Raw genomic sequence first — 72,089 nt, forward strand, 5'->3', positions numbered from 1 at the left:
GTACTAGGCATTTAAATAAGAAATAATTCAAAGTAATGGTACTATAATAAAATAATTTAGACTATATATTTGCTTAATAACAGAATAGATTATGAGACTATTTGTCACATTGAAATTATTTGTAAGTCATAAATCATCCATCATAGTGTAAACACAGAAATTTTAGTTAAACTGTTGATTTAGGTTCAGAAAGCATAATCATAACAAATTCAGAAGATCTTCTATATTACTAAACACTGGCATAAATTAACAAATAATTTATAGTTATAGTGTCCAATAAAACTTCCAGGGGACAAGTATAGGCTCTGATAGAATTGCTTCAAGAAGTATTGAATTAGAAAAAAGGAATGTTGGGAAGGACATAATATTTTATTAAAGATGAAAATATGATGATTAATATGAATTTCAATGATTAAAAGGGAAATTATCCAATTACCATGTGCTGTATCATTCACTTCTCTGTAATTTTGTGGTTACATGCTGTTGAGTTGGACTCATAAGAAACCTACAATGAAGCAAATGTAATCATACATTCTAGAAATATCATTATTAAATAGCATTTCCTATTTCATAGCTTATGAATATTTGAGAATAGTATAGAGTAGAAATGATAATCACAAAATAATAAGAGGCCAATGCATTATTAATTTAGTCAACAGGGTTAAAAATAACTATTTGTCTCCAATATTGCTTACACTGATATTTTGGGGTTAAAAAATAAAATTAAGTTACGCAAGTTTTATTTGGAAAAACTTAGAGATATATGTGCCTAATGAAACCATGCAGGGAAAAAGTGTTTCTTTGGGTAAATTCTGAACTCATTCAGAGTCACAGAGTGAAGCATTGGGTGAAAAACAAGGAAACTTTGGAATGACATAAAGTTTGACTTGAGATTTAAAATGTTCAATTCAATTTGGATGGACATAAGGGAAACAATCCATTTGCCTGTGCTTTACAATCAGCATTTACTGCAAAACCAAAGAGAATGTAATTATATCAACTGGAGTTATGATCAAGTAATATTTGTCTTTTAAAAATCTTATTTAAGCAGCATTTTATTTTGAATATCAAACACAAAGTTTGCTTTGAATTTTAAAGAGCCTGTTGAAAGCATTTTTCACTTCTTTGTTTCTTAAACTGTAAATGAAGGGATTGAGCATGGGGATGATTAACGTGTAAACCACAGAGACCATTGTGTCACTTTCATATGAATGCCCAGATTTAGGCTGCAGATACATAAAGAGGAGAGTCCCATAGAACACAGTCACCACTGTCAGGTGAGAACCACATGTGGAGAATGCCTTTTTCCTGCCCGCGGCAGAATTCATTCGAATTATGGCTATCAGAATAAACATGTAGGACCCAATGAGTACCAAGAGGGAGGAAATGATATTAAAGGCTGAAAATGCTATGATCAACAATTCTATTTCTCGTGCATTTGAACAGAGCAAAGGTAGCATGGGAGTATTATCACAATAGAAATGACTGATGACATTAGAGCCACAGAAAGTCGAGGTAAAAATCTTACTGGTGCATATCAGAGTCTGAGAGGTACTGTAGAGATAGGGGATTCCCACAAGTGCATGGCACACTCTTGGGGACATGATGACATTGTAGAGTAGAGGTTTGCAGATGGCCACGTAGCGGTCATAGGCCATGGACGACAGGACGAACAATTCACTGATAAGAAACAGAAGGTAAAAAGCCATTTGTGTGATACATTCATAATAGGATATGGAATTTTTATGACAAACAAGATTTATTAGCATCTTAGGATAAATGACAGTCGAATCACCAAGATCAATGAAGGCCAGGTGTCTGATGAAAAAATACATGGGTGTGTTTAGGCGGGCGTCTACCTTGGTCAGGAAAATCAGGCCTATATTTGCAAACACTGTGATCAAGTAGACAATAAGGAAGATTCCAAGAAGGGCAAAATGCAGCTCAGAGCTCCGTGTGACTCCAATGAGAATGAACTCTGTCAGTACTGTTCGATTCCTGTGGTCCATTTAGTCCTGCGACCCTTTCTGGGAAGAACAGAGGAATTGGTATTGGTGTTCAGGTCTATTAGTTAAACAAATTAAACTAATTGTAGACAGAATGGAAACTTTTTCTTCATACATTGGAATGGAAAATAATCCCTGAATCTTATTTTATTTAGCATGAGGTGTATAAGAACCTCCTTTCCAAAATTGTGGGATCCTCCCTGGTGCATAGTGGGTGGTGAGTAGGGTTGCTAACCCCATGGCAGCAGTCTGAAACCACCTGTCACTCTGCAGTGAAAGACAACGCTTTCCTATCCCATGAAGAGTTACAGCCTTGCAAACGCACGCGGGGATTTCTACCCTGTCCGTAGGGTTGCTGTGGATTGGACCTGTCTCAATGGCAATGACTTTGTTTATTTTTAATGAAAGCTGCTATTCATTATTGTGACATAGATTATATTTTCAATGAGCAATATACATTTTTAAGTATACCATATTAATAATTTAGAGGTAATACCTCGTATACGTAATATTTTCTCTACACTGGGATACTTGCCTTCTTTTGCTTCCTTATGTTTCTGAGAAATTTTGTGGGATTTTCGTATTCTTGAAATGGTGGACAGATGTAATATGAAGTTAGTGAATCTTATATTTGGTTTACTCATCAGCAGGAGCCCTTACTGCAGCCACATAGTTATAAACCCATGTCCATGGATTCCATGCCAACCCATAATAACCATGTAATATGGAGCAGAATTGTCCCTCACAGTTTCCAGGATTCCCAATCTTAGGAAACAGACTCCCACATCTTTCTCTCCTATTGGAAGAAGTCACTAACCGTTTGGGCAACAGTCAGTGCTGGACTACAGCATCACTACGAAACCTCATACAGTTGTTTATCTGAGAAACCACTTAACTCACTGCCATCAAGTCAATTCTGCCTCATGGCAACCCTATAGGACAAGGTAGAACTGCACGAATGGGTTTCTGAGAAAGGAACTATGCAGGATTAGAAAGCCCACTTTTTCTCCCATAGAGCACCAGGTGGTTTCAGACTGTGCATCTTATGAATCACAGCCCTGTAGATCACCACTATCCAACCAGAGCTCCTCTTTTATCTAATGAAATCTGGGAAAGTAACACATTTCATCCCTGATCAACTAATATTACTCCACCTATTCCATTATGTCTTAATTTCTATTGCACCTACCTAATGCCATGTTGTATGAGAGAGCTTGCAGACACTATTAATAAGGAAGGAATCGACCTTCAATTTTTTTTATCTTTAGTGGTTACATTTATAGGATTCAAAGCCAGTGATATGTATCATAAAATAATTTTCTGTCTTGGAAATCTTTTACCAGCTAGTATCTTCATATGTATTATTATATTTAGCATTTAATTGTTTTATTCATAATTTTGTGTTACTCGTGCCCTTGTTCTGTATGTCACAATTTTTTACTCTAAATGTAACAGTTAAATATTCTAGATTCAAATTTATGTCCAGTCTATATTTATAATTTTACTTATTTTTACTTTTGTTGCTAGGTATTATTGAGTCAATTTTATATCCACAGTCTGCTCTCCCAAGTGACAGAATAGAACTGCCTATTGTGTTCTTAGGCATTGTCAGTTTTCTTAAGTAGAGTCATGTCTGTGGTAGACTGCTAAGTCTTTTCTAACAGATATTTCATGAATCCAAACTGCTAAACAGGACTCTTGTTTTTAAACTTTTTGTAGAAAAAAAGTATCATCAAGACCCACAGTAATTGAATTAATTCTCACTAATATCTAGGTTTATATCATTATTCAATGACTTTGGATATTTCATTTTTCTAAAATTTTTCCATACAATCTCAATAATGGAGTATTTATGACATTTAAACATGTGTCCATTTATTATATTACTTAAATCAATATCTTCCCTATAACTGCACAACAGAAAAATTAAAGAGAATAACACACTGATTTTCTAGTATTTCAATATTAAGTTCTTCCCTTTGTCATTTCTCATTGTTCTATGAAGAAGCCCCATAAGCTGAAGTAGAAATCTCTGAATGTAGCTTGTGAAGGTGCCATAGACAAACCCCCTTGCAGGCCTTTTGAACCTCCTCTCACATTTAGTGGGTGTCTGCTTCTATAAAGATCAGAGCTTGGAAACCCAATAGGCAGTTCTATTATACCCTATGAATCAGAATTGAGTCTACAGCAATGGTTTGGGTCTTTTAAAAATTAGTATTTTATTTATTGTTCACATGTAGTCTACTTTTGATGATATTAAAACCCCAAACCAAAAACAACAAACTCCATCCATTGTGTAGTTACGGACTCCTAGTGACTCTGCAGAGCAGGGTAGAACTGCCTGGTGCATTTCTGAGACGGTAACAGATTACTGAACTAGAAAGCCCCATCTCTCTTCCACGGAGGGGCTAGTGGTTTGAACATGTGGACCTTGCAAATCACAGCCCAGCGCATAACCACTGGAATACCAGGGTTAGAACACTGCAAAGTGTGCTTTTCAGTTCAAAATGCTCATTGGCATATAATACTTTGAGTATTATTGGGATGTAATGGAATATTAAGTTTATCCTGCACAAGTTTGGAGTTGGAACTCTCAAGAATCACCAACAATGTTCACATTCGCAGCTGGGGGTCCAGCACTTCTTTGCTGAGGATGTTTTTTGGTCCTGTGACCCTTGGAAGAGCCATCTGTGAATCTTCTCATTTTTAACGTTAGTTTTGGCACCTGGTCCACATACTAGGAGACCATGATAACACTGAGGGATTTTAGCCTCCTCCACCCCTTCTTCCCAAATGAACAAGTCTTTTGTTTCTCCACTTAAATTCATTCTTCACTCTAAGTCCCTATTCCAATGTAAGAATGATAAACAGGCACTTTTGGGAGATCATTTTTATCTGAAATATGCTAATCCTGGAACTATTATTGGGTTCCATTGTAGGATAGACTTAATTGTGGATTGATTACAGGAATTCATAACCCAATAGAAATCTTATCACTTTGAAATCTTCAGTGATTTCCTAAGTATTATTCTAACACATATTAAGTCAACTTCTATTTCCATTGTCAGTCACTAATTATTCACTAAGTCCTTAATTTCATGAAATTTTCTTTTGTAGAGAAGAATATCAGTGGTTTGTTCTGGACATCTTAATTTATCAATTTGAAACAGATCTATTCAAAGCAGACAGGAACCAGAAGTAGTTAGACCTGGTGATAATAGCTAGGATTTATTCTGCACATTCTCCACGGTTCTGTAACTTTTAGAAAGCACAAATCTCATTTGTCAGTCTACTCGGTTTCCAGTGCATATTTTGAAAACTAAGACTTATTCATAGGTAATGTAGTAATGGTAAGACACAACCCACAAGTCATAAAGACAATAGAAATGAAAACAACAAAAACATGACTTTTATTGCCAATGCTATTCTTAAAATCATTTCCAGTTTATCAATTATTTCAAAGTTCATCTGTAAACTAAATACATTTCTAAGCAAATAATTGCATACAGAGACCATTTATTATTAACCAAAAATTGCATATGACTTATACAAATAAAGAAAATTCAAATGTACTGACGGCCTGGCAGTCCTGTCTTTAATAAATGTATTTGAGTGATATTAGAGATTAGGTTATCCTACATTAACGCTCTCTCTTTACTTGCAGTATCTACATGCCACTCGCAACTTAAACCAATCAAGTAGGTTTAGCGACTTGCTCAAATGATCAAGTAATGAAAGAATGTCCTGAAAACACCCTAACTACACAGGGAACCCCGTTCAATAAAGTAGATACCTGAAGGGATTTGTTAGGAATGGCTCTATGAATGTCTACACACAAATGCCATAAGTTATGGGAATGTACCAGGATCCCGTGGAACAGCAGAATGAAGGAAATTCTTACCAGTCCTCCTTAAATAAAGAATATGGATTTTCTTCTCCCCAAGTATTGCTTCTTTTCCTTTGGTAGCAAGAATTTATGGTTGTTGTCCTTTGTGATGTTCCCTGAGGAAGGAGGTTGTAATTTGCTGATTCTGTAAAATTATCTGAGAGACTTTTTAAATGTGCCCGATGTGCCCGCTAATTATCTTGGACACCCATCCTATTTCCCATTGGAACAAATTTGAAGGGAAGGAATAAATCAACAGAAATTATATGTGCAGCCCCATGGAGACATGTGTGATGTAAAGGAACACACGTACAGTCAATTATGAATGTTACATCAGAAAAGTGAAAATAAAAATCCCAGGGCAACATCAGTAAAATGAAAAGATTTGCAAAGTCATGATGACATATTATTGTTATGGATGATTTTTCTCATTATTTGAATGATACATTTTTAAGATATATCTAGCAAACAAGGTTGTATATATGTATCATGTAATACAACATGTATATTCAGAGTACACTAAGTTCAGGAAAAGCAATGTAGTTTACCTTTAGTCACACAATTAATGATTATTGAAGTTAATAATGGATCTAATCTTTAAATTTTATTTAAATAACATAAATATCCATGGTATAAAACATCATGCATTTATTTGTTTAATATTTTGGAAATTGATGAGAGTTTACATAGCAGGTCAATTTCCCACTTAACCTTTAATATAAATTTTGTTCCATCCCATGAAGTGTAATCCCCATAAAGTAACTTCATTTATCCCACATCCTCCCTGTGTTTCTCACTTTCATTCCTTCTTTCCTATTCCCATCTGTGTTAGTCTGGGTAGACTAGAGAAACAAAATTCATAAACACTCATGATATATAAGAGAGTTTATATAAAGGGTAATTGTACATTAAGCATCCCAACCATTCCAGTTCAAGCCTGTAATGCCGACATTAGCCTATATGTCCCACACCGATCTGCAATGTCCTCCTCAAAGTCACAAAACACATGTAATGATGCCAAATGTAGGAGGAAAGCAGAATCAGTGAACGTGTAAGCATCTCAGCATTGCCAGGGGTCTCCACACGGGTGCTCCAGCCCCCAGGGCTGCATCGGGGTAGGTCCATGTGGCTTCTCCTCGGGGATGTCTCTCAGGAAGTGAGCCTTGCCAGCTGAAGCAGGGAACTTGCTAAGGAAGACCCATCCATTTTACTACCAGCTTGTGACCAATTGCACAGTGACCGTCAAAAGTGAAAGACCCTAGTCACCCAGCACTTAAAAAAGCTGAGCCTTAACAATAATAACCCATTTAAAGAGCCCATCCCTGTGGAAACCAAAGAATGCAACCCAAGCACTCTTACAAAAGTGAACAAAAACCTAGACCACTGGGGATATCCAACCAGACAAGAAGAGAGGCTAGCAGAAGTGTCAGAATATACCAGACAAGATTATGCCACTATGAGACAGACTAAACTCAGAAAGGAAAAACAGACATAGACTGGCTAGACACCCTTTAGGACAAAAGAGCTAGCATAATACAGCTTGCTGGATGAGAATTATTGAATATTATTTCCATTTGTGAGAATCACGAGGTATAAGACACATTGAGGAGATATTGGGAAAGTCACTTGGAGGACATGGGTTCCCTATGGTTCCGGGTTAGCCTTGCCTACCATATAGTAGGGCCCTACATAGATGTGTCATGGTATACTGAGAAATTAAGGTGGCATGCCCCCAAGGAAGGGTCGCACGTGCTAAGAAAGTTGGCACTGCTTAAAATGATGTATGACAATATATTACAGACCCTCACAGTGACTCCTGCCGACGAACACATTAAACGGGGCTTTCTCACAGGTGCACCTGATAACTCAAAATTAATTTATGCTTCTGCCTTGCAAGGATGCAGAACACTAGGAGAAATGATGAGAGCACAACAACTACAAAGAGACCTTGGTCTAGGACAGCCGAGATCTCATTTTTGGCAAGAAGAACAAACCCATCAGTGGGAATTCAGAGGGGTGGTCCTCAGAAAACTCCACAAGATATAGATATAATTTAATAGAACAAGTAATATTGTCTGCCTATACAGCCCCCCAACAGGCTGAACCGTCGATCAAGATCAGGAGTGTGTGCTTAGGACACACACACCCATTGTACAAAAAAACTATTCTTATCCCCGAACACAGGAAGGGAGTTAGTCTGGACCCCAAACAGATTGCTTGGAGATGGAATCACTAACAACTGACTATGAAAAATACAGGAACTCCAAGTACGATCCTTGAAACCTTGGCAGAGTTTAAAGTAGAGCTCCCTATTAAAGACATAGGAGAAACAGAGCCTCTGGCCCAAAAATTGGGCATTGGGGTCCTGGGTTTGCTCCCGAACTCACAGATGTTTGGTTCACAGATGGATCCTCCATTGTGCGTAATCATGAGACACTACGGAAGGCGGCAGCAATCAGGGTGGAGGACAACAAACTCTTAATCAAAGAGAGTAAGACTAAATCAGCACAACATGCTGAATTAATAGCAGTTAAATTGGCAATAACACAAAGCATAAAAGAAAATCAAAATATCCATATATTTTCAGAGTCTTGGGCGGTTGCTTATGGCATTGCCCTTTGGTCAGGAAATTGGGCTGTTAGACATTTTAAAATCAACAGCCAAGACATTTGGAATAGAGAAATATAGGGGATAATTATATGATTTGAAAGACAAAATAACTATTAAAATTACCCACGTGTAGGCCCATCAAAAAAAAAAAGAAGACAGGGTGATGAATGGAATAATAAGGCAGACCAGCCATAAACTATCTCAGTGGTTATGAGAGGGAAGATATATATCTACCCCAAAGGTAAGCCCCCCAGAACTAATTAAACGTGAGGAGAGAGAATATAGGACACCAGGAAAAGAGAAAGTGACACTCAAGAAGGAAGATAAACCATTGGGGGAATCTCAGATTGATATATTAAGTATACATGGTTTTGGGACATGCAGTATACAACTGGATAATGGAGGGACATTTGAGGGTCACTTGGCCCAAGGTAAAGAAAGCTATAAGGAAACCCCTAGCATGCAAAGATAAGATGTCTAAATTTACCAGGAGAGGACATGTACAGGAAGAGACCAGGCTTAATCAACGCTTACAGATAGACGACATAGACCCACTTATATTTTTGCAAAGTCAATACATTTGTGTAAACATAGATAAACTCACTTCTCTAGGAATGCTAAACCCATGGAAACACCCTGACACACAGATAACAAGATCATTAGATCGCTGATGCGCCAATTATGGACCACCAGTGAGTATGAAATCCAATCAGGGATCCCATTTTAAAAATAGAATAATAAGAGAATGGACAAAGAATTGGGATGTACAATGAACCAATCACCTAACCTATAATCCACAAGCGGTGGGCCTTGTATAAAGGATTGATGGTTTAATAAAAGAAAAATTTTAAATTCAGAAATTAAAAAATAAGGGACACCTGTGATCTCATGGAAGAGACCATTAACTGGAAAAGCCTTGAAACTCACCTGGACAAACCGCTGCACCATATACAGCTTCTCGCAACAATATCTACTAGTGTCCCTTTTAATATTCACCTGGAACATCTTCTTCGCCATTTGGCTGACCAGATAAAGTTCAACAATATCTTGGGATATATCCCATCGACCTACCTGCTAATCTGCACTCCCACGTCGCTAAACCTTTAATATTGCACCTCCGAAGAATTCCACAACAATCCCATGGGCATACCCTCCAAGGATCTGGTCATGGCCCCCCCACATTTTCCTGGAGTGGAGATTTGGGTTCCATTGACTTTGATGGAATCCTACGTTGTTATGGGTCCAGGGATAACTCAGAAGACCCTGGACCCAACCCCAAGAGACAATGTATATAAAATATATATGAGGCTGATAACGTCCTCTGAGGATTTGGAAGACCCCAACGAAATAATAGTCCACGATGAAGATTTCTTCTCTAAAACCTTAGCCATCATGGATATTGATTCGGAAAATGAGGACACTGACCCTCAAAAGATGTGAAAGTTGACAGTGAGCAAAGAATGGCGCGATCACTGTACGATGGAGATAAAGACTACAAGGGTACAATAATGTCCCAATAGAGAAGAACTTCTCCACACTAGATTGTCAAATGGACTTAAATAAATGTAGTTTACCACATTCTTGCAACGTGAAGTGAAAGTTCAGAAATTTTACCCAAAAAAATTGCCCAACTTATGTATCCCATACCTCTTATATCACCTCACTGCTTAATGACAGCTACACAAAATCTGAAGTTTCCTGGACACTCATCTAGATTTTATCCCTAAAACCTATCTAGGGCACTTTAACAGATACTATTTGTTCTGGTTCTATTATATACCTAGAATATTAGACCTGGACTCTGAAGAGGGGGCAGAAAATAATGAGAGTGTCTCTCCAACAACCGTGGATGCAGCAGGAGATAAGGTAACTGTAGAAAGCACCACCACACCACCTGCTACTGCCAGATTTGAAATGCCTAACCCAAAACGTCACTTCGGTTTGGAAAAAGTGCCTATGCCCTGGGGATAATTTGAGGGCTTTTAACAGAGACATCAATGTCACTACCTTCAAATTGACTGAATTTCCCAATTTTCATACCTTTGGAAATGTTTGTGTATATGGTGACATAAAATGTCCACCTTTAAAGAGAGACCATGCATTTGTCTCTGAAGATTACTATAATGAGCAATTGTACCATCATAATTGGACCACTGAAATTTTGCCCCAGAATATTGTCCACCGGGATCCAGACCATAGTACAAAGTCTCCGGAATGTATGATACCCCTATGGGCTTGCACTCATGTGCCAATATCAGCCAAGTCTGTACCGATGCCTTTGTTGATAAGAGGGCTGTCAACCTTTCATTTAGTACAGATAGACGGGACCAACAACAAGTAAAATTTTACGCTAATAAAATAAAAATTTGTATAGAAATAGACAACACCAACACAGTATTTAAATTAATGGACTTGTATTATAATGATTGGCAGTGGTTCCCCCAAAGTCCCTCACTGGCTGAAGGTTGGGAAACCCCCACAATATCCAGTAGAGATCATTGCAAGATATATAATTATAGTGACCTTAACAATTGGAAGGACAGATGGTATAAAAATTTTACCTGGGGACAAGATAACTCGATAACGGTGACAAATATACAGATATTGAAAGACATAACCCCAGAAGGTGACCAAATATATGTAATACTCACAAAGGAAACCAGGGAGTGCATGAAGGATAAGCTTGTGGTCTTCAACATTAAAGATTACAATGGGTCACCTACATTTCTTATAGGTGCCATAGACATAGATTTTGAACTACCAAACTATTTTTGTTGGAATACCATAAAATATAAGAGATGCTCCTCCATGGGGCAAATTCAGAATTGGACATTAATATGTGGGACCACCTTTAAAGAAACTCATGCCACCCCTCTCACATCTAAGAGTAAATTTGCATCTGCCTAAAGAAATGACCCACCTTTCCCATGCCAGGCTGAAGATCCCACGATCAATCTAACTTATGTTAATTCCTACTTCAAAATGGGTCAGAAATTTGAGTGGTGGAATAATTGGGGATTTGATACTGATTTCCAAAGACTTCTGATCACGGATCATACATTCTACTGATACTATATGACGGAGTAAAATGGATGAATGAAATTTGGACAATTAAACATAGCAGTGTTTATTGGGAAAAGGAATTAATATTACCCATTTGGATCAAACCAATCTCCTGTGAAGATTGCTACGTTTCTAGCAACAGCATTAGAACACACAAAATACACAGAGATTGTTTCAATGAGGTCTATTGCATGATAACCACATTACAGAAAGAATGGACTATTGGAAATTAAACCCCGTCACCATTCACTTTAACAGCACCAACTTCCCTACCTATCTTTGGCCAGCCAAAGTTAGTATATGCTAAACCTGAGTTACTGAGAATTCAATATTCATTCAACATTGAGGATTTCAAGGTCAAAAATTATATTCCCTGGTGTTCACCACATGCTAATAATGTGCAACTACCTGAAATCCCCAGATAATCACACCAGGTGGATCTAGAAAACACCTGTCTCTAAACATGTTTGCAGGGGCAATTTTTGGCATTGCAGACTTAGCATGGGATGATGCCCAAGAGGCAGAAATCCAAGATATAAAAATTAAGCTGAAAAATCTGGAACACATGAAAGGCGACGTTTTAAATTTCCAAAAGACAATACACAATTTGTCTGGACTGCTAACCTCTCCCTTGAAAAAGCCACTAAAAGTAACATGGAGGTTAATTTCAACATCACACAACCCAGTGGCTGTGACTCTGAGGTAGTTAGTTTATTGTGTCAACTTGGCTGATAAACACATGTGGGATTAATTGAAGGATGGAGAGATAAATGGCTCCTCGAGCATCATCATGCTTTTCTCTTGTTCTCTGATCATCAGGTGTGTGTGTGTGTGTGTCTGCCTTGCTTGTTCTGTGCCTCTATTTGTGAGCTACACTATCTGTGGGACACCTAACCCATGGACTGTGTGCTGTGATTTGAGGTTCCTTCAAGAGCTGCTTCACCACCATTGGAATTTATATCTCTTAAGCTGGGCACTGTTAGACCCTGTCATCTGGCTGACTGTTGATGACCTGCCTTGCTGTTTTCTGTCTTCCCCTGAGAGCCTGGACTGCACTACAGTGGACTAACCGACGGCTCTTAAGACTTGAAGGATGGCCAGTGCCTTACAACTAACCATATTTGAAATGAAATCTGCTGAAGGAAGGCAAAAAGCCTTCCCTACATGTGGATCTCACTTGACAGTGGTGGTAGTGTTCTATGGGTCTCTATTGTTCATGTATGTGCAGCCTGAATCTGCTCATCCTTTTAGCACTGACAAAATTACCTCTGTGTTATACGCATTAGTCATCCCTATGCTTAACCCGTTCATGGGCAGCTTAAGAAACAAAGAGGTACAAAATGCCTTCCACAGGATCTTTAAGAACCCCTGCATTCTATTTCATATAAAATATTGCTCAGGTAAGTTAGGAAATCTGTAACTGCTGTTTAATGATGATCATATTTCTACTCAATATAATGGTATTTTCACCATTATGGATGCAACTCAACTGTTTGTAATCACAAAAGAATAAGACAGAGAATGATAAAGCACATATACATCTAATTGTTTCCACTTTACTCATTTATGTTCATATTAAATATCATATTTTCACCTGAAATTAAATATAATGTCTTGCTCAAGATTTCTTGTTTCTAGTTCAGTCTAACTGTAAGTGATTCCATGGAAGCTAAATTGTCCCTTTGAACATTTATTAGACACCATTGTTTGAAATTTTGTATTAAAGTATGTCAGTGTTAGTGTGGTAAAGGATCTTCTGAATTTTATTTTGATTGTATTTTCTGAACCTAAATAGCCATGCAATCAAAGTATCTTTGTTCACACAATGCATGATTTATTCATGTGAAATTTTTGACAAAAAGTCCTGGTGATCTACAATTAAGCAATTACATAAAGTAGTTTATTTTAACATGTTCTTATTAGGTGCTGTTGAGTTGGTTCTTATAAATAGTGACCCTATGCACAAGGGAACATAACTCTGCATAGTCCTGTGCCTTCCTCACAATCATTTGCATTCCCAAGCCTATTGTCGCAGTCACTGGGTCAATCAGTCTTTCAGAGCTTCCTCATTTGGCCACTCCTGTACTCTGCAATATGTCCAGAGGATGCAAGACGAAGTCTTTCCATCCTTGCCACGAAGGAGCTCTCTGCTCCTACTTCTTCAAGACTGATGGATGTGTCCTTTCAGCAGTCCAGGGTACTTTCAATATGTTTCTCCAGCCCCACAATTCAGATCCATGAACCCTTCTTCTGTCTTCCTTATGCACTGTCCAAGTTTCACATGCACGTGACACAATGGAAAACACCACAGTTTGGATCAGGCTCACATTATACCTCAAAACAGCCTCCTTGCTTTTCAATACTCTAAAGAGGTCTTGTGCAGTGGATGAACCTAATGAAACATGTCTTTTGTTCTCTTGACTACTGCTTCCATGAACACTGATTGTGGAGCCAAGCAAGACAAAACCCTTCAGAGCTTTAACACTTTCTCCATTCATCATAATGTATCCTATTGGTCCTCTGGTGAAGGTTTTGGCCTTCTTGGCATTGAAGTGAAATGTACACGTTTTAATACAGTAGCATTTAATTAGATTTATTTCCTCTTTAGAGACTTGGTGCTCTCCCTAAATACCTACTTCTTTGTGCTGATTTTATTGATTAGATCTAAATATAGAGCAAGTAATTGTGTAAGTGATCCTGGATTTAAAAAAAGATGTATTGGAAAGACTAAATGATGTATCAATGGCAATAAAGTAATGGAGAACATTATGGTAAAAAATATTTTATGAACCAGAAGAAAATATTGACACATTTTCCAAGTTATATCAATTAACTAGGAAAGTGTGGTATTGGTAAAGAAGGAAAAATAATATGTCAACAAGACAAGTCTTTGTAATAAAATATTTACTTTTAAGCACTCAAAAATAATGAAGGCAAATAGAAGTGGGAATCTGGCTGCCAGAAAACAACCATCAGAAGACCTTCTCAGCTCATCCAAAGAGAATCTCATGCTCCTTGGAACTCAGAATAATAACTGAAAAACTAAGGACACCAAAATCTCTTACACTCACAGATCGGCAGCCTCAGCTGTTTATAACTCTCTTTCTTCATTGGCCAGTGGCCTGAATTGCTTAACTGTGCACCCACCTCCTTTGCGCTCACAAACTATTATCTGCTCCCACTTCCATTTACCCAGACACACCTCGCCCCCTGCTGGTATCTGGGGACCCTGCATGGATAGCAGACTTCATGGGAAGATTTGGTTCAGATATCCATTGGCCCCAAGCAATATATTTTGCCATGTTTAAAATGTTTTTTCTTACTTCCAATGTTTATAATTACTGAAGCACATTTTAGAGGGAGACTGAAGCGTTTGGGAGACCATTTGTTTTGTTTTGTCATGTTGGTTCCTGTGGAATAAAATCTTGATAATTTAAAGAAGTCATTTAAATGATAGTACATAACAAACGTGAAGGTCGTGTTAACCCCAACTGATTACAAACTCGTGAGTCTCAATAAAACTGTTCTCAACAACATTTTCATTTGTTTTTATGTTTCAGAAATCTTCCAAGATGCCTCTGAATAGACTTAAGCTACTTATTTTCTTTCCCCCAGCAGCAAACAAGTTAACTATTTGCAATATCCCAGGACTTCTGAAAAGAAACTTAGGAGACATTTCAAAAAAATTTGGAAGACATCATAAAATTCATCTATTAATTTTATAACCCAGAAAACTCAGTATGAAAATATATTGTTAACTTCAAGGTCAACCAATTCATTATTTCCTTGCTTTTGGATTAAATATATTTCTAATGCTTTTGTCTAGGGAATAATAAACCCTATGGATATTTTCGTACAGTAAAATTTCCAAATGCAGGGAGAAAATGACTGAATAAAATTTCATAACTTTTACTGAATTTATTCCTTTGGGACTGACAGGTCAGACTCCATAGAAACTTGAGCTTTTTGTATTGTTTTGGGGAGTTCATATCAGTACCTTTGGGGACAATCTGTGCATGCTATCCTTAATCTGCATCACTCCCAAACTCCACAAACCCATGCATGCTATCCTCAGAATCCAACCTCTCTCTCATTTTTCTGTCCTTTATTTATTAGACAACTCCTAATATTAATGAAAGGATCTCCAAGGTATTCTATATTGCTACATGTAAAAGGCAAGGTAAAGAAAAGTTACTTTTTTGAACATGCATAGAATAATTCTAGATAAATAAAGAACAGTGTGGTAAACTAATTTACCATGTGGAACTCTCCATTGTGCTTTAAACTGCCTTCAACCCCTGCTAGCAGCTAGCCTCCCCCATTCTTCCTTCCCTACCCTACTCTCCTGAGAGACCTTGACTCTCCTGACATGTCTCTGGACTCTGGCTGCACAACTTTCAACAGATGTAAACTACCTTGTTAGACCTTGAGTTGTTACCTGCAGATCTGCTTCTACCCAGCCCCTTTCACCTGACCACCTGACAAGAATGTATCTACTTGAATATCTGTCCTCTTAACTGAGCTCAGCGCTTGGAACTTTTAAAGTCCTGGAATTTCTTTGTCCTGTGTGGAGAGTGATTCAGGGTGGTATCCCACTCCTGATCCAGCTGTATAATAAGGCTTTAATTATTAATAAAATGGTGTGGCTGATCCACCCAGTACAATTACTGGGTTGGAGGGGAAGGACCAATTTTCATGTTTTGTATTTTAATTTTGAACAACATGAATAATTTCACTATTAAAATCTTAAGGAGAATTTTAACCATAGCAGCATACATCTCAGATGTGTTACATCAATGCAGGTCACTCTTTTGAAATTGTGTTGTATGCTTTTCCATTTTTCAGAAATCCAGGATTATATGAATCCAGGGTGGAGGTACTTGAAAGGAGGTGTAAATGGGAATGATGTCAAAGAGTCCACGTAGAAAAAAATGGTTGGACACTGATTGTGGTACCAATTGTATAATTCTACTTGAGATGATTGAAATATGGAATGAAATGTTTTATGGATTAAAACTCAACTTAAAAAGAAATAAAGTGGCTGATAATCTACTCCCTCTGGAAGGAAGAGAGGGGGTGGTGGTGGATTGAACTAGAAGATGTCAGGTTTGGAAATATTTTGAGCAAACAGACACTGGAGAAAATCAATGCTGAAGAGATCCAGGAGCACTGAATCTCTTAAGAGAGAGAGTAAAGCTGAGCAAGTTGAAATGTCCTCAACGGAATGAACATCTGAGGTATTCCAGGGCTTTGAGTATGCAACGAAGAAAGGACACATCATTGAGGGGGTGGGGCTCCACAGCAGTGCATCACACCCCCTGGGAGGCTGTTACAGCAGTGACTGGGCCACTCCTGTGCCCAGGGCTGTTGGGTGCATCAAATTATCAAGGTTCATTCAGCATAGAGCAGCTTTCTTTCTTTCCTTTTCTCTGTTTTTCACTAACTAGTGGACCGGCATCATGGGGTGGGTCTTATATACTCCCTCGAGCAGTTGGGCCATCTCCAATGGGCTTGAGCTGCAAGACTAGGTGGGCATTTTTCCCCTTTTCTTTTTCCTGTTTTCTCTACCCTACTTCAAGCTACTTACTAGACAAAAATGATCTTCTCATAAGTAGTGCAAAAGAGGCCGCGCTAACACCCTACTGCTCTCCGCCACGAAGCAGAGCACTAAAGTCTGTCCAAGGCTCCCAGAGCCAAGCTTAACCATTTTCTAACAGCAGAGCAGAGCTTGGCCTTTATGAAACACAATACGAACAGTGGAGGAGCTCTCTAGGGGTGGTGCCCACACATTCCTGTGCCCTAGGGCTGCCACAGCTGCTACAAAGACCCACCCAGTGCAGAAGAAGTTGATAGTGCTTTCAGGTTACCAGGGATAGCTTAGGAATTTTTAATTTCTTCAATTTGTTTTTTACTCTCTTGTTGAAAAGTATCTCCTGACCAACAACAACAAAGGCCACAATGTAAAAATATCATAATGTCTCAGCAATAACAGTGGATTAAACTTTATGCCAAGAAACAATGTTGGATGGTGTGTTAGTCTGGATAGACTAGAGAAATAAATGAACAGACACTAATGTGCACAAGAAAGTGCTTTATATGCAAAGCAATTGAATATTGAGGAAGCCTCCCAACCCAGTGCAGATCAAATTCATAGGTCTGATATTATTAACCCATATGTATGAAACCAAGCTATAAATGCCTCTTCAGCTTGATGCAACACATTCAATGATACTGAATGCAGGACAATCACAGGGCAGTGGGTGGAAAGACTTGTGGATCCAGTGGTGGTAGGAGATGTGCAGCGCTGGCAGGGGTCTTCCGGGGACTCCTCTAGCTGGCAGGACCCTGCCTGCACTCTGTAAGGCTCTTTGTCAGTAATCTCTGGCAGGAAGTGACAGAGAATCCCACCTCCAGTGAATTATTTATCTCCTTAGCACCTACAAATCCAGTCATCAAGCTTGACCTGATTGACAGGCTAAACTCCACCCCTTCACTCTTGCATCAGATTGACAACAGATTAAGTAACTACCATTTGTGGCATTAAACAATAACTAATATGTATATCCAAAGACCTTCGAAAACAAGATAACGGGAGGTTGGGTGGGGGGGAATGGCGACCTGACAGGACTCATCCTTCAGGAGCTCCTGCTGCCAGACCAGAAAATTGGGAAGTAAGGGGAAGGAAATGGGAAGGTAGAGTCCTGAGCCTCAAAATAGGGTATCCCAGTCTCTTCTGAACCTCTTCTTATGTGAAATTTCCACTCACAAAGCAAACCAAAAAAGCTCTAAAGTGCTCTAGCTTTGGTGAGCACTTGGGCACCAGCTGTGCCCTTGCCCAGAGCAGCGATTTCTGTAGGCAGTCACCTGAGGGGACAGAATCCCAGACACAAGGGGAACCCCATGCCAGAGCTCTATGAACAGTTGGCTGCCTTGAGCTCACGGCCTGGGAAGTGATGGCAGACAGAAGCCATAATTTAGAGTAGAAGAAATAGCAGATATTTGCCTCAAGATATTTGCGGTGTAGGAGAAAATAGGTGGAAAGTCAGGAGTCCAGGGACTGAATTTAGTTCCAATTGGCCAAGAGAGAAACAACCTTCCTGATAAACTGGATCTTCCCCTCTGGGGTTCAGCCTGACAGCCCCCAAATTGGAGCACATCAAAAGCATAATTTTTTAAGGGTGAAATATATATTAGTGGTTTAAAATTCAACCCAAAGTCTGGTTGTTCAGCTCCAAGTAGCACATAGGTGGGAGCCACTTAACATAAATTAGCATAAAAAGAAACCTAAGAATGCCAGAACTCAGCTACAGGGCCTGGTGGCGTTTTGCATAGCAAAGCCTCCCTGCAGCAAGTGTCAGCTTTAAACAGCAAGGAGCTGCAGCCTAGAGATGGTGGAAGACAATTTCATTTGATTTTAATCTAGCTGGTTAGGGGGATAAAAATTAAAAATAAAATCCTCTGATCTAACAAGTACCACCAGACTAGATAGGACAATAAGCCAGCTTCCCCAGTGATTCTACACATAGCTGGGGAAGCCCTGCCTGTCCTGGGGCCCTAGATGGGGCTGTGGGAACACCCAGTGGCCTCCTCCCTGCCCCTGCTGCAGTGCTACACACATCAGGAGGCAGGTACACCAGCGAACTCCAGCACTCAACTGACGCCTGGCCACAGGTGTGATCTTGACTTTGAGGTAATCCCACACAGCATCTGTGGAACCCTACATCAAATGGGTACACCACCCTGCTACCTTGAGGAAGAGTTGGAACTCCTGCAGCCTCACAGACAGGTGATCTAGTCTCAGTTATCTCCTTACTCACTTCTCTATTTCTTCTCTATCTAATCATTAGCCTTCCTATCTTTCCCACAGCAGTCAGTCTCAAGGAGCTCAGGTTTGTGTTTTTTTTTTTTCTTTTTCCCTCTTTTTCCTCTTTTCTCCCACTCTCTCCTATCATATGCCACTTCTGGGTTCCAGGTTACTACCCTCCACTTAGGGCAAATCAACCCAAATAGCAGGAGAAACTCCAGTCCGCCATCCGTGGGAGTGTTGTATACTATACAAAGCAGCTGGGACAAAGACCTACACCACACTAAACTGCTGAGGAAACCTCTGTGAGATCTATAAGGAGATCTCCTCAACTAAGGCAATTCTGCCCACCACCACTGGGTCTCTGCATTAAAACGGCACACCTACCTGCCATGGTGGGGCACGGTCTAAACCCCTCTGGCCCCACATTCAAGCAACAAGGGACTAGCTATCTCTTTATTCTTCATTTCCTCCTTGACTCTCGCCTCCTTCTTTTCTATCACAGCCAATATTAGTGAACACAGTTGTTTTTTCCCCTTATTTCTCCTTTTTTTTTTCCTCTTTCTGTCTTTGTTCTCTTTGCTTCTCTCTCTGCTTGTATGATTCTCTCTGCTCCCTTTTTTTCCTTCGACATGCAACTGCTGGTTCCCTGACCCCTACAGTCTGCCTAGGGCAACCCTGTCCTCCCAGTGGGCAGCTTGACCCCTAAGACAGTGTTACACAAAGAACAAGTCAGTGGTACACACAGTACAGCATGGGGTCAACTATTTCTTAGCTATTTTTAATATTCCCTCTTCTCCATCTCTTTCTCTTACCATTTTTCTTTCTTTGTGTTCTTCTTGCACGTTTTCTTCTTTTCTCCTCTTCTCCTAGCTCTTCTCTATTTCCTACCACCATCTTAACAGATTTAGTTCTCCTTTAAGTTGTTTTATTTTCCTTCTTTCATTTTTTTTACTGTTTTCACTGTTTTATACTCGGTGCATTTTAGAGTATTGGTGTCATTTTGCTTGGTATTATTGCTGGAGTTTGTGTCTTCTTCTTTTTCTCTTTTTCCCCTTCTTTAACTCTCTTTCCTGTCACAAGCCGCTGGCAGACTCCAGGTAACTCCCCTCTGCCTACGGAAATGCTGAAGGCCCAACTGGAGGAACATCCACCCTCATTTATTAGCTTGGCAAGCAGCTGGAGATTTCACACAGTTCATCGTCCACACACCAAGCAGCAGGGATTTCTCCCTTACAAAATGTGGGAGTATCCCAAACCATAATCCTGAGGCCCTACAAGTGACGGGGGACACGCGTGACCACCACTTCTGGGACGCCACATTACTATGGGAACATCTACCGAACCTCCAAGGTGATCTTGCTTTCTATGGCATTTCCCCTTCCAGCTACAGAGCTCTACACCAAGGACGGTATACCAGCACGACCTCCTCAGCACTACAGTTGCTAATAAAAACACCACAGGCCAGCTGAGGGACTCCAAGAACTGTGAAACCTATTTAGAGATCGGCCAGGTAAGCAACGCCCTCGTGGGCCCACAAAAATCCGACCATTGTCACAAGAGATGAATATCCAACACTCATTCCAAGTAATGACATACTGGACGGCTAGGATAAGATTGAAATCACATGAAGATATAGCGATAGTCTGACCCTTCAGTACGGCTATCAGCAGGTAGTGCAATGAAGTACTCATACGAACCCCCCAAGAGAGACCCCAGGGCTCTATGGCTCCAGGAGCCTCTAAAACAACACACCGCAACAAGTTCTAACAGCTTCAATGGAAAAGCAGGAAACAGAAGAGAATGTCGGAAGAAGTGATGAACCCAATAATGGGCATAGAAGAGGCATATATTGACCTGCCACTAAAAGAAACATTCAAAATGCTGCTTGAAGTCATAAAGGATATGAGGGAAACAATGCAGAAAAAAGATGAAATGATAGAGGAGATAAAGTCAATGCACCAAAGGGAAATACAAGACTTAAGGGATGAAATAACAAAATGCAGTGACAAATTGACAGACATTGCCAACAGACTAAAGAAGGCAGAGAATCACACCAGTGACCTAGAGTATAACCAAGCAAACCTCAGCAATCTAAAACAGCAGTCAAATAAGACAATTAAAGACACTGAAGAAAACCTGAGAACCATATCTGACGCTATGAAAAGGAACAATATTAGAATAATTGGACTACTGGAACAAGACACAACAAAGAAGTCAACAGTGAAAATAGCAAGGGCATTCTTAGAGGAAAACGTCCCCAGCTTAATAAATAAAAATCAGGCAACCGTTTAAGAAGCTGAAAGAGCACCAGCCAGACTGAATCCTAAGAAGTCACCAAGACACACAATTTTGAAATTATCTAACTATGAAGAAAAGGAGATCATAAAAGCAGCTAGGGAAAAGCAAACAGTCACCTGTAAGGTACCCCAATAACAGTATGTTCAGATCTACCAGCGAAAACAAAGAAGAGGAGGGAATGGAGTAACATATACCAAAAATTGAAGGAAAACAATGCAAACCCAAGAATACATTACCCAGCCAAATTATCTATTAAGATAGATGGAGAAGTAACAGTTTTCTCAGGCAGGGAAACCTCAAAGAATACATAAAAAGAAACCCAGTCCTACCAAAGATCCTTGCCAGTTCAGTATGACATTTTATCAACATCCAGAGTATACTCTTATTTTTAGATATCTTCTACACATTTGTAATTGCATCCCAAATGGTGATTACACTTCATGCTGGTAAAAGCAACTTTTCCTTTCTCTGCTATCTTTATGTAGCATTTGTGATTGGGGTGTCTGTTACCACAGAAAATTTCATGTTGGCATTGATGGCACATGACTGATATTTGGCCATGCAAATACATTGTTTTACACTGCAGTTATGTATAAGAGAAAGTGTATAATTCTGGTCACTGTGCTATGGTTCCATGGAACAATGTATTCCATGGAACAACACAATAAGTTTGGGAAAGGTACTCTACACAGTTGGTTCCAGAATATAGAAAAGACATTCAAACTCCTAAATTCATTTGGATCCCCCAAACAGGCAGAGACAGCACAAACCAAGCTACAGACCAGTAATATCTATATGAACACTGACACAGAATTCATAAAACCATCCTGTCAATAGAAACCAGCAACATATTAAAAAAATTAAACATCATCATCAAGTAGGATTGATAGAAGGTATGCAAGATGGTTCAACAGTAGAAATACAATCAATGTAAACTGTTTAATCAGCAAAAGAAGAACCACATGGTCAATTGATACAGAAAATTCATTTGAAAATATCCAACATCAATTCCTGATAAAAAAAAAAACACCCAACAAAATAGAAATAGAAGCAACAATTTTGTGAAAACCCATGGACAATATCTCATTCAATGTGGTAAATCTAAAATAACTTCCTTTGTGTTCAAGACCACACAGGAATGCCAATTATAACCACTTTTATTCAATGTAATGTTGGAAGATTTTTTGTGAACCATTTAGGCAACAACAAAATGTCAATCAAGATTAACAAAGAAGAAGTGAAACAATCATTTCAGACAGGTGATATGATTTCATAGGTGGAATACTTTAAAGACTCAACCAAAAATAATTGGAAACGTTGAAAGATTGGGCCATGTGGCAGATTAACAGACAAAAGTCAATCATATTCCTAATAAAGTGAGCTATGAAATAGTAATCAAGAAAATAAAAGTATTTACAATAGCCACACAAAAGCTAAAGTCCTCAGGGATAAACCTAACTGGAGAAAAAAAAGAGTTGTACTAAGTAAAATGTGGAAGAGAGGTTAAAAAAAGAGAGAGAGAGAATAATATACTTGCATGTGGTAGTTACATAATCTGTTGTCTACTTGAGTCTTAAAAGTGGAGGGGTAAGGTTTAGCCTGTCATCCAGGTTGTTGCTTGATGACCTCATTTGTAGGCACTGAGGAGATATAAACCTTGCTGGAAGTTGGACACATGCTCACTCTCTTGGAGACTGTCTATTGACAAGGTACACTCCCTGTGAGACATCTCTATGGACAAGACATGGAGCTAAGCTAGCGCCCTGGAGCTGAAGGAGCCATATGGAGACCCCTGCCAGCATTGAGATGCTTGCACTGCCACTGTATCCACAAGACTTAATGTCCATTTATCTGTTGTCCTCCTGAATTTGGTGTCATTGCAGTTATTGTGTGAGTCTGAAGGGTAATGTACAGATTTGTATGGGACATATGGGTTAAAATTGGAATTATGGACTTGATTTTAACTTGATTTTACAAAACATGGATGCTTGGTAGTCAATTGCTCTTATATAGAAAGCTCTTTCTCAAACACATATGATTGTATTTGAACTTGTTTCTCTAGACTACCCAGACTCACACATTATGGTACCTTGGGAGTGGGGGTACTAGAGAAACAAATCAAAAAGATGAAGAGTGAATGTTTGTTCAACCTGTGCTTCATGGTAGTTTTTCTTCTTTGGCTAACCACTTGTCAGATATGTCCATGCAGTTTACTGGGTGGTTTTCTGGAAAGAACATGGGAAGGTAACATTTTGATTCTTTTTATTGGTCATAGTCTTTAGTTATGTCTTTCTGAAATGGTGAAAATGTTTGTGATAAACAAAGTCCAGATGGTAAAATCACCCCTTAGGTTAAAATGGGTGACAGAAAGCTTGACTCGGGCATAATGCTGTCAGAGGCGTAATCCTTTATTTTTGTACCAGTAGAAGAATTTAGATAAGGATTAAGATAAATTAGATGAGAACTGAACTTGACTGTTTCAAGAATTGTGATTCGTTTCTGATTCTATTTTGTTTATAATGATTTTGTCTGCATTTTATTCTTGATATAATGATTGATAGAAATGATTGTTTGGAATTATTTATATATAGAGCTTGTAAATCCATTTACATTGACACATTATAATTTGATCTTTAAATGGGTTTAGGATAAACCTGCAAACAAGGCTCTGAAAGGATAAGCTTTCCCAGTGCTTTGGAGTGCTCAGGAAATTTGCATTCCAAAAGACTGCCCTAGGGGATTGTTGAAAGATTAAAGAAAAGAGGAACTCCTTGGATTTTTGAAATTTGAACTATTGGTTTTTGTCAGGAGTTGGAAAAAAATCTGGACCATGAAGAAACTTCCTCTCTAGGACTGAACATTAAAGGGAGCCTGTGGCAGACTGAAATGCTTACTAGGTGACCACCTGGATCCACTTATTGAGGTTAGGTGTGACAAAAGCAGCAATGAAGAGACAGGTTGAGTCTGGCGACTGATACCCATGGTCTGGGTTGGCAAAGAACTGGAGAAAAAACGGTTAGCAAGCTGACTGGTCTGAAGTTCATGACCTAGCCCAGGGGAACTAGAGTTGTTGAAACTTTGTGATGGGTCCATGGTCTAAAGGAAAGACAATCAATTGGCACCCCGATGAGGCTAAGTGAGGCCATCCACATTGAGTTGACCAGAACCTGACCAGTTTCTGAGGTGTTATTTGAGCCTGTGAACTAGTGCATATTGTTGCAGACTTTATGGTGGCCTGTCCTTATTTGAATTCTTTAGTCCATTTATTAATGGGGACTTCACAAGGTTCCCACTGGAATGAATTTTTTCAAGTCAAAGAATATGATTCTCTTCAGAGCACTTAGTTGATATAAGTGGGCAGTATAGAAATTGAATACCCCAAATGGGGAGATAAAGGCCTAAACTGGTTGTATTATAAACTTTCATAGGTGCTGGATGATATTCATAGGATTAGAGCATTAAGGTATAAGTGTTACTTAACTGCAATTGTTAGTCATTGGACACTTTTATTTTGTTCACTTTTAGAGTTAATTCAAATGAGGGTGGTACATATTGAATTGTGAGGATTTTAGTTTTATCCTGTACAGGTACAGATATGATTTTATTATTGCTTATTTGAAAATTATATATGGAAAAAGAGTTGTGTGAAAGTGTCAAATTGACCAAGGGTGTTCTGTAGCAGTTACATAATTTGTTGTCAGGTTGAGACTAAAGGGTGGAGGAGAGGGTCTACCATGTCAATCTGGTTGCAGCTTGAACACCTCATTTGTAAGGTTAAGGAGATTAATAGCTTGCTGGTCATGGGACACACGCTCGCTCCCTTGTAGACTCTGTACTGACAAGGCTCACTCCCAGTGAGACAGTTCTGTGGACAAGATATATGGAGCTATGCTAGAGCATGGAAGCTGAATGATCCATGTGGAGGCCCCTGCCAATGCTGAGAATCTTACAAGCCTCTGGATTCACAAGGTTTCCTACCAACTTCCCTGTGATTTTCCTGCATTTGGCATGGTGGCGTAGGTTGTGTGAGTCTGAGGAGGAAATTATAGATTTGTATTGGGCATATGGGCTAATATAAGACTTATGGACTTGATCTGCAAGGAGCAGGGATGTTTTCTCAATATTTAATTGCTCTTATATATAACATTCTTTTTATACATATATGGGTGTCTGTGAATTCGTTTCTCTAGTCTACATGTACTAACACAATGTAAAGCTGTTCCATGTTGATGGATAGGAAAGATTGTGAAACATCAGTGCTGCTCCTAGGAATCTATAAATTCAACACAATTCCAATCCATATCTCAATCCTATTCTTTAAAGGAATAGAAAAACAAATTGGAATTCTCTTAAATGTTTCCTGCTTCTCTACATAGAAAGGTTTCTATGCTTGCCTGCAGAATAACTACTCAAATTAACTCTGTATTCTTTGTTATTTCTGCCTTAATTAGTTTTCATAGTGCACACAAGTAAATTTTTTTCACCATGAATAAATTTGTCGTGTGACATGTTGTTGTACATAGTTTACCAATGTAACCTTCTCAAAATTCACGGACAATATGAATTGGAATATACATCAATATATTCTTCACTTCCTTCAAATATGTTTTAACTGTAAAGCTTCAGGTCAGCTATCACTTATTAAAATTTATATCTTCCCTTGTATCTTTCTTTGGTTCAGTTTTATTTATAAACTAGTATCGCTTTTGCAAACACTGCTTGTACTTAAATATTTTGTATTATGATCTGATTAATAAAATCATCAAAAAGGAATCAAGATATCTAAAGAGGGTAGGAGGCATCTTAAGAAGAAATAAATCAAATCAAATGCTACTTTATGAAAATAAGCTAGTCTAGATATTTGCTTGATCACAGAATAGATTATCATTTTTATTTGTGACATTGAAATTGTGTGCTAAAAAGAAATTAAATCATCCATCATAGGGCAAACACAGATACTGTGATTGCACTGATGATTTAGATTCACCGAGTATAATCATAATAAATTCAGAAGATACACTATATTACTAAACACTGGCATACATTACCAAATAATTTATCATTGTGATGTCCAGTAAATCATCAAGGGGACAAGTACAAGCTCCTATGGCATGACTTCAGGAAACAGTAAACTAGAACTAAGGACTTTGGGAAGGGCATGGTATTTTATTATAGATAAAAATATGATGATTAATATGAATTTCCATGGTGATGGGAAATGATCCAATTAGCATGTGCTTTATCATTGCTTCCATGTAATTTTGTGATTACATGTTGTTCAGTTGTACTCATAAGAATCCTTTAATGAAGCAAATGCAATCATATATCCTAGCAATATCATTATTAAATAGCATTTCCCTATTTCATACTTACAAATATTTGAGTGCAGCATAGATTAGAAATGATTAACATAGAAGAATGAATAGGAGGCTAACTAATCATTAATTTAGCCAACAGGGTTGCAAATAACTGTCTTCAATTTTGCTTATACTCATGTTTTAGGTTTCAAAAATAAAATAAAGTTAAGATATTCAAGGTTTATTTAAAAAACATTTAGCAACATACATACCTAATGTGCTGATGCAAGATACAAGTGTTCCTTTGGGCAAATTCTATGCACATTCAGAAACACACAAGAAGCATTGTACCAAAAACAAGGGAATTTAAAAATGATATAATATTTGACTTGAAATCTAAAATATAATAGTTCAATTTGGGTGGCTCTGAGGAAAATGATCCATTTTCCTGTGCTTTACAATTAGCATTTACTGTAAAACCAAAGAGAACTTAATTATATTAACTAGAATTATGATCAAGTGATATTTGTATTTTAAAAATCTTCCTTAAAGCAGCATTTTATTTTGAATATCAAATACAAAGTTTGCATTTAATTTTCAGGAGCCGGTTGAAAGCAATTTTCACATCTTTGTTTCTTAAACTGTAAATGAAGGGATTGAGCATGGGGATGATTAATGTGTAAACCTCAGAGACCATTTTGTCAGTTTCAAATGAATGCGCAGATTTAGGCTGCAGATACATAAAGAGTAGAGTCCCATAGAACACAGTCACCACTGTCAGATGAGAGCCACATGTGGAGAAAGCTTTTTTCCTGCCCTCAGCAGAATTCATTTGAATTATGGACATGAGAATAAACATGTAGGACCCAAGGATTATAAGGAGTGAGGAAATTAAATTAATTGCTGAAAATACTAAGATCAACAATTCTATTTCTTGTGCATTTGAACAGAGCAAAGGTTGCATGGGAGCAGTGTCACAATAGAAATGACTGATGACATTAGAGCCACAGAAAGTCGAGGTAAAAATCATACTGGTGACCATCAGAGACTGAAAGGTACTGTAGAGATAGGTAATTCCCACAAGTGCATGGCACACTCTTGGGGACATGATGACATTGTAGAGTAGAGGGTTGCAGATGGCCACGTAGCGATCATAGGCCATGGCCGACAAGATAAAGAATTCACTGATAATAAACAGAAGATAAAAAGCCATCTGCATGACACATTCATAATAGGATATGGAATTTTTATGACAAACAAGATTTATTAGCATCTTGGGATAAATGACAGTCGAATCACCAAGATCAATGAAGGCCAGGTGTCTGATGAAAAAATACATGGGTGTGTTTAGGCGGGAGTCTACCTTGGTCAGGAAGATCAGGCCCATGTTTCCAAACACTGTGACCAAGTAGATTATAAGGAAGATTCCAAAAAGGGCAAAATGCAGCTCAGAGCTCCGTGTGACTCCAATGAGAATGAACTCCGTCAGTACTGTTTGATTCTGGTGGCCCATTTAGTCCAGCGACCTTTTCTGGGAAGAACAGAGGAATTGGTATGTGTCCAGGTCTATTAGCGAAACACATAAAGTGAATTGCAGACAGAATGGAGACTTTATCTTCATACTTGAGGATGGAAAAGGAATTACTGAATCTGGTTTTATTTATCATGAGATTTATAAGAATCTCCTTTCTAAAATTGTAGGATCCTTCCAGGTGCATAGTGGGTGGTGAGTAGGGTTGCCAACCCCACAGCAGCAGTGTGAAACCACCCGTCACTCTGCAGGTGAAAGACAACACTTTCCTACCCCATGAAGAGTTACAGTCTTGCAAATCCACAGGGGGAAATTCTACAGGGCCCGTAGTGTTGTTGTGGATTGGACCTGTGTCAATGGCAATGAGTTTGCTTGTTTCTTTGTTTTTAATAAAATGCAGTATTCTTTATTATGATGTAGATTATACTTCCAATGTGAGCAATGTACTTTACTAAGAATACCATATTGCTAATTAACAGTAATACCTCATACACGTATATTATCTCCACACTGGGACGCTTACTTTCTCTTGCTTATTTTTGTTTCTGAGAAATTTTGTGGGAATTTCCTATTCTTTTTTTTCTGCCCCTTATTTCCTTTTTTAAAAAATCATTTGATTAGGGGCTCATACAATTCTTATCACAATGCATATATCCATCTACTTTGTCAAGCCCATTGGTACATTTGTTGCCATCATCATTCTCAGAACATTTGCCTGCTACTTGAGCCCTTAATATCGGTTACTCATTTCCCCCCTCTCCACCCAATCCTCCCTCCCTCATGAACCCTTCATAATTCATAAATTATTATCATTTTGTCATATGTTTCCCTGTCCGACGTGTGCCCCCGCATTCTTCTCTGCTGTCCAACCTCCAGGGAGGAGACTATTCATAGTTTCTTGTAATTGGTTCCTCCTTTCCACCCCACATTCCTTCTACCCTCCACCCATGGTCACTCTCAAGTCGTTGGTTTCCTTTCTTACTGTTATCGCTTTGTTCTCATTCATGGCCTACCTTGCAATAGCTTGATTTTTGGTGCATATTATTATCTCTACAGATCTATCTAGATAACATAGAATGGATGAATATTCTGGAAGAGAAAGCAATGGGACCCGTGGTACGGGGGAACACTGGAGAGGGGGAAGCAGTGGTAAGGAAGTGATGCTGACAAACCCAGGAACAGGGGAGCAAAAAGTGATCCAGAAATCAGTGGCAAGGAGGGTGTGAGAGGCTTGGCTGGGATTTAGCAAGGGCAATGTAACCAAGAGAAATTACTGAAACCCAAATGAAGGCTGAGCCTGATAGTGGGACAAACGGAAAGTAAAAGGAAATAGAGGAAAGAAGTAGGTGACAAAGGGTATTTATAGAAGAATAAATGCTGTCATGTACATATGTAAATATGTAAATATATTTATATAGGTGGATTTTCCTATTCTTGAAATAATAGACGGACATAATGAGAAGTTAGTAAAGCTTAAATTTTGCTTTCTTATCTGCACAAGCCCTCACTGAAGCCACATAATGATAAACCCATTTCCATGGAGTCAATGCCAATCTATAATAACTGTGTAGTATGGAGCAGAATTGTCCCACACAGTTTCCAGGATTCCCAATGTTTATGGAAACAGACTCCCACATGTTTCTCTCCTGATGGAAGAAATCACTAGCCATTTGGGTAACAGTCAATGCTGGACCACAACATCACTAAGATGACTCATACAATTGTTTATCTGATAAACAAACTAACTCACTGCCATCAAGTCAATTCTGACTCATGGCAACCCTAGAGGACAGGGTAAAGCTGCTCCTGTGGGTTTCTGAGACAGTAACTCTAGGCAGGATTAGAAAGCCTATTTTAGTCTCCCTCAGAACACCAGGTGGTGTGAATTGTGGCCTTATGATCACAGCACAGCAGTTAACCACTATGATAACAAGGCTCCTCTTTTATCTGATAATCTCAGGGAAAGTAACACCTTTCACCCCTGATCAACTAATATTACTCCATCAATTCCCTTCTGGCTTCATTTCTATTGCGTCTACCTAATGCCATGTGGTATGAGAGAGTTTGCAAACATTTCTAGACTCAAGTAAGGGAGAATTGACTTTCAATATTTTTTTGAGAATTGGTGGTTACATTTATTTGATTCAAAGTCAGTGACATGTTTCATAAAATAAATTTTCTGTCCTGGAAATCTTTTTCCAGCTAGTATCCTGGTATGCAGTTTTATATTTAGCATTTAATGGTTTTATTTATAATTTTGTGTTATTCGTGCCTTTTATTAATATGTTTAAAATTTTGTACTCTAAATATACAATCACATATTCTAGATTCAAATTTATGTCCAGTCTATAATTAAACATCTGCTTGATGAATTCAAACTGCTAAACAGGACTCTTCTTTTTAACCTTTTTATAAAAGAATCATCAAGACCCACAGTAATTTAATTAATCCTCACTAATATATAGATTTATATCATTAGTCAAAGATTTTGAATATTCCATTTGTGTTCTTAAATTTTCCTTTCTTACAAGCTTGATACTTCAGGATATATGACATTTAAAATGTGTTGATTTATTGCATTGCTTACTGCATTATTTTTTCTAAAACTCCACAATAAAAATTAAAGAGAATAACACACTGATTTTCTAGTATTCAAGTATTAACTTCTTCCCATTGTCATGGCTTATAACTCTATGAAGAAACTCCGTAAACAGAGTGGAAATCCGTGAATGTAGCTTGTGAATGTCCCATAGTGCAACCCACTTCAATGCACTCGAGCCTCCTCTTACATTCTGTGGGTGTCTGATTCTATAATGATCAGAGTCTTGAAAATCCAATGGGTAGTGCTACTATATGCTATGAACCAGAACTGACTCTACAGCAACGGTTTGTTTGGTGTTTTTAAAAAATTTTTTTTTTTTCACATGGAGTGTAATTTTCATGATATTAAAACCAAAACCCCCAAACCAAGAAACTCCAGCTATAGTTTTTGCCTTCTAGGTGACTCTATGGAACAGGTAAAAAATGCCCCTGTAGGTTTCTGAGACGGTAATAGATTATTGGAGTAGAAAGCCCCACCAGTCTTCCACGGAGGGACTAGTAGTTTCAGCATGTGGACCTTACATATCACAGCCCAGCACAAAAACAATAGACTACCAAGTTTAGAATACTGCAAAATGTGCTTCTTAGGTTGGCACAGGAGATGTAATTCAAAGTGTTCATTGGCATACAACACTGAGAGTATTATTGGAATGTAATGAAATATTAAGTTTTCTCCTGCAAACTGTCAAATTGGAACTCTCAGGAGTCACCAATAATCTTCATACTTAGAGCTGAGGGTCCAGCAGATCTTTGCTGAGGATGGTTTTTTTTGGTCCTGTGACACTTGGAATAATCATCTAGGAATCTTCTCGTTTTTAATATTAGTTGTGACATCTGGTCCAGGAACTTCAAGACCATGATAGCGCTGAGGGATTTTATCCTCCTCCATCCCTTCTTCCAGAATGACCAAGTCTTTTGTTTCTACCCTCAGTTCATTCTCCTTTCTAAGTCCCTATTCCTCTGTAAGAATGATAAGCAGAAGGTTTTTGGAAGATTATTTTTATCTGAAATTTGGTAATCCTGGAACAATTATAGGATAGCCTTTGTAGGATAGCCATTGTAGGATAGCCTTCACTCTGAATTGAGCACAGGAATTTATAACCCAAATAACCATCTTATCACTTTGAAATCTGTACTGTTTCTCTAAGTATCATTCCAAAGCGAATTAAGTCATTCTTTATTTCCATTGTCAGTCACTAATTCTTTATTTAAGTTCTTAATTTTGTGAAATTTTCTTGTGTGGAAAAGAATGTCAATGACTTGTTCTGAACATCTTAATTGATAAATTTGAAAAGGTTCTATTCAAAGTAGACAGGAAACAGAAGTAGTTAGACATGGTGATCGTTGCTAGGATTTATTCTGCGTCAGCACATTCTTTATGGTTCTGTTTTTGAACACAGAAAGTTTGTCAGTCTACTTGGTTTTTAGCGCCTATTTTGAAAAATAAGACTTATCCTTAAGCAATGTAGTAATGGAAGAACACTACACGAATCATAAAAATAATAGCAATGTAAACAACAAAATCATGACATTCTATTGCCGATGATATTCTTAAAATTATTTCCAGTTTATCAAGTATTTCATAGTTTATGTGGGAAATAAATATATTTCCACAAATATTTGTATAGAGAGATAATTTATAATTAACCAAAATTGCATATGAGTTATACAAATAAATAAAATTCAAATGTGCCAGGATGCCCTGGAAGTCATGTATTTAATAAATTTATTTGAGTGACATTAGTGATTAGATTATTCTATATTACCCACTTTCTCTTTACTTGCAGTATCTACATGCCACACACAACTTTCACAAATCAAATAGATTTGGGACATGCTGAAATGATCAAATAATGAAAGAATATCCTGAAAACACTCTAACAACACAGGGAACCCCATTCAATAAAATAGATACCTGAAGGGGTATGTTAGGAATGACTTAATGAATATCTACACAAAAATGCCATAAGTTCTCAGAAATTACCAGGATCCTCCTGATGAGCATCAGAATGGAGACAATTCTTACCAGTCCTCCTTTAATAAAGAAAATGGAATTTTTTCTCCCAAAGAATTGCTTCTGTGTCTTTGCTAGGAAAAATTTATGGTTGTTGTCCTTTGTGATGTTCTCTGAGGAAAGCGGTTGTAATTTGCTGATTATGTAAAATTATCTGAGAGACTTTTTAAATGTGCCCGATGTGCCCACTAATTATCTTGGACACCCATCCTATTTCCCATTGGAACAAATTTGAAGGCAAGGAAGAAAACAACAACAGAAATTCTATGTGCAGTCCCATGGAGACATACGTGATGTAAAGGAACACACTTACAGTCAATGATGAACGTTACATCAGAAAAGAAAAATCCCAGGGCAATACCAGTAAAATGAAAAGATTTGCAGTCATGATGACATATTGCTATGTCTGATTTTCAGTCATTATTTGAGTGATACATTTTTTGAAAATATCTAATAAAGTAGGTTTTATATGTGCATCATGCAATCCCTACTTGTCTATTCAGTGTACACAGAGCTCAGGGAAAACAATGTAGTTTACCTTTAGTCACACAATTAATGATTATTAAACTTAATAGTGGATCTAACCTTTAAATTGAATTTAGTGACAACAAGTAGTATTATATGTTTTGGGGGTGGTGGGTAGGCAAAAGAGGGGAGCATAAAAGGGAGGCAATTTCAGGAATCCATGTAGAAAAAGAATGGTTAGACAATGATTGTGGTGGAAATTATAAAAGTCTATTTTACCTGATTGAAAAGGAAATGATATGTTATATATACTAAATCCTAACTTAAAATTAAGAAGTGGCTGAAATTCTATTCCCTCTGGGAAGCAAAAAAAGAAAACAGAAAAAAAAATCAAAACCGAGAGAGAATTGAACTAGAAAATTTCAGGTTTAGAATCATTTGGAGATAACAGACACAGGAGAAAATCAATGTTGAAGACAAACCAGGAGTACTGGATCTCTGCAGGGAGACAGTAAAGCTGAGCGAGCTGAAACATCCTCACAGGGAAGAAACAACTGATGAATTTCAGGGCTTTGTGTACGCATGGAAGAAAGAACAGATGGTTGAGAGGGTGGGGGTACAACAGTGCATCACACCATTTTGGGCGCGACTCCTGAGTGCTTCATGGGGTCACAGTCCATTCAGCATGGAGCAGTTTTCTTTCTTTCTTTCCTTTTTGCTGGTTTTCACTAAATAGGGGACCAGGATGGTGGTCTGGGTCCTTTACACTCCACCTTGTATCTTGTCCATCTCTAATAGCCTTGGGCTTCCAGGCTGGGTGGGGAACAGTTCCTGTTTGTTCTTTTGTTCCTGTTTTCACTGCCCTCCTGCAGACCACATACTAGACAAAACTAAGCTTCCCACAAGTAGCACAAAGGGGCAGGGCTAATACCCTGCTGCTCTCAGCCACTAAGAGGAGCACCAAAGGCTCCCAAAATGAAGCTTGACCATTTCATACGGCAGAACAGTGCCGAGCCTTTATAAAAACACAAGCCAAGCACTGCAGGAACTCTATAGGGGTGGAGCCTACAAATTCCTGTGACCTTGTGACCTTGGGCTGTAGCAGCTGCTACAAAGACCCACCCAGTGCCAAAGAAGTTGACAGTGCTCAGAGGTTACCACGGATAGCTTAGGAGTTTTTATTTTTTTCTATTTCTTTTATTCCTTCTTGTTTTCACCTGCTGACTCTGGCCTGGAATCCATTTCCTTGTTCATTTTTTGTGTGTATGTATGTTTGTTCACTTGCCAACTCATGAGGTAACCACCCTTGAACCTGCAAAAGGAACACCTAGGACATAAGGACCAAGTCAGCCTAATGAACCTCAAGGACCAAAAAAACACAAATCAAAAACATCGTAACATCTCAGAAGTAACAGAAGATTACAATTTATACAAAGATACAATATGGGATAAATGGTTTGTTGGTCAGGGTGGACTAGAGAAACACATTCAGAGATACTCATGTGTATAAGAAAGAGCTTTATATACAAGAACAATTGACGATTGAGAAAGCATCCCTGACAAGTTAAAATCAAGTCCATAAGTCTAAAATTAACTCATATGTATGATACCCATGTATAAATTTCTGTTCAGACTCATGCACCACATGCAATGGTGCTGAATACGGGATGATCACAGAGCAAGGGGTACAAAGTCTTGTCTATCCAGTGGTGGTAGGAACATCTCATAATGGCCATAGGTCTCCACATGACTCCTCTAGGTGCCAGGGCTCTGGCTGCATCAGTGTAGCTTCATCAGGCTCATTTTGAGAAATCTCTCACAAGGAGTAAGTCAGTGTCCCGCCTCCAGTGAATCAAAATCTTAACTTCCCATGTTCTTTCTAGAAAACAACGCTGTAAATTGCATGGATATATCTAACCACTGGCTAGCCAAAGAAGAAAACTACCATGAGGCAGAGGTTGCACAAACATTCACTCTCCATCCTTATGATTTGTTTCTCTGGTACCCCTCTCCCAAGGTACCCTAATGTGTTAGTCTGGGTAAACGAGCGAAACTAATTGATAGACACTCATATGTGCATAAGAAAAAGCTTTAAATATAAGAGCAATTGACTACCCAGCCCAGTTAAGGTCAGGCCCATAAATCTAATATTAGCCCATGTGTTCCATGCAAGTCACAACATTCCCGTTCAGATTCACAAAATACATGCAAACATTGAATGCAGGAAGATCACAGGCCAATTCTTGTAAAGTTGTCTGGTTACAGTGGTAGTGTCAGCATCTCAGTGATGGCAGGGGTCTCCATATAGCTCCTTCAGCTCCCAGGCTCTAGCATAGCTCCATGTGTCTTGTCCATACAAATGCTTCCCAAAGAGTGAGCCTTCTTAGTAGAGAGTCTCCAAGGGAGTAAACATGTTTCCAACGTTAAGCGAGCTATTTATCTCCTTAGTGCCTACAAATGACCTCATCAAGGTGCAACCTGATTGACAGGCTAGACTGCGTTTCCCCACTCTTTAGTCTCAAGTTGACAACAGATTATGTAAATAGCACCTAAAATTATGTAAATCTATTTTGTTTTCTTTCCACTTTCAATAGTCTTACTTACACATTTTACTTTGTATAAATCTTTTGTGTCTCTGGTTAGGCTTATTCCTGAGTATTTCAGCTTTTGTGTGGCTATTGTAAATAATTTTATTTTCTTGATTTCTGTTTCAGAGTTCACTTTATTAGGAATATGATTGACTTTTGTCTGTGCCCTGTGTCCTGCCACATGGCCCAATCTTTCAATTGTTTCTAATTATTTTTGGTTGAGTCTTTAAAGTATTCCACATATAAAATCATGTCTTTGGCATGCAGTGAGAGTTTCACATGTTCTTTGCCAATCTTGATTACTTTGATTTTTGTTGTTGCCTAATGGTTCTCACATAATCTCCCAGTGCAACATTGGATAAAAATGGTGATAATTGGCATTCGTGTATGGCTCTGGTCACCAAGGAAGCTATTTCAGATTTATGACATTGAATGAGATATTGTCCATGGATTTTCACAGTGAAAATGACTGAGAGAAGTTTAAAATGGAAGACAGAAACCCTGACTCTGCCTTGGTGCTGTCCAAGGCCTTATCCCATATTTTGTAACAATAGAATAGTTTAGATAGGATTAAGTTAAATTAGATAAGAACCCAACTTGACTGTTTTAAGAATTGAGATTAGTATCAGATTCTATTTTGTTTATATTGATTTTTTTCTGCTTCTTATTCTTGATATAGTGATAGAAATGATAATTTGGTAGTATGACTACACATAGCTTGTCAGTCCACTTACCTTGACACATTATAATTTGATCTTTAAATGGGTTTAGGACAAGTCTGCAATAAAGGCACGGAATGATAAGCCCCACCCAGTGCTTTGACTTACTCTGGATATTTGCATTCCAAAAGACCTGCCTAGGGGATTGTTGACAGATTAAATCAAAAGGGAACTCCTTGGATTTTTGAAGTTTGAATTAATAGTGTTTTTTGCCATAAGCTGGAAAATATCTAGTATCATGAAGAAAACTCCTCCCTATGACTGAACACTAAAGGGAGCCCCTGGAAGCCTGAAGTGCATATTAGGTGACCATCTGAATCCACATGTTGAGTGGAAGTTGGAGAAAAGCAGCAATAAGAGACACGTTGAGTTTGACCACTGATACCCATGGACCTGGTTTACAAGGAACTAGAGGAAAAACGGAGAGCAATTTGACTGCTCTGAAGTACATGACTTACCCCATAGAGTGTAGAGTTGTTGAGAATTTGTGATGCGTTCATGGTTTAAAGGCAAGATGATCAATGGGCACTCTAGTGAGGATAAGGTCACACTGAGTTGACCAGAACCCAACCAGATGCAGAGGAGATATTTGAGCCTCTGAATAGTGCATATTGCTGCAGACTTTATGTGTGGCCTGTCCTGAATTGAATTCATAAATCTGCTTATAAATGCAGACTTCACAAGGTTCCAAATGGAATGAAGATTCTTCAAAGCAAAAAAAATATGAATCTCTTCAAAGCACTGTGTTGATATAAGTGGGCAGTATAGAATGAAGACATAAGTGGTTGTCTTATAAACTTTCATATTGCTGGAATATATTCATAGTGCCAGGTCTTGGCACGAGGGACTCCATTTTGAGTCTGGTGCTTCCATCTTAGCTCTCAGAACTTACCCCTCGCTGACCTCCCATCCTCTTGCTGAAAACTGCAAGCTTTAAGACCAGACATCCTCGGAGCCAGGATGTTCTTTGAAGGTATGTTTACTCCACCCGTCCCTGACCTCTAGATAAGTTTAACAATCAATTCCTGTATGAAACCCCTGTGTGCGCATGTCCTCTCTAGCTATGCATGCCAGCAGGGAGTATAAAAACGCCACCAGAACTCCCCACTGCACGGTTTCAATAGTTCATTACCCTGAGTTGCTGAACCCGCCTGCAAGCTTCTCAATAAAGCCTGCTTCTGAAATTTTGCCAATTGGATCTTTGGTTCTTGTTCGTGCCCCAATAAACCGTACATTCTTGGTGCCGAAACACAGGAGGGCATGTGGCTCCCCCTTTCCTTGGGGGTCACCCTCGAGAGGCCCCCTCACCCTCAAAGCCTCCAGGACCTTCAGCCACAGGTCTTCACCTCAACGCAGGAGCGCATTCACGACCAACCGGACCAACCCGCAGCCACCCTGGTGAGTCTCCTTTAACTGCATTCCTTTCCTATCTCGTCAAGCTTGGTTTCGATTTCTTGAGCTCTGCCAGCGTCTTCCCGACTGAGACGTGACCTCACCGGGAATTCTCCTTCTGTAGACCTCAGGGGTCTCAGGAGAGTAATTTTCTTTGAGAAGTCTTGCCAATTCCTCTTCCTCTGTCCTGCTGCCATCCTAGGCAGGAGTCACTTGGGAATGCCTGGGTGCCTCCTGTCTAGACCCGCTCATCCAGAAACTGAAACCTTGCTTCTGAGAGCTCTCTCTCTCTCTCTCCCTTTTCCTCTCCCTCACCACCACTCCTGTATTTGCCTCACATGTGGCCTTTTGCATCTTGCTCTCCCCTCCTCCTTATAATACCTGTACCTCTCATCGGGCTGTTGGCAGTTGCTCTCGTGGCAGCCGCTCCCACCGATTGAACTAACCCTCAGAGGGTTGGCCTGGGTCTGTTTTACTTTGCCTGGTGTCTCCTATTCAGGCTCCTGCAGTGCCTGTATACCTCTCCTCTATTTCTCCTTCTCCTTCTTACCCTCATGTTGGGCGCAGGACAATCCAAGATTGCCCCGCCACTCCACTGGGTTGTCTCCTAAAGAATTTCTCTGGTCTGGGGTACACTCAAGCCTTGCGAAAGAAAATACTTTTTTTCTCTCTCAAGTCACCTGGCCCCTTTACTAGATTGACAACCAGTCTCATTGGCCTCTGACTGGTACTTTTGATTTCACAGTTCTGCAGAACTTGGACAATTTCTGCAGGAGGACTGGTAAGGATTCTGAAGTCCCCTATGTTCAAGATTTTTGGGACTTGCATTCCCCTCCCTACCTCTGCAGCCATTGCTCCACCCACCAAATAATGTTAGCCCAATCTTCCCCACAGTAGGAACCTGTCATTCAACCCCCTGAGGAACTACCTGAGCTCCCCTCCTCTATACTCTCTGGTTGCCTCTGAAAGCTCTCCCCTATCTCCCACAACCCTCCTGCTGCCCTCTGCCCACTGAGAGAAGTCTCAGGGCAGGAGGGACTCGTTTGTGTTCACATCCCTTTTTCCCTGCAGGACCTGTCACAAATAGAAACCCGCCTGGGCTCCTTCTCGGTGGGCCCCTCGAAATTCAATAAAAAATTCACCTATATTTCCCAGACATATGACTTAACCTGGCATGACATCCAAGTGATCCCCGCTTGCACCCTAACCTCCTAGGAACGCACAAGGGTGACTGATGCTAGATGCCAGCTAGCACACAAAGACCACACCATTGATCCAGACATCCCTCTTGGGGCGCACGCCATCCCATTGGAGGACCCTGGTTGGAATTACCAGCCTGGCCAGGGATCCGACCTTCTACATAGAAATCTCATGCTCAGATACCTCCTCGGGGGACCTGGAGACAGTCTCCAACAAGGTTGTCAACTATGACAAACTAAGAGAAGTTACTCAAAAGGCAGATGAAAACCCTGCTCTTTTTCTTAACCGCCTCCAGGAGGCACTCATGAAGTACACTCGTCTAGACCCAGAGTCTAAAAGCAGGGCTTCTATTTTAGCCCCCCACTTCATCTCTCAGACGGCCCCTGACATTAGGAAGAAGCTCAAAAGGCCAGAGGAGGGCCCTGAAATTCCAATAGAGGATCTGGTAAAAATGGCATTTAAAGTTTTCAATGCCCGGGAAGAGACGGCTGACTCCACTCGCCAGGTGAGAGTCCAACAGATGGTTAACCTCCATTCCCAAGCCCTGGTAGCAGTCCTAAGGCTGGCAGGTAATCCTGTCCATCGCCAAGCTCCCCAGAGGAGCCAGCGCCTACCGCCAGAAACCTGCTTCAAATGTGGCTGCGAGAGCCACTGGGCAAAGGTTTTCCCAAACCCCAAGCCTTCTACCAAACCATGCCCTTTGTGCAAACGACCAGGCCACTGGAAGTTGGACTGCCCGACCCTGGCTCTGCCCCCAGCCCCACAAAGCCGAGGTGCCGAGATTCAGGACACTCCAGACGTGGAGCTGCAAAGTATGGAATTGCTGGTGTTCATGGACTGAAGAGACCCTGGCTCCTTGACTCTGGTAACCCTCACCGAGCCCAGGGTCACACTCCAGGTAGCGTGTGAGTCCATCTCTTTCTTGGTGGATATGGGGCTACCTATTCTGTGATCCCCTCTCACTTGGACCCTACTTTTCCTTCCCAGATCTCTGTAGTGGGAATTGATGGATCCCCCTCAACCCCCAGGCAAACCCACCCCCTGTTTTACACATTTGATAAAACTCCATTCTCGTACGCCTTCCTTCCTTCTTGCCTGGCCCAGCTACTAGGCAGAGACATTTTGTCTAAATTAAAGGCTACTATTTCCTTTTCTAGCCCCTCAACTTGTTCTAATCTCCTATTGGTCACGCTCAACAGTCAGGATCACACCCCAAACCCCTTGTTATTTCCCACCTACCAGAAGTATCACCAGAGGTGTGGGACCCCCTCCGTTGCTTCCCATCATATCCCAGTACTAATTAAACTGAAGAATCCTGAAGTTTACCCCAACCAACCACAGTTCCCTATTTCCAAAACACACCGACTGGGCCTCAAACCATTAAGAGACAGATTACTCAAGCAAGGTTTGCTCACGCCGGTAAATTCCCCCTGTAACACTCCGATTCTACCAGTAAGAACGCCTAATGGACATTACCGCCTTGTGCAGGATCTCCGCCTGATTAATGCTGCAGTAGTTCCCATCACCCCTGTTGTCTCTAACCCCTACACTCTCCTGTCCTGTATCCCTGCAGGCACCACTCACTTTACCGTTTTGGATATCAAAGATGCTTTTTTTTTTTTTAACCATTTCTATACACCCAGGCTCTCAGTTTCTGTTTGCGTTTACGTGTCATGATCCCGTTACTGATTTATCCCAACCGCTTTCCTGGTCGGTCCTCCCACAGGATTTCTGAAATTCTCCTCATCTGTTTGGACAGGCTCTGGCCAAGGATTTGTTACAATGCTCCCTGCTTCCATCAATCGTATTGCAATATGTAGATGACTTGTTGTTATGCTCCACCTCTGAGTCTGATAATGTGTCTGCCGCCACCATCCTGCTAAACTTCCTGAACTCAAAGGGTTACAAGGTTTCTCCCTCCAAGGCTCAAATAGCGCTTCCTGAAGTCACATACCTTGGCCTGTCCATAACCCTTACACACTGGGAAATGAAGTATGACAGGATCAAAGCCACTCAGGCTCTCCTTACTCCCCGGTCTGCATCAGAAATCTCATCCTTTCTGGGTCTAGCGGGATTTTTCAGGCAGTAAATCCCTACCTTTCCACTCCTAGCCATACCCTTGTATCGGGTAGCCAAAAAGTCCCCCGTAGGTTCCCTTACTTCTCCCTAGGTTGTACACCGTGCCTTCCTTGTGCTAAAGAAAGCTCTCTGCACCGCTCCTGCCTTGGATTTACCAAACCCCTCTAGGCCTCTCCTTCTATATGTGGATGATAAACAGAAGATAGTGTTGGGAGTCTTAGTGCAGGCTATGGGCTCTTCTCCTGTCCTGGTCGCTTATCTCTCCAAACAGCTGGACCCTACTGTTTGTGGGTGGACACCGTGCCTTCGAGCTCTCATAGCCACCGCTGAGTTAACTATTGAAGCCAGAAAAATCAATTTACTACAACTCCTCACCGTTCTTTCTACCCACCCACCGTCTTACTGACCTCTTATCTCAGCAGGCTCTTTCCCACATGGGGCCCTCTCTTATTCAGTTGTACCATTTACTTTTTCTGGAAGACCCCTCGATAATTTTGTCTCACTGCAGCCTGCTTAACCCTGCTACTCTTCTCCCTGCCACTGCACAGGCCCCCATGCAAACTCATTCATGTGTAGAAGTAATCACACCTTTCAATCTCCTAGACCGGACCTCACAGATCAACCTCTGCCAGACGCCGAACTCGCCTTGTTTGTAGATGGAAGCTCCCTAGTGAATGATTCCGGAAGCCCACAGGCGGCTTATGCAATGGTAACGTCCTCTGATGTAATTGAGGCAGCCTCGCTTCCCTCAGGCACCACCTCCCAACAGGAAAAATTGGTTGCCCTCACACAGGGCCTCATCCTGTCCAAGGGATGATTAGTCAACATATACACCAATTCCAAATATGCTTTTTAATGGCTCATACTCATTGCATATTATGGGAAAAAACGAGGTTTTCTTACCACGAAAGGAACCCCGATTATAAATGGGCAGCTCATTGCTAAGCTATTGAAAGCCATCCTTTTACCCAGAAAGCTAGCCATCATCCATTGCCGAGAACACCAAACTACTAGCAATCCCATAGCTAAAGGTAATGCCTTCGCAGACTGTACTGCTCGCTCATAAACCCAGGCTCCCTCTCCCATCCCCAGTCCAACATGCTTTCTGTCCTTCATCTACTCCCCAACATACACGGACCAAGAAAATGCCCAGTATTATAATTTTCCCCAGCGAAAAGGGTGGGTGTACAAAAACCACCTACGCATCCTCCTGAAATTACAGCGAGAAACCATAATCACGGACATACACAGTTCCTTACACAGTGGACCTAAAGTTGTACATAAATTCCTAACACCCATTTTTCACCCCACTGGACTGTGGGACACGAGCAACACGGTCCACGCAAAGTGTAATGTTTGTGCTTTCTCCAACAGCCAAGGAGCTCAACACCCTCGTAAACAGCTTCACCAAATGTGAGGGCACCTGCCAGGACAAGACTGGAAAATAGACTTCACTCATATGCCAAAACACAAGCAGTTTAAATATCTCCTTACTACGGTTAACTCATTTTCAGGGTGGATCAAAGCTTTTCCTACCTCCTCTGAAAGTGCAGACATAGTCACTGCCCACATCCTTCGAGACATCATCCCGCGGTTTGGTCAGCCGGCTTCAATCCAGTCAGACAACGGCCCATCCTTCATATCCAAGGAAAAGCAGGTGGTAAACACCTCACTGGGCATTTGCTGGAAATTCCACATGGCATATCATCCTCAATCTTCGGGTAAGGATGAGCGGGCCAATGGTCTCATAAAGCAGCAGCTCACCAAACTCTCTCTAGCGCTACAACGTTCTTGGCCTCAACTATTACTTTTTGCTCTTACCCATCTGCGTGCGGCCCCTGAGGAACCGTCCGGCCTTAGTCCATTCAAAATACTCTATGGACAGCCCTTCCTCTTCTCCCCCCTCCCTCTAAGCGACAGCCCTCCGTTAGCCTCATACCTGCCGTATTTGCCTCTACTATGCAACCTTCTTAGACAACACGCTAACTCCGCTATCCTTGAGCCTTCTCCAGCCCCCCCCAACCTCCCAATATCCGTACATCCAGGAGATGCTGTATTAATTAAATCGCTGACACCCAAACCTTTGGCGTCTCGGTGGGAAGGTCAATACGCAGTCATCCTCACTACACCCTCGGCTGTCAAAGTAGCGGTATTACACTCTTGGGTACACCTGTCCAGGGTAAAACCAGTAATCAAAACTGATCATGACCACCAGTGGTCTGCCCAGCTTACTGGTACTCTATCTCTCCACCTCAGTTGCTTCACCAAACCAGCCAGTCAAACCTAGTATAACCTCCCCTTTCGCTTGGAGGTTTTTCTTAAGCAAAAACTATACCACATCCCCAAAGAAGGGTTTGAAACTGACAGGGGAAAGAAAAATTCTTGCTACCGTCTACTGCACCACCCCCGGGTGTGCCTCAGCACTCCCTCTTAACTTCCCGCCTTTACCATTTATAGAGGGGTGGATAAGGGTCGTGAATCCAGAAAGGCAATATGTTTTCTATATGACCAAAACTCTAACCCTGCCTGTGCAAAAGAGTGAAAAAATGAGAGCGTCGGCTGCCCCTAGAAGAAGTGCACTGTCCATCATGTTCATTCCTACCCTATTAGCAAATCTCCCCGATTTTACTGGTCAGGAAGCCAATATACCCTAACCATTCCAGATCCCTGGCATAATCGATGGACTAAGCAGGTAGAAGGCGGCTGGTACCATCAATCATGGGACTCCTTTCCCTCCTCCAAGATCTTCATCTGGAGAGCCCTAGTGCAAGTTCAATCCATCGTTCACCATATTATCCAGTCCCAAGAACAATAACTCTCCAACCAAATTTCCAGAACTTCTGAGTCCTCTTTCTCCTGGATAACCTTATTGCAGCAGGGACTTGCCATTGCCAGCCTTACTGGACTAGGCAGCCTTTCCACCTGCCTCATGTGCGCGGCCCTGGAACGCCCTACCCTAGCGGCATTACCGGCCCCTGCCCTGCCACCCTCACTTAACATGACAACCGCACAACCCATAACCATTTCGAATGTCCCCCTGCATATGCAACCAGAAGACACGCAAGTGCCATTCTGCTACTCAAATACATCCTCTCAGTGTTGTAATACAACTCAAATCCCCTCCGGACCGATAACAGCCCCGGAAGGATTTTTCTTCTGGTGCAACAATACTGGATCCAAAAGTCTTCCCACCAACTGGCCTGTGATCTTCCTGAATTTGGCATCATTGCATGTTTTGTGTGAGTCTGAAGAGGAATTTATAGATTTGTATTGGACATATGTGCTAATATTGAACTTATGGACTTGACCTGGACTGGGCTGGGATGTTTTCTCACTATTCAATTGTTCTTGTATATAAAGTTCTTTCTTATACACATGACACATGAGTGTCTATGATTTTTTTTCTTTAGTTTACACGGAAAAACACAGTGTAACACTATTCCATGTTCATGTATAGGGAAGATTGTGAAGAATCTTTGCTGCTCCATGGAATCCATAAATACAACATAATACCAATCCATATCTCAAGCCACTCTTTAAAGAAACAGAAAAATGAACTGGATTTTCCAATGCATCAGATCTTAAATGATTTTCCTTCTCTACATAGAGAGGTTTCCATGTATGCATACAGGATAACTACTCAAATTAACCCAGTATTCTTTGTGATTTGTGCCTTAATTAGATTTCACAGTGTCCACAAGTAAATTTTTTTCACAATAAATTTGTCTTCTGATGTACTGTTCTACATAATTTATCAGTGTAAGCTTCTCCAAATATATTGACAGAATGAATTTGAAAATTGATGACTATTTTATTGTGCTTCTCAAAATAGTTTTTAACAATGATGCTTTCAGTCAGCTATCACTGATTAAAATTTGTATCTTCCTATGTATATTTCTTTATTCAGTTTTATTTAGAGACTAGTATCACTTTCACAATTACTATCTGTGTGTACTTAAATATTGTGTATTTATATCTGATTAATAGAATCAACACAAAGGATTCTAGATATTTCAGGAGGGTACTAGGCATTTAGATAAGAAATAATTCAAAGTAATGGTACTATAATAAAATAATTTAGACTATATAGTTGCTTAATAACAGAATAGATTATGAGACTTTTTGTCACATTGAAATTGTTTGTAAGACATACATCATCCATCATAGTGTAAACACAGAAACTTTAGTTAAACTGTTGATTTAGGTTTAGAAAGCATAATCATAACAAATTCAGAAGATCCTCCATATTACTAAACACTGGCATAAATTAACAAATAATTTATAGTTATAGTGTCCAATAAAACTTCCAGGGGACAAGTATAGGCTCTGATAGAATTTCTTCAAGAAGTATTGAATTAGAAAAAAGGAATGTTGGGAGGGACATAATGTTTTATTAAAGATGAAAATATGATGATTAATATGAATTTCAATGATTAAAAGGGAAATTATCCAATTACTATGTGCTGTATCATTCATTTCTCTGTAATTTTGTGGTTACATGCTGTTGAGTTGGACTCATAAGAAACCTATAATGAAGCAAATGTAATCATATATCCTAGAAATATCATTATTAAATAACATTTCCCTATTTCATAGCTTGTGAATATTTGAGAATAGTATAGAGTAGAAATGATAATCACAAAATAATGAATAAGAGGCCAATGCATTTTTAATTTAGTCAACCGGGTTACAAATAACTATTTGTCTCCAATATTGCTTACACTGATATTTTGGGGTTAAAAAATAAAATTAAGTTACGCAAGTTTTATTTAGAAAAAAATTAGAGATATATGTGCCTAATGTACCGATGCAGGGAAAAAGTGTTTCTTTGTGTAAATTCTAAACTCATTCAGAGTCACAGAGTGAAGCATTGGGTGAAAAACAAGGAAACTTTGGAATGACATAAAGTTTGACTTGAGATTTAAAATGTTCAATTCAATTTAGATGGACATAAGGGAAACAATCTATTTGCCTGTGCTTTACAATCAGCATTTACTGCAGAACCAAAGAGAATGCAATTATATCAACTGGAATTATGATCAAGTAATATTTGTCTTTTTCAAATCTTATTTAAGCAGCATTTTATTTTGAATATCAAACACAAAATTTGCTTTGATTTTTAAAGAGCCTGTTGAAAGCATTTTTCACTTCTTTGTTTCTTAAACTGTAAATGAAGGGATTGAGCATGGGGATGATTAACGTGTAAACCACAGAGACCATTGTGTCACTTTCATATGAATGCCCAGATTTAGGCTGCAGATACATAAAGAGGAGAGTCCCATAGAACACAGTCACCACTGTCAGGTGAGAACCACATGTGGAGAATGCTTTCTTCCTGCCCGCGGCAGAATTCATTCGAATTATGGCTATCAGAATAAACATGTAGGACCCAAGGAGGACCAAGAGGGAGGAAATGATATTAATGGCTGAAAATGCTATGATCAACAATTCTATTTCTCGTGCATTTGAACAGAGCAAAGGTAGCATGGGAGTATTATCACAATAGAAATGACTGATGACATTAGAGCCACAGAAAGTCGAGGTAAAAATCTTACTGGTGCATATCAGAGTCTGAGAGGTACTGTAGAGATAGGGGATTCCCACAAGTGCATGGCACACTCTTGGGGACATGATGACATTGTAGAGTAGAGGTTTGCAGATGGCCACGTAGCGGTCATAGGCCATGGCTGACAGGATAAAGAATTCACTGATAAGAAACAGAAGGTAAAAAGCCATTTGTGTGACACATTCATAATAGGATATGGAATTTTTATGACAAACAAGATTTATTAGCATCTTGGGATAAATGACAGTCGAATCACCAAGATCAATGAAGGCCAGGTGTCTGATGAAAAAATACATGGGTGTGTTTAGGTGGGCGTCTACCTTGGTCAGGAAAATCAGGCCTATATTTGCAAACACTGTGATCAAGTATACAATAAGGAAGATTCCAAAAAGGGCAAAATGCAGCTCAGAGCTCCGTGTAACTCCAATGAGAATGAACTCTGTCAGTACTGTTTGATTCCTGTGGTCCATTTAGTCCTGCGACCCTTTCTGGGAAGAACAGAGGAATTGGTATTAGTGTTCAGGTCTATTAGTTAAACAAATTAAACTAATTGTAGACAGAATGGAAACTTTTTCTTCATACATTGGAATGGAAAATAATCCCTGAATCTGATTTTATTTAGCATGAGCTGTAGAAGAAACTCCTTTCTAAAATTGTGGGATCCTCCCAGGTGCATAGTGGGTGGTGAGTAGGGTTGCTAACCCCATGGCAGCAGTCTGAAACCACCTGTCACTCTGCAGTGAAAGACAACGCTTTCCTATCCCATGAAGTTACAGCCTTGCAAACGCACGCGGGGATTTCTACCCTGTCCGTAGGGTTGCTGTGGATTGGACCTGTCTTAATGGCAATGAGTTTGTTTATTTTTAATGAAAGCTGCTATTCATTATTGTGACATAGATTATATTTTCAATGAGCAATACACATTTTTAAGAATACCATATTGCTGATTTAGAGGTAATACCTCGTATATGTAATATTTTCTCTACCCTGGGATACTTGCCTTCTTTTGCTTCTTTCTGTTTCTGAGAAATTTTGTGGGATTTTCATATTCTTGAAATGGTAGACAGATATAATATGAAGTTAGTGAATCTTATATTTGGTTTACTCATCAGCAGAAGCCCTTAATGCAGCCACATAGTTATAAACCCATGTCCATGGATTCCATGCCAACCCATAATAACCATGTAATATGGAGCAGAATTGTGCCTCACAGTTTCCAGGATTCCCAATCTTAGGAAACAGACTCCCACATCTTTCTCTCCTGGTGGACGAAGTCACTAACCATTTGGGCAGCAGTCAGTGCTGGACTACAGCATCACTACGACACCTCATACAGTTGTTTATCTGATAAACCACTTAACTCACTGCCATCAAGTCAATTCTGCCTCATGGCAACCCTATAGGACAGGGTAGAACTGCACGAATGGGTTTCTGAGACAGTAACTATGCAGGATTAGAAAGCCCACTTTTTCTCCCATAGAGCACCAGGTGGTTTCAGACTGTGGATCTTATGAATCACAGCCCTGTAGATCACCACTATCCAACCAGAGCTCCTCTTTTATCTAATGAAATCCGGGAAAGTAACACATTTCATCCCTGATCAACTAATATTACTCCACCTATTCCATTATGTCTTAATTTCTATTGCACCTACCTAATGCCATGTTGTGTGAGAGAGCTTGGAGACACTATGAATCAGAAAGGAATTGACCTTCAATTTTTTTTTTATATTTAGTGGTTACATTTATAGGATTCAAAGCCAGTGATATGTATCATAAAATAATTTTCTGTCTTGGAAATCTTTTACCAGCTAGTATCTTCATATGTATTATTATATTTAGCATTTAATTGTTTTATTCATAATTTTGTGTTACTCGTGCCCTTGTTCGGTATGTTACAATTTTTTACTCTAAATGTAACAGTTACATATTCTAGATTCAAATTTATGTCCAGTCTATATTTATAATTTTATTTATTTTTACTTTTGTTGCTAGGTATTATTGAGTCAATTTTATATCCACAGTCTGTTCTCCCAAGTGACAGAATAGAACTGCCTATTGTGTTCTTAGGCATTGTCAGTTTTCTTAAGTAGAGTCATGTCTGTGGTAGACTGCTAAGTCTTTTCTAACAGCTATTTCATGAATCCAAACTGCTAAACAGGACTCTTGTTTTTAAACTTTTTGTAGAAAAAAAGTATCATCAAGACCCACAGTAATTGAATTAATTCTCACTAATATCTAGGTTTATATCATTATTCAATGACTTTGGATATTTCATTTTTCTAAAAGTCTTTTCATACAACCTCAATAATGGGATATTTATGACATTTAAAACATGTGTCCATTTATTATATTACTTACAACAATATCTTCCCTATAACTGCACAACAGAAAAATTAAAGAGAATAACACACTGATTTTCTAGTATTTCAATATTAAGTTCTTCCCTTTGTCATTGCTCATTGTTCTATGAAGAAGCCCCATAAGCTGAAGTAGAAATCTCTGAATGTAGCTTGTGAAGGTGCCATAGACAAATCCCCTTGCAGGCCTTTTGAACCTCCTCTCACATTTAGTGGGTGTCTGCTTCTATAAAGATCAGAGCTTGGAAACCCAATAGGCAGTTCTGTTATACCCTATGAATCAGAATTGAGTCTACAGCAATGGTTTGGGTCTTTTAAAAATTAGTATTTTATTTATTGTTCACATGGAGTCTACTTTTGATGATATTAAAACCCCAAACCCAAAACAACAAATTCCATCCATTGTGTAGTTATGGACTATAGGGACTCTACAGAGCAGGGTAGAACTGTCCCTGTGTGTTTCTGAGACGGTAACAGATCACTGGACTAGAAAGCCCCATCTCTCTTCCACGGAGGGGCTAGTGGTTTCAACATGTGGACCTTGCAAATCACAGCCCAGCACATAAACACTAGAATACCAGGGTTAGAACACTGCAAAATGTGCTTTTTCAATTCAAAATGCTCATTGGCATATAATACTTTGAGTATTATTGGGATGTAATGGAATATTAAGTTTATCCTGCACAAGTTTGGAGTTGGAACGCTCAAGAGTCACCAACAATGTTCACAGTCCCAGATGAGGGTCCAGCACTTCTTTGCTGAGGATGGATTTTGGTCCTGTGACCCTTGGAAGAGCCATCTGTGAATCTTCTCATTTTTAACGTTAGTTTTGGCACCTGGTCCACATACTAGGAGACCATGATAACACTGAGGGATTTTAGCCTTCTCCACCCCTTCTTCCCAAATGAACAAGTCTTTTGTTTCTCCACTTAAATTCATTCTTCACTCTAAGTCCCTATTCCAATGTAAGAATGATAAACAGGCACTTTTGGGAGATCATTTTTATCTGAAATATGCTAACCCCGGAACTGTTATTGGGTTCCATTGTAGGATAGACTTAATTGTGGATTGATTACAGGAATTCATAACCCAATAGAAATCTTATCACTTTGAAATCTTCAGTGATTTCCTAAGTATTATTCTAACACATATTAAGTCAACTTCTATTTCCATTGTCAGTCACTAATTATTCACTAAGTTCTTGATTTCATGAAATTTTCTTTTGTAGAGAAGAATATCAGTGGTTTGTTCTGGACATCTTAATTTATCAATTTGAAACAGATCTATTCAAAGCAGACAGGGACCAGAAGTAGTTAGACCTGGTGATAATAGCTAGGATTTATTCTGCACGTTCTCCACGGTTCTGTAACTTTTAGAAAGCACAAATCTCATTTGTCAGTCTACTCGGTTTCCAGTGCATATTTTGAAAACTAAGACTTATTCATAGGTAATGTAGTAATGGTAAGACACAACCCACAAGTCATAAAGACAATAGAAATGAAAACAACAAAAACATGACTTTTATTGCCAATGATATTCTTAAAATTGTTTCCAGTTTATCAATTATTTCAAAGTTCATCTGTAAACTAAATACATTTCTAAGCAAATAATTGCATACAGAGACCATTTATTATTAACCAAAAATTGCATATGACTTATACAAATAAAGAAAATTCAAATGTACTGACGGCCTGGCAGTCCTGTCTTTAATAAATGTCTTTGAGTGATATTAGAGATTAGGTTATCCTACATTAACGCTCTCTCTTTACTTGCAGTATCTACATGCCACACGCAACTTAAACAAATAAAATAGATTTAGCGACGTGCTCAAATGATCAAGTAATGAAAAGAATGTCCTGAAAACACCCTACCAACACAGGGAACCCCGTTCAATAAAATAGATACCTGAAGGGATTTGTTAGGGATGGCTCTATGAGTGTCTACACACAAATGCCATAAGTTATGGGAATGTACCAGGATCCCGTGGATCATCAGAATGAAGGAAATTCTTACCAGTCCTCCTTAAATAAAGAATATGGATTTTCTTCTCCCCAAGTATTGCTTCTTTTCCTTTGGTAGCAAGAATTTATGGTTGTTCTCCTTTGTGATGTTCCCTGAGGAAGGAGGTTGTAATTTGCTGATTATGTACAATTATCTGAGAGACTTTTTAAATGTGCCCGATGTGCCCGCTAATTATCTTGGACACCCATCCTATTTCCCATTGGAACAAATTTGAAGGGAAGGAATAAATCAACAGAAATTCTATGTGCAGCCCCATGGAGACATACGTGATGTAAAGGAACACACTCATAGTCAATGATGAACGTTACATCAGAAAAGTAAAAAGAAAAATCCCAGGGCAACATCAGTAAAATGAAAAGATTTGCAAAGTCATGATGACAAATTATTGTTATGTATGATTTTTCTCATTATTTGAATGATACATTTTTAAGATATATCTAGCAAACAAGGTTGTATATATGTATCATGTAATACAACATGTATATTCAGAGTACACTGAGTTCAGGAAAAGCAATGTAGTTTACCTTTAGTCACACAATTAATGATTATTGAAGTTAATAATGGATCTAATCTTTAAATTTTATTTAAATTACATAAATATCCATGGTATAAATCATCATGCATTTATTTGTTTAATATTTTGGAAATTGATGAGCGTTTACATAGCAGGTCAATTTCCCACTTAACTTTTAATATATATTTTGTTCCATCCCATGAAGTGTAATCCCCATAAAGTAACTTCACTTATCCCACATCCTCCCTGTTTTTCTCACTTAAATTCCTTCTTTCCTATTCCCATCTGTGTTAGTCTGGGTAGACTAGAGAAACAAAATTCATAAACACTCATGATATATAAGAGAGAGCTTTATATAAAAGGTAATTGTTCATCAAGCATTCCAACCATTCCAGTCCAAGCCAAAAAGCCTGACACTAGCCTATATGTCCCACATCGATCTACAAAGTCCTCCTCCAACTCACAAAACACATGCAATGATGCAGACTATAGGAGGAAAGCAGAATCAGTGAACATGTAAGCATCTCAGCATTCCCAGGGGTCTCCACACGGGTGCTCCAGCCCCCAGGGCTGCGTCGTGGTAGGTCCATGTGGCTTCTCCTCAGGGATGTCTCTCAGGAAGTGAGCCTTGCCAGCTGAAGCAGGGAACTTGCTAAGGAAGTCCCATCCATTTTACTACAAGCTTGTGACCAATTGCACAGTGACCGTCAAAAATGAAAGACCCTAGTCACCCAGCATTTAAAAAAGCTGAGCCTTAATAATAATAACCCATTTAAAGACCCCATCCCTGTGGAAACCAAAGAATGCAACCCAAGCACTCTTACAAAACTGAACAAAAACCTAGACCGCTGGGGAAATCCAACCAGACAAGAAGAGAGGCTAGCAGAAGTGTCAGAATACACCAGACAAGATTATGCCACTATGAGACAGGACTAAACTCAGAAAGGAAAAACAGACATAGACTGGCTAGTCACCCTTTGGGACAAAAGAGCTAGCATAATACAGCTTGCTGGATGAGAATTATTGAATATTATTTCCATTTGTGAGAATCATGAGGTATAAGACACATTGAGGAGATATTGGGAAAGTCACTTGGAGGACATGGGTTCCCTATGGTTCCGGGTTAGCCTGGCCTACCATATGGTAGGGCCCTACATAGATTTGCATGGTATACTGAGAAATTAAGGTGCCATGCCCTCAAGGAAGGGTCGCAGGTGCTACAAAAGTTGGCACTGCTTAAAATGATGTATGACAATATCATACAGACCCTCACAGTGACTCCTGCCGATGAACACATTAAATGGGGCTTTCTCACAGGTGCACCGGATAACTCAAAATTAATCTATGCTTCTGCCTTGCAAGGATGCAGAACATTAGGAGAAATGATGAGAGCACAACAGCTACAAAGAGACCTTGGTCTAGGACAGCCGAAATCTCATTTTTGGCACGAAGAACAAACCCATCAGTGGGAATTCAGAGGGGTGGTCCTCAGAAAACTCCACAAGATATAGATATAATTTAATAGAACAAGTAAAATTGTCTGCCTATACAGCTCCCCAACAGGCTGAACCTTCGATCAAGATCAGGAGTGTGTGCTTAGGGCACACACACTCATTGTAAAAAAAATTATCCTTATCCCCGAACACAGGAAGGGAGTTAGTCTGGACCCCAAACAGATTGCTTGGAGATGGAATCTCTAACAACTGACTATGAAAAATATAGGAACTCCAAGTCTGATCCTTGAAACCTTGGCAGAGTTTAAAGTAGAGCACCCTATTAAAGACATAGGAGAACCAGAGCATCTGGTCCAAACATTGGGCAATAGGGTCCTGGGTTTGCTCCCGAACTCACAGATGTTTGGTTCACAGATGGATCCTCCATTGTGCGGAATCATGAGACACTACGGAAGGCAGCAGCAATCAGGGTGGAGGACAACAAATTCTTAATCAAAGATAGTAAGACTAAATCAGCACAACATGCTGAATTAATAGCAGTTAAATTGGCAATAACACAAAGCATAAAAGAAAATCAAAATATCCATATATTTTCAGAGTCTTGGGCGGTTGCTTACGGCATTGCCCTTTGGTCAGGAAATTGGGCTGTTAGAAATTTTAAAATCAACAGCCAAGACATTTGGAGTAGAGAAATATGGGGGAAAATTATATGATTTGAAAGACAAAATAACTATTAAAATTACCCACGTGTCGGCCCATCAGAAAAAAAGAAGACAGGTTGATGAATGGAATAATAAGGCAGACCAGCCATAAACTATCTCAGTGGTTATCAGAGGGAAGATATATATCTACCCCAAAGGTAAGCCCCCCAGAACTAATTAAACGTGAGGAGAGAGAATATAGGACACCAGGAAAAGAGAAAGTGACACTCAAGAAGGAAGATAAACCATTGGGGGAATCCCAGATTGATATATTAAGTATACATGGTTTTGGGACATGCAGGAACACAGGCAGTATACAACTGGATAATGGAGGGACATTTGAGGGTCACTTGGCCCAAGGTAAAGGAAGCTATAAGTAAACCCCTAGCATGCAAAGATAAGATATCAAAATTTACCAGGAGAGGACATGTAGCGGAAGAGACCAGGCTTAATCAACGCTTACAGATAGACGACATAGACCCACTTATATTTTTGGAAAGTCAATACATTTGTGTAAACATAGATAAACTCACTTCTTTAGTAATGCTAAACCCATGGAAACACCGTGACACAAAGATAACAAGATCATTAGATCGCTGATGCACCACTTATGGACCACCAGTGAGTATGAAATCCAATCAGGGATCCCATTTTAAAAATAGAATAATAAGAGAATGGACAATTAATCGGGATGTACAATGAACCAATCACCTAACCTATAATCCATAAGCGGTGGGCCTTGTATAAAGGATTAATGGTTTAATAAAAGAAAAATGTTAAATTCAGGAAAAAATAAGGGACACCTGTGTGATCTCATGGAAGAGACCATTAACTGGAAAAGCCTTGAAACTCACCTGGACAAACCGCTACACCACATACAGCTTCTCGCCACAGTATCTACTAGGGTCCCTTTTAATATTCACCTGGAGCATCTTCTTCGACCCACCTGCTAATCTGCACGCCCACGTCGCTAAACCTTTAATATTGCACCTCCGAAGAATTCCACAACAATCCCAAGGGCATACCCTCCAAGGATCTGGTCATGCCCCCCCCACATTTTCCTGGAGTGAAGATTTGGGTTCCATTGACTTTGATGGAATCCTATGTTGTTATGGGTCCAGGGATAACCCAGAAGACCCTGGACCCAACCCCAAGAGACAACATATATACAACATCTATGGGGCTGATAACGTCCTCTGAGGATTTTGAAGACCCCAGCAAAATAATAGTCCACGATGAGGATGTCTTCTCTAAAACCTTAGCCGTCATGGATATTGATTCGGAAAACGAGGACACTGACCCTCAAAAGATGTGAAAGTCATCAGTGAGCAAAGAATGGCTCCATCACTGTACGATGGAGAAAAAGACTACAAAGATACGATAATGTCCCAATAGAGAAGAACTTCTCCACACTAGATTGTCAAATGGACTTAAATAAATATAGTTTACCACATTCTTGCAACGTGAACTGAAAGTTCAGAAATTTTACCAAAAAGATTGCCCTACTTATGTATCCCATACCTCTTACATCACCTCACTGTTTAATGACAGCTACACAAAATCTGAAGTTTCCTGGACACTCATCTAGATTTTATCCCTAAAACCTATCTACGGCACTTTAACAGATATTATTTGTTCTGGTTCTATTATATACCTAGAATATTAGACCTGGACTCTGAAGAGGGGGCAGAAAATAATGAGAGTGTCTCTCCAACAACCGTGGATGCAGCAGGCGATGAGGTAACTGTAGAAAGCACCACCACACCACCTGCTACTACCACATTTGAAATGCCTAACCCAAAACGTCACTTCGGTTTGTAAAAAGTGCCTATGCCCTGGGGATAATTTGAGGGCTTTTAACAGAGACATCAATGTCACCACCTTCAAATTGACTGAATTTACCAATTTTCATGCCTTTGGAAATATTCGTGTACATGGTGACATAAAATATCCAGCTTTAAAGAGAGACCATGTATTTGTCTCTGAAGATTACTATAATGAGCAATTGTGCCATCATAATTGGACCACTGAAATGTTACCCCCAGATAATTATCCACAGGGATCCAGACCATAGTACAGACAAAGTCTCCGGAATGTATGATACCCCTATGGGCTTGCTCTCATGTGCGAATATCCGCCAAGTCTGTACCGATGCCCTCGTTGATAAGAGGGCTGTCGACCTTTCATTTAGTACAGATAGACGGGACCAAAAACAAGAAGAATTTTACTCTTATCAAATAAAAATTTGTATAGAAATAGACAAAACCAACACAATATTTAAATTAATGGACTTGTATTATGATGATTGGCAATGGTTCCCCCAAGCTCCCTCACTGGCTGAAGGTTGGGAAACCCCCACAATATCCAGTAGAGATCATTGCAAGATATATAAGTTATGGTGACCTTAACAATTGGAAGGACAGATGGTATAAAAATTTTACCTGGGGACAAGATAACTCGATAACGGTGACAAATATACAGATATTGAAAGACATAACCCCAGAAGGTGACCAAATATATGTAATACTCACAAAGGAAGCCAGGGAGTGCGTGAAGGATAAGCTTGTGGTCTTCTACATCAAAGATTACAATGAATGACCTACGTGTTTTATAGGTGCCATAGACACAGATTTTGAACTACCAAACTATTTTTGTTGGAATACCATAAAATATAAGAGATGCTCCTCCATGGGGAAAATTCAGAATTGGACATTAATATGTGGGGCAATCTTTAAAGAAACTCATGCCACCCCTCTCACATCAAAGAGTAAATTTGCATCTGCCTATAGAAATGACCCATCTTTCCCATGCCATGCTGAAGATCCCACGATCAATCTAACTTATGCTAATTCCTCCTCCAAAATGGGTCAGAAATTTGAGTGGTGGAATAATTGGGGATATGATACTGATTTCCAAAGACTTCTGATCATGGATCATATATTCTACTGATATTATATGACGGAGTAAAATGGATGAATGAAATTTGGCAATTAAAGGGAATTAATATTACCCATTTGGATCAAACCAATCTCCTGTGAAGATTGCTACATTTCTAGCAACAGCATCAGAACACACAAAACACACAGAGATTGTTTCAATGAGGTCTATTGCCTGATAACCACATTACAGGAAGAATGGACTATTGGTAATTAAACCCCGTCACCACTCACTTTAACAGCACCAGCTTCCCTACCTATCTTTGGCCAGCCAAAGTTAGTATATGCTAAACCTGAGTTACTGAGAATTCAATGTTCATTCAACATTGAGGATTTCAAGGTCAAAAATTATATTCCCTGGTGTTCACCACATGCTAATAATGTGCAACTACCTGAAATCCCCAGATAATCACACCAGGTGGATCTAGAAAACACCTGTCTCTAGGCATGATTGCAGGGGCAATTTTTGGCATTGCAGACTTAGCATGGGATTATGCCCAAGAGGCAGAAATCCAAGATATAAAAATTAAGCTGACAAATCTTGAACACATGAAAGGCGACCTTTTAAAATTACAAAAGACAATACACAATTTGTCTGGACTGCTAACCTCTCCCTTGAAAAAGCCATTAAAGGTAACATGAAGGTTAAGTTCAACATCACACAACCCAGTGGCTGTGACTGTGAGGTATTTAGTTTATTGTGTCAACTTGGCCGATAAACACATGTGGGATTAATTGAAGGGCGGAGAGATAAATGGCTCGTCGAGCATCATCTTTCTTTTCTCTTTCTATCTGATCACATCAGGCCAGTGTGTGGCTGCCTTGCTTGTTCTGTGTCGCTATTTGTGAGATGCACTATAGGTGGGACACCTAAACCATGAACTGTGTTGCTGTGATTTGAGGTTCCTTCAAGGCCTGCTTCACCAAATCATTGGAATTTACATCTCTTAAGCTGGGGACTCTTGGACCCTGTCATTTGGCTGACTGTTGATGACCTGCCTTGCTGTTTTCTGTCTGCCCAGAGAGCCTGGACTGCACTACAGTAGACTAATCGATGTCTCTTAAGACTGGAAGGATGGCCAGTGCCTTACAACTAACCATATTTGAAATGAAATCTGCTGAAGGAAGGCAAAAAGCCTTCCCTACATGTGGCTCTCACTTGACAGTGGTGGTAGTGTTCTATGGGTCTCTATTGTTCATGTATGTGCAGCCTGAATCTGCTCATCGTTTTAGCACTGACAACATTACCTCTGTGTTATACGCATTAGTCATCCCTATGCTTAACACATTCATGGGCAGCTTAAGTTCAAAGAGATACAAAATGCCTTCCACAGGATCTTTAAGAACCTCTGCATTCTATTTAATATAAAATATTGCTCAGGTAAGTTATGAAATCTGTAACTGCTGTTTAATGATGATCATATTTCTACTCAATATAATGGTATTTTCTCCATTATAGAACCATTATGGATGCAACTCAACTGCTTGTAATCACAAAAGAATAAGACAGAGAATGATAAAGCACATATACATCAATTGTTTCCACTTTACTCATTTATGTTCATATTAAACATCATATTTTCACCTTAAATTAAATATAATGTCTTGCTCAAGATTTCTTGTTTCTAGTTCAGTCTAACTGTAAGTGATTCCATGGAAGCTAAAAATTGTTCCCTTGAACATTTATTAGACACCATTGTTTGAAATTTTGTATTAAAGTATGTCCGTGTTAGTGCGGTAAAGGATCTTCTGAATTTATTTTGATTGTACTTTCTGAACCTAAATAACAATGCAGTGAAAGTATCTTTGTTCACACAATGCATGATTTATTCGTGTGCAATTTTTGACAAAAAGTCCTGGTGATCTACAATTAAGCAATTACATAAAGTAGTTTATTTTAATATGTTCTTATTAGATGCTATTGAGGTGGTTGTTATAAATAGTGACCCTATGCACAAGGGAACGTAACTCTGCATGGTCTTGTGCCTTCCTCACAATCATTTGCATTCCCAAGCCTATTGTAGCAGTCACTGGGTCAATCCGTCTTTCAGAGCTTCCTCACTTGGCCACTCCTGTACTCTGCAATATGTCCAGAGGATGCAAGACGAAGTCTTGCCATCCTTGCCACGAAGGAGCACTCTGGTCCTACTTCTTCAAGACTGTTGGATGTGTCCTTTCAGCAGTCCAGGGTACTTTCAATATGTTTCTCCAGCCCCACAATTCAGATCCATGAACCCTTCTTCTGTCTTCCTTATGCACTGTCCAAGTTTCACATGCACGTGACACAGTGGAAAACACCACAGTTTGGATCAGGCTCACATTATACCTCAAAGCAGCCTCCTTGCTTTATAATACTCCAAAGAGCCCTTATGCAGCAGATGAACCTAATGAAACATGTCTTTTGTTCTCTTGACTACTGCTTCCATGAACACTGATTGTGGAGCCAAGCAAGACAAAATCCTTCAGAGTTTTAACACTTTCTCGATTTATCATAATGTATCCTATTGGTCCTCTGGTGAAGGCTTTGGCCTTCTTGGCATTGATGTGCAATGTACACGTTTTAATACAGTAGCATTTAATTAGATTTACTTCCTCTTTAGAGACTTGGTGTTCTCCCTAATTACCTACTTCTTTGTGCTGATTATATTGATTAGATCTAAATATAGAGCAAGTAATTGTGTAAGTGATCCTGGATTAAAAAAATAATAAAAGATGCATTGGAAAGGCTAAATGATGTATCCTTGGCAGTAAAGTAATGGAGAACATCATGGTAAAAAATATTTTATGAACCGGAAGAAAATATTGGCACATTTTCTAATTTATATCATCAATTAATTTGGATAGTGTCATATTGGTAAAGAAGGAAGAACAATATGTCAACAAGACAAACCCCTAGTGATAAAATATTTCCTTTTAAACACTCTCCAAAACAATGAAGGAAAGGAGATGTGGAAATCTGTCCGTTCCCATAGGAAGACCTTCTCAGCTCATCCAAAGGGAATCTTGTGCTCCTTGGAACTCTGAAAAATAACTGAAAAACTAAGAGCATCAGAATCTCTTAAACTCAGAGATCGGCAGCCTCAGCTGTTTATAACGCTCCTTTTTCATTGGCCAATGGCCTGAATTGCTTCATTGTGCACCCACCTCCTTTGCACTTGCAAATGATTATCTGCTCCCACTTCCCTTCACCCAGACAAACCTCTCCCCCTGCTGGTATCTGGGGACCCTGCATGGGTAGTAGTGTTCATGGGAAGATTTGGTTCAGACATCCATTGGCCCCAAGCAACATTTTTTGCCATCTTTAAAATTTTTTTTGTTACTTCCAAGGTCTATAATTACTGAAGCACATTTTAGAGGGAGACTGAAGCTTTTGAGAGATCTTTTTCTTTGTTTTGTCATGTTGGTTCCTGTGGAATAAAATCTTGATAATTTAAAGAAGTCAGTGAAAAGATAATATAAAACAAGCGGTCTGGTCATGTTGACCCCAACTGATTACAACCTCGTGTGTCACAATAAAACTGTTCTCATTAACATTTTCATTTGATTTTATATTTTAGAAATCTCCCAAGATGCCTTTGAATAGACTTAAGCAGCGAGCAAGTTAACCATTTGTGATATTCAAGGATTTCTAGAGAGACACATATAAGACATTGAAAAGAAGTTTGGAAGATATCATCTAAGCCACCTATTAATTTTGAAGCCAAGAAAACTTCAGAGTGTGAAAAAAATCTTATTAAATCAAATGCCAACTCATTATTTCTTTGCTTTTGGATCAAGCCTATTTCTAATATTTTTTCTAGGAAATAGTCAACGCTATTATATCTTACCCACTGTATATTTTCCAACAACAGGTAGAAAATGGCTGAGTAGAATTTCACAGTTGTTACTGACTTTATTCTTTTGGGACTGACATATCAGACTCAATAGAAACTTGTGCTTTCTGTATTATTTTGAGTGTTTGTATAATTAACTTTGTGGAGAATCTCTTCATGATATTCTTAATCTGCATCACTCCCAATATCCACATACCCATGCACATTTTCCTCCGAATCCAATATCTCTCTCATTTTAATCATTTTCTTTTTATTAGCTAACTCCTACTGATAATGAAATTATCTCCAAGCTATTTTATGTTGGCACATGGAAAAAAAGAAAGATTATAAAACATTATTTGTTTGGAAATGCTTAGAGTAATTCCAGGGTTTGTTTTTTTTAAAGGAATTCACAGCACAGTAACATAGTTTACCCTGTGGAGCTCTCCATTGTGCTTTGAACTGCCTTCAACCCCTGCTAGCAGCTAGCCTCCCCCCTCTTCCTTACTCTCCTGAGAGACCTTGGCTCTCCTGAAATGTCTCCAGACTCTGCCTGCCCAACTTGCAACAGATGTAAACTACCTTGTTAGACCCTGAGTTATTCCCTACAGCTCTGCTGTTTCCCAGTCCCTTTCGCCCTGCTCACCCTACAAGAATGTATCTATTAGAATATCCTGCCCCTTAAGCCAGCCCACTACTTGGAACAATCAAAATCCTGAAATTTCTTTGTCCTGTATGGAGAGTGTTTCAGGATGATAGCTCACTCCTGATCCAGCTGTTTAATTAGGCTTTAATTATTAATAAAATGATGCAATCCACCCAGGACAAAACCTGGGGGGGAGAGGGGGGAGGAAGAATTTTCATTTTGTATATTAATTTTGAACAACATGAATAATTTCAGTATTATAAATTTAACTGAGAATTTCAATCATAGCAGTGTGTATCTCAGAGGTATTATATCAATGCAGGTCACCCTCTTGACATGTTGTATGCTTTTCCATGTTTCAGAAATATGGGATTATGTGAAGCCAGGTAGTGTGTACAGGGCGTGAGGTATAAAAGGGAAATGATGTCAAGGATCCAGGTAGAAAACAAATGGTTGGACACTGATTGTGGTACCAATTGTACAATTCTACTTGACATGATTGAAATATGGAATTATATATTTTATGTATTAAAACCCAACTTAAAAAAATAAAGTGGCTGATATTCCATGCCCTCTGGGAAGGAGAGAGAAAGAGAGAGAGAGAGAGAGAGAGAGAGAGAGAGAGAGAGAGAGAGAGAGAGAGAGAGAGAGAGAGAGAGAGAAAGAGAGAATCGAGCTAGAAAATTTCAGTTTCACAAATGTTTTGAGAAACCAGACATGAGAAAATCAATGCTGAAGACAAACCAGCAGCGCTGAATCTATGCAGGGAGACAGTAAAGCTGAGTGAGCTGAAATGTCCTCACAGGGAATGAACAACTAATGAATTCCAGGGCTTTGAGTATGCAAGGAAGAAAGGACAGATCTCAGGAGCACTGGTAATGTAGTGGTTATGCATTGGGCTGTGATCTGTAAGGACAGATCTTTGAGGGGGTGGGGTTGCACAACAGTGCATCACACCCCCTGGGAGGCTATTACAGTGGTGACTGGGTCAACCCTGTTCCGGGGGCTCCTGAGTGCATCAAAGGGTCAAGGTCCACTCAGCATGGAGCAGTTTTCTTCTTTCCATTCTCTGTTTTTCACTCAATAATGGACCAGGATCAAGGGGTGGGTCTTATACCCTTCACCTTGCAGCCAGGCCATTTCCAATAGCGTTGGGCTACCTGATGGGTGGGGGTTTTCTCCTGTTTGTTCCCCCCCCCCTATTTTTTCTACCCTACTGCAGGCTACATACTAGACAACAAGCTTCCCACAAGTAGGGCTAATACCTTACTGCTCTCCACCACTATGCAGAGCACTAAGGACTGTCCAAGGCTCCCAGAATCAAGCTTAACCATTTTCAAAGAGCAGAGCAGAGCCTGGCCTTTATAAAAACACAAAACGAACAGTGGAGGAACTCTCTAGGGGTGGTGCCCACACATTCCTGTGCCCTAGGGCTGCCACAGCTGCTACAAAGACCCACCCAGTGCAGAAGAAGTTGATAGTGCTTTCAGGTTACCAGGGATAGCTTAGGAATTTTTAATTTCTTCAATTTGTTTTTTACTCTCTTGTTGAATAGTATCTCCTGACCAACAACAACAAAAGGCCACAATGTAAAAATATCATAATGTCTCAGAAATAACAGTGGATTAACGTTTACACAAAAAAACAATGTTGGATGATGTGTTAGTCTGGATAGACTAGAGAAACAAATGAATAGACACTCATACACACATTAGAAAGTGCTTTATATGAAGAGCAATAGAATATTGAGGAAACGTTCCAGCCCAGTGCAGATAAAGTTCATAGGTCTGATATTAGCCCATATGCCTGATACCAATCTATAAATGCCTCTTCAGCCTCATGAACCACATGCAATGATACTGAATGCAGGACAATCACAGGACAGTGAGTGGAAAGTCTTGTGGATTCAGTGGTGGTAGGAGATGCTCAGCGCTGGCAGGGGTCTTCCGGGGACTTCTCCGGCTGGCAGGGCCTTGCCTGCACCCCATAAGGCTCTTTGTCAGTAATCTCTGGCAGGGAGTGACAGAGAATCCCACCTCCAGTGAATTATTTATCTCCTTAGCACCTCCAAATCCGGTCATCAAGCAGTGACCTGATTGACAGGCTAAACTCCACCCCTTCCCTCCTGTCTCTAATTTATAGCAGATTATGTAACTACCATTTGTGGCATTAAAAAGTAACCAATATGTGTAGCCATAAGACCTTCTAAAAGAAGATAAGACATTAGAATGATGTAATTCAGAATAATAGAATGAAAATTCCTCCACATGTTAAAGGGAATATACATAAAACCAATGCTAAATATTTCACTCAATGGAGAGAAACTGAAAGCATTACTACTGAAAGAAGACACCAAGTGAGGATGGCATTTAGCACCATCCATAGCTGACTCTCATTTGTAGATGTCTTCTACATATCTGTAATTGCACCCCAAATGCTGAGTAAACGTCTTTTAGTAAAGGGAACCATTTCTTTCTCTGCTGACATTATGTGGCATTTGTGATTGGGGTTACCATAGATAATTTCTTGTTGTCAGTGATGACATATGACTGATATGTGGGCATGTAAATCCATTGCTTTATACTGTAGCCTTGTATAAGAGAAAGTGTGGAATGCTGGTCAATGGGTGACAGTTATATGGAACAACTTATTCAGTAATATGCCCAATAAGTTTGGGAAGGCTATTCTACACAATCCATTTCAGGATATAGAAAAGACCAAGAAACTCCTGAATATAGTCTATGGAGTGAACATAACGCTGATCCCCAATCCAGGCAAAGACACCATAAACAAAGCTACAGACCAACATCCTGATGAAGACTGACACAAAATTCATAAAACCATCCTGTCAATAGAAACCAACAATATATCAAAAAAATTGAACACCATGATCAAGTAGCTTTAACAGAAGCTACATAAGATGAGTCAACAGTAGAAAAACAATGTAATCTGACATATAAACAAGAGAAGGACCACACGGTCAATTGATGTAGAAAAGTCATTTGACAATATCCAATACTTATTCCGGATAAAACCACCCAACAAAACATAAATAGAAGAAAATATTTTCAACACATTAAAGACCATGAGTGAAAACCAATGGCCAACATCTCATTCCCTCGGTGACCAGGGTTATACACGAATGCCAATTAACACCACTTTATTCAATGTTAAGCTAGAAGACTTCATGAGAACCATTATGCAACAACAATAAGTCAAAGCAATCAAGATTGACAAAGAAGAAGTGAAACTCTCACTGCATGCAGATGGTATGATTTCATATGTGGAATACATTAACTCAACCTCAAATAATTGGAAACAGTGGAAAGATTGGGCCATGTGGCAGGACACAATTTTAATAGACAAAACTCAATCAGGTTACTAATAAATGAGCTCTGAAAAAGAAATCAGAAAATAAATTATTTACAATAGCCACACACAAGCTGAAACACTTAGGAATAAGCTTAACCAGGGAAACAAAATACTTGTACAAAACAAACAAACTACAGAAGACTGATAAAAGGAAACAAAAAGACTCACATAAATGTAAGATTACTCTGTGTTAATATTGGAAATATTGTGAAAATATCAGTGTTTCCAAAAGCAATCCATAAATACAAGAAAATTCCAATTGATATTCCAACCCCAATCTTTACAGAAATGTGAAATTGAATTAGAATTCCCAATGAAACAGATCTAAAATGATTCTCCTGCTTCTCTACATAGAAATGTTTCCCATATACACCAGAATAACTGCTCAAATTAACCCTGTGGTTTTTTTTATTTGTGACTTGATTAGTTTGGACAGTGTACATGTGTAACATTTTTTCATCATGAATTTATTTGTCTCTTGACATATTGTTCTGTAGACTATCAATGTAACCCTCTCCAAATAGATTAACATTATAAATTGGAAAATACATCAATATTTCCTGTTTCTTGAAATAGTTTCTAATGATAATGCTCCTAGTCAACTATATGCTATAAAAATTATATCTTCCTCTGCATCTTTATTTATTTTTATTTTTAAACTAATATCAATTTCAAGTTATTGTCTATATTTGCTTAAATACTGTGTATTAAATATAATTAGTAGAGTCAAAACAAAGGACTCTAGATATCTAAGGAGGGTACTATATATCTAAGGAAGAAATAAATCAAGTTAAATGCTATTATATTAAAATAAACTAGTCTAGATATTTGCTTAATTATAGAATGGATTGTTAGGATTATTTGTCACATTCAAATTGCCTGCTAAGAGGACAAATAAATTATTCATGGTAGTGTAAACAGAAATATTTTGTTTGTACTGTTGATTTAGGTCCAGAAAGTATAATAATAATAAATTCAGAAGATCCAGTATCTTACTAAACACTGGCAAAAATTAATGAATAATTTATAGTTGTGGTGTCCAAAAAATCTTTAAAGGGAAAAGTATAAGCTCCCATGGAATTACTTCAGGAAACATTGAACTAGAAACAAGAAATCTTGGTAAGGCATGATATTTTATTAAAATGAAAATCTGATGATTAATATGAATTTAAATGAGTAGAAGGGAAACAATCCAATTTGCATGTGCTATATCTTTCTCTGCCCTGTAATTTTGTTGTTATGTACTGTTAAGTTGGACTCAAAATAATCCTATAATGAAGCAAATATCCTAGAAATATCATTATTAAATAGCATTTGCCTATTTCATAGCTTATGAATATTTGAATACAGCATAGGGTAGAAATGATTATCCCAGAAGAAGGGAAATGAAGCCGATGAATTATTAATTTTTTCAGTAGGCATACAAATAACTGTTTGTCTCCAATATTGCTTACACTGATGTTTTAGGTTTACAAAACACAATAGAATTAAGATACTAAAGGTTTTTTAGAAAACATTTATTGATATACACATCTAACTTACTGATGCAAGGTAAAAGCATTCCTTTGGGTAAATTTTAAGATTCTTCAGAATCACATAGTGACTCATTGGATGAAAAATAAGGAAACTTTGGAATGAGGTAACATTTGACATGAGATCTACATATAATAGGTCAAGTCAATTTGGATGAACACAAGGGAAACAATCCATTTGCCTGTGCTTTACAATTAGTATTCACTTTGGAATGAAAGAGAACGTAATTATATTGACTGGAATTATTATCCAGTGATATTTGTCTTTTTCAAATCTTATTAAAGCAGCATTTTATTGTGAATATCAAATACAAAGTTTGCATTGATTTTTAAAGAGCCTGTTGAAAGCATTTTTCACTTCTTTGTTTCTTAAACTGTAAATGAAGGGATTGAACATGGGGATGATTAATGTGTAAAACACTGAGACCATTTTGTCAGTTTCAAATGAATGTGCAGATTTAGGCTGCAGATACATAAAGAGTAGAGTCCCATAGAACACAGTCACCACTGTCAGATGAGAGCCACATGTGGAGAAAGCCTTTTTCCTGCCCTCGGCAGAATTCATTCGAAATATGGACATCAGAATAAACGCATAGGAACCAAGGAGTACCAGGAGCGAGGACATTAAATTAATTGCTGAAGTTACTATGATCAACAATTCTACTTCTCGTTTATTTGAACAGAGCAAAGGTAGCATGGGAGCATTGTCACAATAGAAATGACTGATGACATTAGAGCCACAGAAAGTCGAGGTAAAAATCATACTGGTGATCATCAGAGACTGAAAGGTACTGTAGAGATAGGGGACTCCCACAAGTGCATGGCACACTCTTGGGGACATGATGACATTATAGAGCAGAGGGTTGCAGATGGCCACGTAGCGGTCATAGGCCATGGCTGACAGGATGAAGAGTTCACTGATAATAAATAGAATGTAAAAAGCCATTTGTATGACACATTCATAATAGGATATGGAACTTTTATGATCAAGAAGATTTACTAGCATCTTGGGATAAATGACAGTAGAATTACCAAGATCAATGAAGGCCAGGTGTCTGATGAAAAAATACATGGGTGTGTTTAGGCGGGAGTCTACCTTGGTCAGGAAGATCAGGCCCATGTTTGCAAACACTGTGACCAAGTAGATTATAAGGAAGATTCCAAAAAGGGCAAAATGCAGCTCAGAGCTCCGTGTGACTCCAATGAGAATGAACTCCGTCAGTACTGTTCGATTCCTGTGGCCCATTTAGTCCAGCGACCTATTCTGGGAAGAATAGAGGAATTGGAATTAGTGTTCAGGACTATCATCTAAACACATTAAGCTAATTGTAGACAGAATGGAGACATTTTCCTCAAACTTCAGGATGGAAAACCAATCCCTGAATCTTATTTTATTTAGCATGAGCTGTAGAAGAAACTCCTTTCTAAAATTGTGGGATCCTCCCTGGTGCATAGTGGGTGTGAGTAGGGTTGCAAACCCCACGGCAGCAGTCTGAAACCACCTGTCACTCTGGAGGTGAAAGACAATGCTTTCCTATCCCATGAAGAGTTACAGTCTTGCAAACCCACAGGGGAAATTCTACTGTGTCTGTAGTTTACTATGGATTGGAACTGACTCGATGACAATGAGTTTGTTCGTTTCTTTGTTTATAATGGCATATACTATTTATCATATTGGTCTGGATTATACTTTTAATGTGAGTAATTTGAAAGAATGTCTTATTGCTAATTAGAGATAATAACTCATACCTGTAATATTATGTCCACACTGGGATACTTACTTTTTCTTGATTTTTTCTATTTCTGAGATATTTTGTGGTATTTCATATTCTTGAAATGCTAGACAAATATAATGTGAAGATAACGAAGCTTAGATTTTGGCTTTCTCATCTGCAAAAGCCCCTACTGCAGCCACATACTGATAAGCCAATTTCCATAGAGTCCATGCCAACTCATCATACTCCTGTAATGTGGAGCAGCATTTGTCCCTTATATTTCTAGGATTCCCTGTCTTTATGGGAACAGATTACCACATTTTTCTCTCATGGGGGAAGAAATCACTAACCATTTGGGTAACAGTCAGTGCTGGACCACAGCATGACCAAGAAACCTCATGTGGTTGTTTATCTGATAAACAACATAACTCACTGCCACAAAGTCAATTCTGATTCACCGTGAACCTACAGGACAGGGTGGAACTGCTCCTGTGGGTGTCTGAGATAGTAACCCTTTACAGGAGTAGAAAGCCCACTCTTTCTCCCTCCCTTATGGTTCACAGCCCAACAGATAACCACTATGCCATCAGGCTCCCCTGCTAGCTGATAAAATCAGATCATGAAACATTTTGTGCGAAGAATATCAATGACTTTTTCTGGACAACTTAATTTATAAATTTGAAACAGCTCTATTCAAAGCAGACAGGAAGCAGAAATTGGTAGACATGGTGATAGTAGCTAGGATTTATTCTGCTTCAGCACATTCTCCATGGTTCTGTGACTTTGAGAAAATACACAAAATGTTTGTCAGTCTACTCAGTTTGTAGTGCCTATTTTGAAAAATAAGACTTAGTCATAGGCAATGTAATAGCGGAAGGAAACAACACACAAATCACAAAAAACAATAGCAATGAATACATCAAAGACATTATTTTGAATTGCCAATGATTTTCCTAAAAGTATTTCCAGTTTATCAAGTAATTTACACAAAGTTCATGTGTAAATTAAATATATTTCTAAGCCAATATATGTATGGAAGATCATTTATTATCAACCAAAAATTTCATAAGACTTACAAATAATAAATTTCAAATATATCAGGATGGCCTAGCCGTCCTTTCCTTAATAAATTAATTTGAGTGACATTAGTGATGATGTTATCCTACATTACCAACTCTCTCTTTGCCTGTAGTGACTGGATGCCACACACAGCTTACACACATCAAGTAGATTTGGGGACATGCGCAAATGCTCACGTAAAGAAAAGAATATCCTGAAAACACCCAAAGAACCCAGGGAATCCCATTCAGGGAAATAAATACTCGAGGGTATTTGTTACGGATGGCTAAATGGATGTCAACACACAAGTGCCATAAATTAAGGGAAATTACCCGGATGCTGTTGACCATCAGAATGAAAGACAGTTTGTTTCTTTTCCTTCGGTAAGAAGAATTTATGGTTTTTCTCCTCCTTTGTGATGTTCCCTGAGGAAGGATGCTCTAATTTACTAATTACATAAAATTATCTGAGGAACTTTTTAATTGTGCCAGATGGGTCTACTAATTATCTGGGACGCCCATCGTATTTCCCATTAGAACAAAACTTGAAGGGAAGGAAGAAAATAACATAAATTATATTTTCAGTCCCATGGAGACATACAACATGTAAAGGAACTCACTTATAGTCAATGATGAATGCTATGTCAGAAAAGAAAATTTTCAGGGCAATACCAGTAACATGAAAAGATTTGCAAAGTCCTGATGAAGTACTATTGCTATGTATAATTTTTAGTCATTTTTTGAATGATACATTTTTAGGAAATATCTAGCAAACAAGGTTTTATATATGTCATGCAACCTATAAATGTATATTCAGAGTACACAGTGTTCAGGAAAACTATGTAATTTACCTTTAGTCACCTTATTAATGATTATTGAAATTAATAATGGAACTAATATATTTACATTTTATTGACATTTATATATACATATATATATATATACACATGGGGAAAATCCACCATGAATTTATTTGTTTAATATTTTGTGAATTAGGTGAGGGTTTCCACAGTAGGTCAATATCCCACTTAACCATGAGTATACATTTGGTCTCATCCCATGGAGTATAATCCCCATAAAGTAGCTTCACTTATCCCACTTCCTCCCTGAGTCTCTCACTTTCATTCCTATTTTCCTAACCCCATCTTCTGAACTTTACCCCTGAGCAAATGTTGAAGAAATTCGAACTCCCCTGTCAGCATTAGCCAAAAACAAAATTCCAAGAATTGATGAAATACCAATTGAAATGTTTCAACAATATGTTTATTCTGATGTTGTTGACCATCACTTTTGTTTGTTGAACTCCCATGGCTCAATTTTCAACCAGACAATTGTTGGATAGTATCAAGTCAGTTTCAAATCATAGCGGGCCTATGCACAACAGAAGGAAACATTGCCCTGTGCTGCACCAACTTCACAAAAGTTCTTAAGTTTGAGCCCATTGTTGTAGACCCTGTGTCAATCCATCACATTGAGTGTCACCTCCTTATTTTGCTGTCCCTTTACTTTACCAAGAATGTAGTCTTCTGACAGGGCCTGGTCTCTCCTGATATTATGTCCAAAGCACTTGAGACCAAGTCTCACCATCTAAGGGGAATTCTTGTACTACTTCCAAGACAGATTTGTTCTTTCTTTGGACAGTCCATAGTACTTTCAATAGTCTTGCCACTACCATAATTCAAATGTATCAATGCTGTTTCAGTCTTCCTTCTTCCATGTCCAACACTCACAAGCACATGAAGCCAGTGGAAAATACACTGGTTTGGGCTAGATGCAAGGAAAGACTATATAACTTGTCAGGTGCCATTCAGTCTGTTCTTATGCGTAGCCACCCTATGCACAGTAGAATGAAACAGGATAATGTAAACAATGCATAAATTATTCTTGTCTTCCTTATTCAATATAAATTTCAAATGCATAGGAAGCAATTTAAAGCACTTTAAAGCAATGATATTAGCTCCCACATATTATTACTCCACTATACCAGGCAAGCTAGGTTTTGAACTATATTACTAGACTTCTCTACCCTCTTCTGAGGTTTCAGTTATGTGTAATTGCAAAATATATTTTGTGGTTCTGGCTTTCCCAGATACATTATTTATGAAGGTATTATATTTTCCTCAGTTTTACAAGATGTTCATTCATTATTCTCCTACGGAGATACGCAACACATGAGTAATTCAAAGTACCTATAGAAAGGAGAACCTCCTACTGTTTCGTTTCTTCTAATCTATAAATGAACTAAAGTTCTATAACTGTCCTACTTTGGGTGGGAATTTAAATTGAGGCAATTATGAAAATATCTAGATTAAAATTCTTATAAAATATATCTGTGGATATATAAATTAGTGCCTTCTGATCATTACCTAATATGGGACATAATGGATAATAGACTAAATGTATATCTAACATTATAATATAAACAAATGCAAAGCTGCTAGCTTCCTCAACTTATTGCTGAATTTTACATTTCTAGTGGCTATAAAAGAGTATATGAGTCACGTTTACTGTGGATCTTTGCCATATTGTAAAAAAGTTTCTTTTAAAATTTAAATATTTAATTGATATAAAGGTATGTCTTCCAATTTAGCAATTCATTGTGCTAATTCTTGTTTTCTGATTTATAAAATAATGTCTTATTAATAAATATAACAATCTCCCCAATTTTTTCTGGGAATTTCCCTAAGATTTCTAAGATTTTCATTAATTATACACTTTGTAAGATACAGAAGCCTTTGGTAATTTTAAAGTCCCTTCAGAAAGTGTGTACTACCCATGGTTGCATTTATTACAATACAATGCATAATACTTTATAAGTTTCAAAGAACAGACCAAGTAAGTTATTA

The 72,089-nt window shown here is 38.9% G+C and overlaps 4 protein-coding genes across 4 annotated transcripts; all 4 read right to left on the reverse strand.

The window, feature by feature from the left end:
• Nucleotides 1–1,067: 1,067 nt before the first annotated feature.
• LOC142446408 (olfactory receptor 8K5-like) lies at nucleotides 1,068–2,009 on the reverse strand. Its single transcript, XM_075548158.1, has one exon. It carries the CDS (start codon nucleotides 2,007–2,009, stop codon nucleotides 1,068–1,070), a length of 942 nt encoding a protein of 313 aa, XP_075404273.1.
• Nucleotides 2,010–27,538: 25,529 nt separating this feature from the next.
• Nucleotides 27,539–28,480, reverse strand: LOC142446409 (olfactory receptor 8K5-like). The gene has a single exon (XM_075548159.1). It carries the CDS (start codon nucleotides 28,478–28,480, stop codon nucleotides 27,539–27,541), a length of 942 nt encoding a protein of 313 aa, XP_075404274.1.
• An 18,170-nt stretch (nucleotides 28,481–46,650) lies between these two features.
• On the reverse strand, nucleotides 46,651–47,592 carry LOC142446410 (olfactory receptor 8K5-like). The gene has a single exon (XM_075548160.1). The coding sequence runs from the start codon at nucleotides 47,590–47,592 to the stop codon at nucleotides 46,651–46,653; it is 942 nt and encodes a 313-aa protein (XP_075404275.1).
• A 19,182-nt stretch (nucleotides 47,593–66,774) lies between these two features.
• Nucleotides 66,775–67,716, reverse strand: LOC142446411 (olfactory receptor 8K5-like). Its single transcript, XM_075548161.1, has one exon. It carries the CDS (start codon nucleotides 67,714–67,716, stop codon nucleotides 66,775–66,777), a length of 942 nt encoding a protein of 313 aa, XP_075404276.1.
• Between the last annotated feature and the right edge of the window lie 4,373 nt (nucleotides 67,717–72,089).

The sequence above is a fragment of the Tenrec ecaudatus genome, chromosome 4 (assembly GCF_050624435.1).
Source record: "Tenrec ecaudatus isolate mTenEca1 chromosome 4, mTenEca1.hap1, whole genome shotgun sequence".
In the NCBI taxonomy this organism is placed as follows: domain Eukaryota; kingdom Metazoa; phylum Chordata; class Mammalia; order Afrosoricida; family Tenrecidae; genus Tenrec; species Tenrec ecaudatus.

What these genes read in the sequence shown, in the direction of transcription:
- LOC142446408 (XM_075548158.1), bottom strand. Translation starts at nt 2,009, where the DNA reads ATGGACCACAGGAATCGAACAGTACTGACAGAGTTCATTCTCATTGGA.
- LOC142446409 (XM_075548159.1), bottom strand. Translation starts at nt 28,480, where the DNA reads ATGGGCCACCAGAATCAAACAGTACTGACGGAGTTCATTCTCATTGGA.
- LOC142446410 (XM_075548160.1), bottom strand. Translation starts at nt 47,592, where the DNA reads ATGGACCACAGGAATCAAACAGTACTGACAGAGTTCATTCTCATTGGA.
- LOC142446411 (XM_075548161.1), bottom strand. Translation starts at nt 67,716, where the DNA reads ATGGGCCACAGGAATCGAACAGTACTGACGGAGTTCATTCTCATTGGA.